The sequence below is a fragment of the Miscanthus floridulus genome, chromosome 14 (genome assembly GCF_019320115.1).
Source record: "Miscanthus floridulus cultivar M001 chromosome 14, ASM1932011v1, whole genome shotgun sequence".
In the NCBI taxonomy this organism is placed as follows: domain Eukaryota; kingdom Viridiplantae; phylum Streptophyta; class Magnoliopsida; order Poales; family Poaceae; genus Miscanthus; species Miscanthus floridulus.
Genome location: NC_089593.1, coordinates 24,981,513 through 25,053,601, shown reverse-complemented (window position 1 = coordinate 25,053,601; position 72,089 = coordinate 24,981,513). Strand labels below are relative to the sequence as shown.

General features: G+C 43.6%; 3 protein-coding genes and 1 pseudogene across 4 annotated transcripts; all 4 read right to left on the bottom strand.

Moving 5' to 3' along the window:
- Positions 1-47,806: 47,806 nt before the first annotated feature.
- On the bottom strand, positions 47,807-48,496 carry LOC136503211 (uncharacterized). The gene has a single exon (XM_066498361.1). It carries the CDS (start codon positions 48,494-48,496, stop codon positions 47,807-47,809), a length of 690 nt encoding a protein of 229 aa, XP_066354458.1.
- A 2-nt stretch (positions 48,497-48,498) lies between these two features.
- LOC136503210 (uncharacterized) lies at positions 48,499-49,762 on the bottom strand. The gene is made up of 2 exons (XM_066498360.1): positions 49,688-49,762; positions 48,499-49,595 (listed from the first exon to the last, which is right to left on the bottom strand). The coding sequence occupies exon 2, from the start codon at positions 49,591-49,593 to the stop codon at positions 48,499-48,501; it is 1,095 nt and encodes a 364-aa protein (XP_066354457.1). The 5' UTR covers positions 49,594-49,595; positions 49,688-49,762.
- Positions 49,763-50,877: 1,115 nt separating this feature from the next.
- On the bottom strand, positions 50,878-60,093 carry LOC136505046 (uncharacterized). Of its 2 annotated transcripts, none has more exons than XM_066500126.1 (3): positions 59,625-60,093; positions 59,485-59,520; positions 50,878-52,806 (listed from the first exon to the last, which is right to left on the bottom strand). In XM_066500126.1, exons 1-3 carry the CDS (start codon positions 60,078-60,080, stop codon positions 52,792-52,794), a joined length of 507 nt encoding a protein of 168 aa, XP_066356223.1. In that variant the 5' UTR covers positions 60,081-60,093; the 3' UTR covers positions 50,878-52,791. The 2 variants fall into 2 exon arrangements, with proteins under 2 accessions (XP_066356223.1, XP_066356222.1); XM_066500125.1 differs by having other exon boundaries at positions 59,490-59,520.
- Positions 53,434-57,476, bottom strand: LOC136505044 (probable LRR receptor-like serine/threonine-protein kinase At3g47570; annotated as a pseudogene).
- Positions 60,094-72,089: the final 11,996 nt, after the last annotated feature.

Below are 72,089 nucleotides of genomic sequence, written 5' to 3'. Positions count from 1 at the left end.
CCATCATTTGCACATATCAAGATACAAAAGCTCCCCCTAAATTTTGTAATTCGTGGGGTACAACAAGTGTATGTGAACAAGTATATATCCATAAAAAAGAGATGCAATATGGCATGTTATATTCACAATCAAATAAGAGAAAATGATGACCAAGATTACAAAGCAAAAACTTGGATAACACATGGCCATCAAAATATAACATTCACTAATCAAATGTAGAAACAAGCACAAGCTAATAAGATGGATAGATAAACATTACTTGTCCTACAATCATTCATCACACACAAATATATAGTTGTCCATCACGAACTGCCACCACATGACATAGTTTATACAAGCTAAAAGTTTTAAAGTCTCGAACCAAGCCAACTAACTTATTACATAGATAGATCAAAGCCTAACATGAGTTCCGGCTTTAGCCGGGAGTTCCGACAGTTGGGAGTTTTGGCAAGGAGATGGGATTTCCGACGGTCGGGATCTCGAGCGGGTGCCGGGACTTCCGATGCACAAAGTTGTAAATGATAAGGACATGAGCTCCATGCATATGACCATGCTTGGACAGCGAGGGTGTCCTAACCGAGAAGGAGGCCCGAAGCTCATTTGGTTCGAGTCACCAAGGTGGAGGCCCAAATCAAGTTCGAGCCCATCTCGGGTTCTAGGACCAGTTTGTCATAAAACTGGTCACACGGGCGTGTCCGGGCTCCATTTTCTACGATCCACATATGGATCGAAAGCTAAATAGATAAGGAAGTCAATGCATATGGTCTCACGTAAAAAACCCTTCATAATCAATGGGAATCATCGAAACAAGTCAGCGTCCAGAATCTGCCAGGGTGCTGCGACACCATCTTTTGGTCCTTTGGGCCGTGTATCGTCTTAGAGCCTATTAGGGGGCGTGTCCAGGGGGGTGACGTCCGAGGCTCTATAATTAGCAGCCATCTCTCTCCTTAGGGTTTGGGTTTTGTTTAGTTCTTGATTTCCTTATGAAACAGATGTCGTTTTGCTGCAACTGTGACGCCAAGGCCGCTTGCTGTGAACTAGGGCCCTGATTCTTGATCTTGTTCGCCTATGGTGATTAGTCCTTTCGAATAAAGACCTAAACTCCTTCTTGTTATTGTAAGCCTCATATTTATTTGCAATTTCAGATTGCGTTCATCCCGTTCTTGCTTGTGTTCTTGATTCGCTTGCAGGAAAGCCTTCTCGACGAGGTCAATCGCGTTCGCATGGTTGATAACCAACGGAGCAGTGGTGTAACGGTTGCGAGGGTCCGAATTAGTCTTAGTTCGAAGCCTAGATCATAAGCATTGAGTCTCCACTAATCGACACTATCGTACCTATCAGAATATCCGGCCTTGTCTACATCAAGTGGTATCAGAGACCTTGTTGCCCGTTAGGTATACTTTTATTTTCCCTTTTAGATTGTTACTGTTTTTGTTTTACCTATAGTCCACAAAAAGCCAAAAAAATATACACCGCCTCATATTCCTTGTCCTATAGCCTCATTGTGCCATGCAATTTCATCTCTATTTCACGTTGTTGAGTTTGTGTCCTAGGGCAAGTTCTGGTTGCTAGTTTTAGATCATTTTTAGTCTAGTTTGTGTCTTTCCCTTTGTTGTTCATCATAATCCATGAACACCTTCAAGTCTTGCTATGTTTCCTTTGTATCCATCAAATTTTAGTCCACGCCATCTAATTTATTACACTTATCTTCACTGTTTGCATCTATCCATAGCCGCTGCAACAACTTTTGCGTGTATTATTCCCGTTTTGTCCTCTAATTCGGAGTCAGTTCTCAAAACTGGTCTAGTTTTCGCATACGAAATCGGATTTCGACATTCCATATATCAAAATCGATCAGAAAAAAATTTCAGATCCGTTCATCCCTAGTTTTGCCGGGTTTGAAAAAAATTATTTTGGCCAAAAACTGGTCACAAGATCCTCTTTTCGTGGTCACAAGCTTTTTATCAATTTTGAGCACGTCTTCTGAATTTTCCATAGGCCACGCCTTTCACTTGTTTAAGCTCATATTTTCTGTGGTTACTTGTTTTGTGCTCCTAAGTGAAGAAAAATATATAAAATAAAAAGAAAAGTCAAAGAATTCCAAAAAAACAACGACAACCCAAAAATAGAGAAAAAAGAGGGGCAAAAGTGGAACAATATCTAGAGGAGCACATAGAGAGCGCCATTTGAGCTGTGTTTGCGTGTGCTGATTTCCGCCTTGTTCCTAATCATATTCCTGCTGTTCACATCACTTGATACATCTGGTACTTGGAACGTTAATTGGCCAGCAACTAAGACAAGTACTCGGGATACTTATTCAGCTTTGCTATTCAGTTGTGAATATTACTATTCCTTGCTACTATATCGTGTCTATCCAAGCTCCACTTTTTTCTAACCAAGTACAGGTTCGCCTTGCAACTGTTATACTCAAGCTACAATGGTATCACAGTCACCGACTGATTGCACCGCCTGTTGCTTTGGTAAGAACACTTATAAGACCGTGGTAAGACACTTGAGAGTGTGTGACTTTACTCCTTGACCTCATCCTATAGTAGCTGATAGGAAAATACATACTTGTGTGTTTTCTTGTTTGATGCTAACAACGACAGGTTATAACACGTACCGATATGAGACATCAATGATGCATGAGCCACGCACTATTGCTGCTACACCTCCTCCCGCAGGTCAATCTATTCTTTGTTCCCCACCTACTTATGATGGTATTGGTGCTGATGAGTACATTGAGTGGGAAACTAAAATAGATAATATTTTTGCACAAAGTTATATGTGCGAACGGAGGAAAATTAAAAATGCAACAGGTGTTTTGAGACAATCTGCATCAACTTGGTGGGAGTCTTTAAGTTTTTCAGATAAACCTCACACATGGAATGATATGAAAGATCTTATGAGAGAAAATTTTGTTAATCCATCTCTTGTAATTAATTCAAATGACGAGGTGCATCAACTAGATCAATCTCTTGTTATTCCTCCTGCCATGCCTAACCTTTTGCAGGACAATGTATAAAAGAGCGAGGATGACGAGACAGAAAATGAGATGCTCACAGCCTCATGTGAAAATTCAGAACCATCAACTATTACTCCTGCTGAACATGAGAGCAAAGGTACTGCCCATCATACTAAACTCACGGAAGGTGAGAGTTCTCTTGATGTGTTGATTTTTTCCACCAATCATGCTATGATAGAGCAAATTTTAGTGGAGCCTTCGCTTGATTTACCTTTGTCACAAGATGATTTGCTTGATGTTCCTTGTGATGAAGATGACTTGCATGATGATATTTATGTTATACCCATGCAATCATCGAAGAATGATCATGCTATATGTGTGCTGAAATCGAACACTTGTGCTGAAAATAGACTTGTTATTCATAATGCTAGTGAAGTTGATGAGTTGAATTGGTTGTCTTCTTTAAATACTTTGGGTTACATTGAATTTGATGTTCCGTGTAATCTTAGTTCTTTAGAGGAGAAACTTTATGCATATGCTGATTTGCCATGGTTCTCTAGACATACATATCATGTTTTTGGCAAATATAACAACCAAGGACAATATTTGATACAACAAGTTTACATTTGTACAAATTTGAATTCTTCTTTTGTTGTGCAAAGTAATGATCAACTAGAGGACAGTAAAATCAACACTGTTGTTATGCCATATTCCTCTAGTTTTGCTTTTCGAACTCAAGTGGAATCCAAAGAAAGGGAGCATATGTTTCTTGTTAGTACTAATCTTTTGTAGGATAGTATTGGCAAAGATCGTGTGTATTTCAATCAAGCAGACTATATGTCTATAGGACAAGACATGCTACAAACCTAGACATGTGGTCATATTCTTTCTCACAACATTGTCCATTCCCATTATTTTGGAAACCTCGTTTGTCTTCATGTTGTGCAGGATCGACTTCAAGCAAAATCGACACCGAGGATGGCTTTTCATCAAGAAAGGGAGGATGATAAGGACATGAGCTCCATGGATATGACCATGCTTGGACAGATAGGGTGTCCTAACTAAGAAGGAGGCCCAAAGCTATCTGGTTCGAGTCACCAAGGTGGAGGCCCAAATCAAGTTCGAGCCCATCTAGGGTTCCAGGACCAGTCTATCATAAAACTGGTCGCATGGGCGCGTTCGGGCTCCGTTTTCGATGATCCATATATGGATGGAAAGCTAATTAGATAAGGAAGCCAATGCAAGTGGTATCACATCAAAATCCCTTCATAATCAATAGGAATTGTCAAAACAAATCAGTGTCCAGAATCTACCAAGGTGCTGCGACACCGTCTTTTGGTCCGTTGGGCCGTGTATCGTCTTAGAGCCTATTAGGGGGCACGTCCAAGGGGGGTGATGTTCAGGGCTCTATAATTAGCAGCCGTATCTCTTCTTAGGGTTTGGGTTTTGTTTAGTTCTTGATTTCCTCATGAAACAGACGTCGTTTTGTAGCAACTGTGCTGCCAAGGCCGCTTGCTGTGAACCAGGACCCCGGTTCTTGATCTTGTTCGCCTATGGCGATTAGTCCTTTCGAATAAAGATCTGAACTCCTTCTCGTTATCATAAGCCTTATATTTATTTGCAATTTCAGATTGCATTCATCCTGTTCTTGCTTGTGTTCTCGATTCGCTTGCAGGAAAGCCTTCTCGGCGAGGTCAATCGCGTTCGCGTGGTTGATAACCAACGAAGCAGTGGTGTAAAGGTTGCGAGGGTCTGAATCAGTCTTGGTTCGAAGCCTAGATCATGAATGTCGAGTCTCCACTAATCGACGCTATCGTACCTTTTGGAAGATCGAGCCTTATCTACATCAATAAATCCATTCACGTGGCTTCACATCGAGACACACATCCACACAATGAAGGTAGAGGAGGAGATAGGGAAGAAGAATTGAGGCAAAATCAAAGGTACATTGGAAGCTAGGGTTAGGGCAACATGGTAGTACCTTGAAGAAGGGAAGAAGAGGAGATTGAGGACGAAATTCGAGCACAAGCGCTGAGCATGAGCAGATCCACAACCACGGACTAGCCATGACCTTCATAAATGAATCCACACCACCACGAGATGACTGGCTTCAACTGGAGAAAAAGAAGAATAGGGTGATGTTGGGACTATCGAGGAAGGAAGAAAGGAGCAGCAGAGTTGGAGCTCCTGGTGAAGAGGAGGGCCAAAGGTCCCAGGGCAGGCCGAAGCCCCTGGCAGGGGCGCGACGGGCGACGACGGCGGTGCGGATGATTGCGGCTATAGGAGAGAGAGCGATGGGTCAGGTGGGTGGGAGGGAGCGGTGAATGAGCAAGTTATTGGGCTGGGCTGAGTGAAAAGAAGTTAACCCTGGTCCAAAATGCGCTGTCAAAACATAGTCAAAAGCGGTAGATCCAGATCTATGTCGGGAGTTCCGGCGCTAAGCCGGGAGTTCTGGCAAGAGCCGGGACTTCTGACTTGAGCCAGGACTTCCGACGCTGGAGGATAGAAAAAATTCCTAGCTCGAACTCACCATGCCATGTGGGGCAAAAATATGATGGACACTAGCATTTTCAGGCGTGACTAGATTTCAATCAAACATCCAAAGCAATAGTCACACATGAAAACTATAAAATAGTTTTTGAAAGGATCACACAACATTTTCACAAGTGTTTTCTCCTAGATCAATGATATTTAGCTCACTCCTCAAAGCACAAAATCTTGACTCATCTAGAGGCTTTGTGAAGATATCGGCTAGTTGCTTTTCGGTGCTCACATGATGAATTACGGTATCTCCTTTGACTTCATGGTCTCTCAAAAAGTGATGCTGGATGTCTATGTGCTTTGTTCGAGGGTGGTTTATAGGGTTGTTTGCCAACTTAATGGCACTCTTGTTGTCACAAAAAAGGGTAATCTTTGTTAGCTCACAACCAAAGTCTTTGAGAGTTTGCTTCATCCAAAGTAGTTGGGCACAGCATTCACCGGCCTCCACAGACTCAGCTTCAGTGGTGGACAAAGCAACGGAGTTTTGCTTCTTAGGGCTCCAAGACACCAAAGACCGACCAATAAATTAGCAAGTCTCGATAGTGCTCTTTTGGTTTACTTTGCAATCGGCATAGTCTGAATCGGAATAGCCATATAACTTGAAAGTGGAGCCCTTAGGATACCACAAGCCAAGATTAGAAGTGTGCACTAAATACCAAAAAATTCTCTTAACATCCACAAGGTGTCATTCTTTTGGATTAGCTTGAAATCTTGCACACATGCACATACTAAGTATAATATCAGGCCTAGATGCACAAAGGTAAAGGAGAGATCCAATCATGGTGCAATATACCTTTTGATCAATGTCTTTTCTACCTTTATCAAGATCAAGATGTCCATTGGTTGGCATGGGTGTCTTGATGGGCTTGGCTTTGTCCATGTCAAACTTCTTCAACATGTCATTGGTGTACTTGGTTTGACTTATGAACATGCCATCCTTGAGTTACTTGATTTGAAATTCAAGAAAGAACTTCATGTCTCCCATCATGGACATCTCGAACCAATTCATCATAATCCTACTAAATTTCTCACAAAATGCCACATTTGTACTACCAAATATTATGTTATTGACATATGTTTGGCAAACAAAGATATCATTATTGACTTTGCGAGTAAATAAAGTAGCATCGGCCTTTCCTATCGCAAACCCTTGTTTGAGTAGGAAATCCTTCAAGCAATCATACCAAGCTCTAGGGGTTTGTTTTAGCCCATAGAGCGTCTTGTCGAGCTTGTAGACATGGTTGGGATATTTGGGGTCCTCAAAGCTTGGAGGTTGCTCTACATACACCAACTCGGATAGGGGGCCATTGAGAAATGCACTCTTCACATCCATTTGATATAGCTTGAAATCATGATGAGCAACATAGGCAAGTAGAATGCGAATTGATTATAGCCTTGCCACCGGTGCATAGGTCTCTCCAAAATCCAAGCCTTTAATTTGAGTGAACCCTTGAGCCACCAACCTTGCCTTGTTACTTGTCACCACACCATGCTCATCTTGCTTGTTGTGGAAGACTCATTTGGTTCCAATCACAATTTTGCTTGGGCCTTTCCACCGAGGATCAAACTTCATTCCTAGTGAAGTTGTTCAACTCCTCTTGCATGGCTATCATCCAATCCAGATCAAGTGCATCTTCCACCCTATGAGGTTCCAAGGGAGAAACAAACGAGTAATGTTCATAAAAACTTGCTAAATGGGAACGTGTCGTTACCCCTCATCGAATCCTCCCCAATATGTTATCAACAGGATGATCCCATTGAATGGAATGATGAACTCTTGGATGTGGCACTTGAGTTGATCTTTGGATGGGACCATCATCTTCATCATCATGGTCTTGATTGGTTGGAGGATCAAAACCATGGTCTTGTGGAGGGTTGTCTTCACTTCTTTCTTGATTGTTGAGTTGAGATCGATCTTGCTCATCATCATTGATAGCACCATCTTGATGTGAATGACCTTGTGCATCATTTGATCTTCCATCATGATTATTTCTTGAAGCAAAAGCTTCACCATGTTTATTGGATGAAACGTGATGAATGGTAGGATCATGATCAACATGCACAATGGTGTCTTCATCTTCATCTTGTACTTTGATGGGCTTTACCTCACCAATGGAAAGCTTCTTGATAGCTTTATGAGGATCTTGTTCATTACCTACAATCTCAACATTGAGTTGCTGTTTTTGAGAGTCGTCGGTTTCATCAAAAATCACGTCTACCGCGATTTCAATTAAACCGGTGGTCTTATTGAAAACATGATATCCATGTTCATTAGTACCATAACCAAGCATGAAACCTTCATCAACCTTTGGTGCAAACTTTGAGCTTTTGGATTTCTTGTTAAGTATGAAACACTTAGATCCAAAAACTCTAAAGTAATGCACCTTGGCCTTTTTACCGGTTAGAAGTTCGTAGGTGGTCTTTTCTCTTTTCTTATGAAGATATAAGCGGTTGATAGCATGACATGCCATGTTGACCGCTTCCGCCCAATAGTTGGTTGGAGTCTTGTACTCATCCAACATTGCTCTTGCAGCTTCTATGAGCGTTCGGTTCTTCCTCTCCACAACTCCATTTTATTGAGTGTAGGGAACCAAAAACTGATGTTTGATTCCTTCTTCATCAAGGAACTTTTCAATATTAGTGTTCTTGAACTCCGTCCCATTGTCACTTCTAACTCTCTTGATCTTGACATCAAACTCATTTTGTGCTCTTCTTGCAAATTTCTTGAAGATGCCTTGCACATCACTCTTATCACACAAAAAGAACACCTAAGTAAAACGAGAATAATCATCAACAATTACAAAACCATATTTGTTACCACCAATTATTATATAAGTGACGGGTCCAAATATGTCCATGTGTAGCAACTCCAATGGCCTTTTCGGTTGTCACAACATTCTTGATGGGATGTTTGGCTCCAACTTGCTTTTCGTCTTGGCATGCACTACAAATTCTATCTTTCTCAAAAGAAACATTTGTTAGTCCAAGGATGTGTTTGCCTTTTTGAAGTTTAGCCAAGTTCCTCATCCCAACATAGGCAAGACGGCGATGCCATAACCAACCCATGCTAGATTTTGCCATTAAACAAGTCTTGGGATTTACTCTATTTGATGTGAAATCAACTAGATAGAGTTTCCCTTTTAAATGACCCATAAATGCAATAGAGGAATTCTCCCTTCTATAGACTTCTACACCCTTATCTGTAAAGAGACCCATTGTAATCCATCTCACAAAGTTGTGAAACGAACAACAAATTGTATCTCAATGAATTCACAAGTAAAACATTGGAAATGCAATTATCATTTGAGATAGCAATTTTACCCAAACCGAGAACTTCTCCTTTTCCATTGTCACCAAACACAATGTTTCCACTTTGGTCATGATTAGGTTTGAATGATGTGAACCTGTCCTTCTCTCCGGTCATATGATTGGTGCATCCACTATCCAACACCCAACTTGTTCCACCGGAGGAGTATTCCTACAAAGACAAATCAAGCTTTTGTTTTAGGTACCCAAAAAGAATTGGGTCCTAGGGGGTTAGTCACATAAAACTTGGGCACCCAAACACTCCTCATAATCTCCTTCCGCTTGTGGGCACCAACATACTTCACCATGATCTTGACATCTTTTCCCCAACAACACATGTAATCACTAGCATAGCATCGTGGGAGTGGTGCTTGTGGCTTGAGGGCCTCCGCTTGCTTCATCTTGTTGGTCTTGTCATTTGTAGATGGAATCTTGGGAATGTAGACCTTGTTGTTTACCTTGCATATGAGCTCATCAAGAGCAACACCTTTGTTGAACTTCACACAAGGCACACCATTTACCATGTTCCTTCCATTGGCTCTTCCATCATACCTATTGTAGCTAATGCCTTTCTTGATTGATGGGTGCCTTGATGACTTATATATGGTCTTGTTGGATTGCTCTTGACACTTGCACTCATTCTTCAAGATCATCTTTAACCTATTGATCTCCTTGTGCCTCTTTTCTACCTCAACAAGGTTAGTTGCATATGCATTTACATCAATTTTATAGCATCTTTTACAACCATTGTTAGTGGAGACATTAGAGTCTTTGGTTGCCTTAGGAGAAGTTGAAGTGCTAGCCCAAAGAGTGTTGTAGTTTAGCTCAAGAATTCGGTATTTTTCTTCCAAGCTTGTGAGGCTTTCTTGAGCTATACTTTTCTCATTCTTGAGGCTAGCTATTGTGTCATTAACCGAAGAATGTTCCTTAGTTAATTTCCCAATTGTGTCATTGGCTAAAGACAATTCTACGGTTAACTTCTCAACCTTCATCTTTTCCTCAGCGATAGATGCTTCAAGTGCAAGGTTTTTGTCTCTCTCTTGAGTGATTATTTCTCCTTGCATCTCCAAGCATCTATATCTCTTCTCTAATTTCTTCATTAGCGTTTTTATTTTAGTGTAGCCCTTTTTACCAAACTTTCTTATCATGCTTTCTTCAATTGCTTCTATGTTCTCATCACAACTACTATACTCATCACTAGAAGGAGTGAGTGAGACATGTACCTTCTTCCCCTTAGCCATGAGGCAAGTTGGAGTGTGGTAGTCATTGTCGATGAGGTTGTAGAAGAGCCTTGGCAATGAAGATAGATTGGGAAAGAGTTTTGGTGGTGAAGCCGAGTCGAGGAAGATCATGGTTGGCGATGAAGAGTGATGGATAGCGATGTTTGCGGCTCCTTTCTTCTTCTTCTCATCATCACTTGAGTCACTATCATTTGACTCTCACTCTTCACCAAGATGAGCTTCACCTCTCTTCTTGCCTTTGTTCTTCTTGTCTTCATCCTTGTTGTACTTATTGTTGTTCTTCTTCTCATTAGGACAATCGGCTATGAAGTGACCGGTTTGACCACACCCATCGCAAAGCCTATTCTTGTACCTCTTCTTTCCATCACCATAGGTCTTGCGATTGCTCTTCTTCTTCATAAACTTTCTAAGATTTCTAATTACAAATGCAACCTCTTCATCAGAATCTTCTTCTCCACTTGAGGGATCATCCTTCACTTTCTTTCTTCTCTTGACTTGAAGTTTTGTCTTCATGAGCTTGAGTTGCCTTTAGGGCTGCACTCTTGTTGTATCCCATTGCACTAGGATTTTGATTATGAGGATTGATTGCATGTTCATCTAGACACTCATGATGCTTGAGCTTTGAAAGGAGTTCTTGGGGTGTCATCTCATCATAACCGGTCCTTTCCATGATTACGGATGCAAGCATGTTGTTCTTGGCTCTATAAGTTCTTCACATCTTTATAGCCACCTTGTTGTCATCCCATTCATTACTACCAAGAGCTCTTATATGGTTGACCAATATCATGAGCCTATGACACATTGCTTGTGTTGTCTCACTTTGCAAGAATACAAACCTTTCCAATTCACCATAGAGTAACTCAATGTTGCCTTTTCTCACACTTGTGTCTCCTTCAAAAGATACTTTCAATGTCTCCCAAACACGCTTGGCACTTTCCACTCCATTTACTTTGTTGAACTCATCCGGACTCAAACTTGAGACAAGCAAAGATACATCTTGTGCATTTTGATGGAGGTTGAAAGCTTCTTCTAAGGTTATCTCTCTATCTTCGTAGGTGGGAATGATCACACCAACTTCCACAACTTCCCAAAGTCTAGCAGCAATGAGGTGCATCTTCATCTCGTAGGCCCAATCAAGGTATCTTGTTCCATCAAAGTGAGGTGGCTTGCCATGGTTGACGGTGGGGAAGTGCATGGGCGGACCTTTGATGAGTTGCCCATAGTTGAAATCAGTGTTGGAGTAGATTCCTTTACCATGACTATTTTCTTTGCGTTGTCTTTGGTTGCATCATTTTTGCCACTAATAGCATCTTCAACCTTCCTGCTCAACACTTCCTTCATCTTGCCCATCTCATCTTGCATCTTCATTTCATCTTGGAAAAGCTTTGCTTGCTCAGCCATCAACTCTTTTGCAATTTGCTTGGCCATCTCGATGGCATCAACTTTCATCTTTTCGGTGTTCGACATTGTTTCTTCTCACGCGGTTAAACGCTAAAAGAAGATCAAGCTCTAATACTAATTGAAAGGATCTAAACAATGCCTAGAGGGGGGTGAATAGGCATATCTAAAAAATTCTACACAAACTCAAAGTCAAATGTCAGCAACTGTCGGAAGTCCCGATAGTTTGAGCTGGAACTTTCGTCAGCTAGAAGTTCTGACTCCTACATGGATTTTACTAGAAGTGCAAAAATGAACTTTGAGTGCGAGATTTCTTACAACCCCACTTCCAAGTGGTTAAGTAGACATGTAGAGTCACTCCCTTGACGTCGAAAAGCTTCCACTCCGTAGATCGAGTCTAAAGCCTAAGAGGTGCTTTAGGGAGAAGATAAAACAACCAAGAACAAATATGATAGCACAAATCACAACAACAAGCACGTGGGACACAAGGAATTATCACGAGGTTTGGCAACCCCATAAAGGAGCTCCTATGTCCTCATTGTTGAGGTGACCACAAAGGTCGGAGTCTCTTCCACCTCCTTGCCTCTCTCAAGGAAACCACAAAGGTCACTTGAGCTTTCCACTATGAAATCAAGGGTAATACAAACTTCCCAAGGCTCCTCCACAAGATGGAAGCTCTTAGGCGATGCCTAGCTGGCTAGGAGCAAAGCTCCAAGAGTAATAGATGCAAATCCAATAGGCTTGATGAAGAAATCAAGTGCTCAAGGTTACCAAAGTGATTCTCTCACTCAATCCACTCTCCTTTCACTCAAATCCTTAGGAGAATCGAAGTTAGGAGCAAAGGAGAGAGGAGATGGGAGGCTTGAATGCTTGGGAGTTCTTTTGGATAGAGTTAGGTTGCAATGAATGAGTAGGTAATAGTTAGAAGAGAGGAGAAAGCTATTTATGCTCATAGGAAAATCCAACCGTTTAGATCTACGTCGGAAGTTCCAACACAGATCATCGGAAGTTCCAGTGCTACTAAAGACTACTATTCAAATGTGCAGACCACTGGGCTTGCTTGACTATTGTCGGAACTCCCAGTGGCTGTCGGGACTTTCAGCTTCTATTGGGACTTCCGACGGTTAGGCGAGCCAGGTGTCTAAGTCCCAAGGCGCTAGGACTTCTGGCTCGCACCGGGACTTCCGGCTACCAAAAGTCCACAAACTATGTCTAGGTGTTCGGGAGGTGATTTAATGTCACTCTTTTGATTTTATTTTTATGCTTAAGCACTCTATCTTTTTCAGACCATCTAAACTTTCATCCCTCTTTATAGTACGGCGAAACCTAAACTCAAAACAAAGGATAAAACTTTGGAGAGCGCTTTGAGTTCGTCCGCCTTTTCAACTTCAAGAATTGAGGGATACCATTTCATCTTAGATCGACTCTTTAAAACTTTCATGGGACTAAAACTGCAATATATCTCATTAAGATCTCATTAGTCCATAATTTGGATGTCATCAATACATCAAAACCCATATAGGGGGCAAATGCACTTTCAAAACCTTTAACCCAAGGCCTCCTGCAAAGCATTAGACACAGATGATGGTTATCATCATATAAGAGAGCACACTATTATCAGTAATGCAATTAAATAAGCATGTAGCTTGCTTCAACATTGCTTCACCCTGAATTAGCATGACATATTCACACGGTAACTCAGTCATCTCTTCCTTGTTCATTGACATGTCTTCACACGGTAACTCAGTCATCTCTTCCTTGTTCATTGACATGTCTTTCATGACCTCAAATGCCTAAAACTCTTCAGGCTCTTGATTAGCATGGACTTGTGAGGATTTGTTCTGAGTTGGTATGTGTTGAGGTGTGCCCTTTTGAACCACTAAGCATTCAGCTCCTCATAATGTTTCCTCTTTTTTTGTGGATGCTTCAGCCATCTAGGATCATATCCGTGCTTTGCAATGGGAACAAATAATTATACCATAAGAACTTTAAGTTTGAACATGTGTTGTACTATTACAAAACATGATTCTTTGAGCTTGTGATGTTTGTAACATTCGGTTGGTAGCCGACCATCGCTACTACTTAAGTCTCAAATTGACTGAATTCCTCAAAACATGCAGTTATACATTGGCATCACACAGAGAGAGAAAGGTATGTAAACTTCTCCTCCACGTCATGCATAATTGCATATCCCTTGCAATAAGCTTCAGTGCTCAAGGCTACTGAAACCCTACAAACCACACTATATTAACTACTATTGGCAATATCAAACCCAAGAATCCATGGAGCTCAACAAAGGATCACCACCAAAAATGCACTCATCACACCAGTGAGGGGGGAGGCACGCTCGGTAGCCGGATGAGATCACCTTGCATGTGTGCTGGTGTCGCTCATCGTTAATGTCACACAAAAGCATTAGTTGCTTGCTCATGATCCCCATTTCCACATACCACAGGCACTCAGGCAGTACACATGGTTCTGCTCTTGCTGCATAGATGAACACAACTGAAACACCATAAGAACGACTCTAACAAAACCGAGAGCCATTAGATTTGTTTACTGCAGGAACAAATTAGCATGTAAAAATTTTAGAAAGGAAAAGGCGAAGAAAGTGGATCTGCATGGTGATGAAAGAAATTTCTCACCTCACATCTGCTACAGGGAAGAGGCAACAGGGTGGCGTGCACACATTATTGGCCTTCTTCCACAGCTAAAATCTAAACAAGCTAAAGTTTTGTCGAGTTACAACCCTTGCAATCAAAATCATATATTTTTTCTTTTGTGCTAATATTCCATAGCTAAATCTTGAAAGGACTTCTTCACTACCAACGATTACCTGATACGTAGAAAAAGACTTAATAGAAACAATAATGGGTATAGCTGCAGATCCATGCATCTTTAAAAAAATCTTTGCTCACAACTCAACAATCGTATGTTTTATTCTCTGTGGAAAATAGAAGGCCCTTAGAGGTACACAAAGCACTGACTTGTTCTCTGTGCTATTTATCTGATAGAACTAATCTTCCTATGTTAGAAATTTATTATACAAATTTAATTAGATTATTAAAATATGTTCGGAACTTTTGTGCCTTTGGCTGGTCAGCCAGCTAAAGTAAAGAATTAGAGACATGAAACACTACAAAATCTAACGCTTTTAATAGTCTTCTTTGCTTACATGCTGCCAAAGAAAGAAAGTAGGCAAGATTGGGCTATCACTTCCCTTTTGCAATTGCAATATATTCTAGACACATACTAGATTGTGGACCATGGAAGAAGGAATGCCATGTTTCACCACACCAATATGACCCAACAGTCTGGCAATTAAGGAAAAAAAACTGAGAAGTGGTCCACATTGTTCCCCTTAGTGAAAATCATCACACACCTGCATGACAATGTCAACAGATGTTATTGATGATTACTCAAAAGAATGCAGGGATAGGAAAAAACATCATGGAATCTGGCTTTCTGCTGCTGGGACAATGGAAGGGATGAGGAGCTAACCGTTTAAATCTACCAATGACAAAACCCTCTGAATAATGCTTCTTCCCATTGAACCCAGTGAAGTTCTTTATTATCCATGTGAAGTTGTGAAACACGATATTTGCCCATCTTCTATGGGCTGGCTCTCCTCGTGCTCACACCTCAGTCCATGCCACCACTGCCAACAGGCATGGAACAAGTCTGTATTGAGATTCGGGAATCAGGATAATGCAGCACACACAACCAAGTTCCTACTGTGGCACATTATCAAACCAAGCTACAAATCAGATTGAAACAAATACATAAGCAGTAAAATGAGATAAGCACATATAGTACATTCCATGGGGGATGTGTCGGCCACCTACTTGCTCATGAGCGTCACAGAGAACTACGTCCAATCAAGGGCCCTAGCACGAGCCCACGACGATGATGCGGCCACCCTGGGGCACTGGCGGCTGCACAGCTTCCACGTTGGCAAGGTGGGGGCGGCCTCCTCTGCCGCCACATGGTCCACGATGGTAGCGTCGCTGGCTCAGCGCCTTCTCCTCGACCACGACAAGCTTCCCCAGGGAGCGCCTAGCAGTAGCGATGGCATCGCCGACGCGGTTGATGTTAGTGCAGCACAGGATCCAGTGGCTCCCCCACGTCTTGAGCGAGAGATCTAGATTAAAATGTTTCCGGTGGTGGCGCGGCCTTCTGGCGATGGCACCGGTGGGATCTGTAACAACCTGCGTCTAAAACTGCTTATATGGCCCATCTCCGCACGTAGAACAGGACTACATAAGCATAGCACCTCTCTTACACTTTTGTCCTCGCTTCGTGTAAAAGGGTTAACCTAGAGGTGCTACGTGTATGTAGGCCCGTTCCACGTACAGAGCTGGGCCATATAAGCAGTTTTGGACGCGAGGTGTTGCAGATGGTATCAGAGCTTCAACCCTTGCTTCACGTGCCCATGGAGGGGTGTACCAAGGGGTGGTCTTGGACATCTACCACATATATGTGGTGAGCTGCCAAGGGCGTGTAACACCCCTGGTGTAACGAGCTCGCTTAGCACCAAGATTAAGTGTAAGAGAACTTTGCAGAGCAGGTTCTCGGGTGTTAAAAATTTAACACACACATGAGATGATAAACAAAACTTATGTGACTCATTTTTGTGGTCGGAAGAAATTCAATCAATACCGTAGGATAATTTACTTGGTGTGTAAAATGTTAATAGAAATCCTAACAGGAAGAACGAAGTAAGAGGTTTAAACGGTTGGTGTGAAAAACAATTTTTATACGCAAAAACAAAATATAGCTTGTATTTAGTACTTAAATGAAAATCAAAGTACAAGTTTAGTAGATAAAAATGCAACTTTTGTTTTGGTGAATAGATGTTGTTCAATAGTATTTTTGATAGCTCAAAAATCAAATCTGAAATTAATATTAGATCTTTCCGTTGAATCGGGAGGAAGTTGAACTTGTGATTTAAGTGCCATTTTTGGCAAACTATATTGAGCAAACTAATTAAATAGTGTTTTAATATTTTGTTCCTACGGTTTAGTATAAAGTATGGACTTTCGCATGGAGTATTTCTGGGTTGCAGTTAACAAGGTTTAGGCCTCTTAAAAATTGTGACAAAAGTGCTAATGGTTATTTAGTTCTAACTGAACCGTTGCCCTTTTCTAAGTCTGAAAAGGATAGTAGACAATGCTATTTTGGCATTTAAATTCTAACTAAAATATTTAAACACTAGCTTCACGTTCTTGCACTATTGGTTGCCTCTAAGTGATTACTTGGACATGGTATAGATTGTAGTGGTGTGGAGTGGCACATGTTTTCTTAAAATTTTCCCAAACTTCCTTAGAACACGCTGTGACCATGCTCTTGGTGCTCCGTTCATGAACCAGCACTCAGCGTGATGAACCCATGTTGGCACCTCTCTATCTCCCTTGCTAGTCACCCTCTGACCATGCTTGTTGCCTGGATCCGAAGCCCTTAGGGTCTACTAGAGTCTCGAGCTTTTGTTTTAATCTCAACCAAGCTCTAATCGGTTGTTCTTTATGCTTTAAGATCTGTGCACGACATCGCCTTGGGCTGGCTGGCTGGGTGGGCATGGTCATCGCGCTCGGGGTGCGGCGTCACGCGTTGGTGCACCCACCGCGCACGTGCGCACCATATCACGTGTGGCGTTGCCGTTGACCATCTCATTGCCACCCTATTGAAAGGTCCTAATATGGCTAGAGGGGGGTGAATAGCCTATTTAAAAATCTATAAACCAACTAGAGCAATTTAATTAGTATGACAAATAGCGAAAAGCAAACTTGCTCTACCTCTACAAGGGTTGTAAGCCACCTATCCAACAATTCTAGTTACTATGATCACTAGACACACAATTTACTAAGTCACTACTCACTAAGAGCTCTCACACTTGCTATACTAAATAGCTCCACTAGATGAACTTAAGCTACAAAGCAAGCTCTCAATTCTAGCTACACTAAAGAGCTTGCTACAATTAGTTTGCGGGAATGTAAATGAGTAAGTAAGGTGATGATACCGCCGCATAGAGGAGTGAACCAATCACAAGATGAATACTAATTCAATCACCGGGAGAATACGAAAGGGCAAGACACAACCAATTTTTCTCCCAAGGTTCACGTGCTTGCCGGCACTCTAATCCCCATTGTGTAGACCAACACTTGGTGGTTCGATGGCTAAGAGGTGTTGCATGAACCTCGTCCACACAATTGGACACCGCAAGAACCTACCCACAAGTGAGGTAACTCAATGACATGAGCAATCCACTAGAGTTACCTTTTGGCGCTTTGCTGGAGAAGGCACAAGACCCCTCACAATCACTGCGATCGGAGTCGGAGACAATCACCAACCTTCACTCGATGATCCTCGTTGCTCCAAGCCATCTAGGTGGCGGCAACCACCAAAAGTAACAAGTGAATCCCGCAGTGAAATACGAACACCAAGTGCCCCCAGATGCAATCACTCAAGCAATGCACTTGGATTCTCTCCCAATCTCACAAAGATGATGAATCAATGATGGAGATGAGTGGGAGGGCTTTGGCTAAGCTCACAAGGTTGCTATATCAATGCAAATGGCCAAAGAGAGTGAGCTAGAGGCAGCAATGGGGCTTAAATAGAGAGCCCCCATGAATAGAGCCGTTGGCTCCTCTGTCCCCTGAAAAATCGAGGCGATCGGACGCACCGGTTGGTTTGACCGGACGTAGGACCCCAGCGTTCGGTCCTTAGATATTCGCCATGTGTCCCTGACTTCAAATGCTAATCACTCGATCTCAATGGTCATCAGTGCACTTAAGTTGTGATCGGATGCGCTGCTTGAAGTGACTGGATGCACCATCACTAGCATCCGGTCGTTTCCAGTAAGGTTCTAGAGACGATTTTACGCGACCGGACGCGTCCGGTGGCACATGACCGGACCCAGGCTAGTGTCCGGTCAACACAGTCTCTCTCTATTGCTTGAGTCAACGTACACCACTAGGTGATCAGACGCACCCCCTGCGCATCTAGTCCCTTTTTCACTTCAGCGTCCGGTCAAGGGACCGAGGGTGGCCTTCACTGCGCGCCACTGACTGGACGTAGGGTCAGAGTCCGGTCACTGCCCAAGGCAGAGTCCGATCAATACGAAATAGCTCTTTTTAACCTAAACTTCACCACCCTTGGTCAAATGTGCCAACCACCAAGTGTATCACCTTGTGCACATGTGTTAGCATATTTTCGCAAATGTTTTCAAGGGTGTTAGCACTCCACTAGATCCTAAATGCATATACAATGAGTTAGAGCATCTAGTGGTAGTTTGATAACCACATTTTGATACGAGTTTCACCCCTCTTAATAGTACGGCTATCGATCCTAAATGTGATCACACTCTCTAAGTGTCTCGATCACTAAACCGAAAAGCTTCTATTAATTTCACCTTTGCCTTGACCTTTTTGTTTTTCTTTCTTCTTTTTCAAGTCCAAGCATTTGATCATCACCATGCCATCACCATCATCATGTCATGATCTTTATTTGCTTCATCACTTGGAGTAGTGCTACCTATCTCATAATCACTTTGATAAACTAGGTTAGCACTTAGGGTTTTATCAATTCACCAAAACCAAACTAGAGTATTCAATCTCCCCTTTTTGGTAATTGATGACAACCCTTTCACAAAGATATGAATTGAAATTCAATTGAATCCATATTGCTTGCCCAAGCATATTTACCATGTGTAAAAAGATATGAACAAGTTTCATGAATCCCAAATGGTAGCAATTGCTCCCCCTACATATATGCTAGGAGTTTGGATTGTAGCTTGCACATATGCTTAGATAGGAAATATAGGAGACAATGTCTACCAAATGATGCTATCGGAGCGCACCAATAAAAGATGGACCTTTAAAGCGTGATACCTATCGGAGTGCACCAATATACCATCCTTAGCACCATTAGTAACTAGACATACACAAAAAACTAGAATACCCCATGAGATCAACATTAGAAGTACGGGTCTAGTTTTCATAAAATGAACATAAGTCTAGTTACTTAACCAATGCATGCTAGTTTTTTTTTTATTTCATCATTCAAACCTACAACTAGCATACACCACACAAGCATGGATATTGAAATTTAAAACTTGTGCCATGCAAGCAAATATATGAAATGCATATTCAAATGCAACATACAAGTTTATGAGCTTGCTCCCCCTACTTGTGTACAATTTTGATTGATCCCCTTACAATGTCATTTCATTTGTTTGCTCCCCCTATCTTACTACCTTTGTGAATTTCTCTCCCCCTTTGTCAACAATTAGCACAAAAGGCGAGCTTATGTTTTAGACAGGTTGGGGTGAAACCATGTGAAGTGAGGATCATTTTCCCAATTTGGTTCAATCTAGATCACTTGCAAAAGTTATTTAACTCGGTTTGATCCAAGGGCAAGCTTCTTCACACCTCCAAAAGAGGGTTATCATGCACCATGTTGAGTTAAACACTTATAGTTCATTTTCTAGATTAAGCACTAGGTTTACAAGCCCACAAACATGTCATATGCTACCACTAGATCATTTCAAGCGTACAAGCAATAGTGGTACCATACAAGCATTAAATTCATTTGATTTTAATGAATGACCCTAGGACATGATAGGAATGACTAGATGCACTAAACAAGTCCTTAGCAATGGATGAATGACATGTCAATCAACTTTACCTTGCTTTGCTCGAAGGTGAGGCATGTCATATAATGGGGGTGCATCAACACATATTTGAGAAGTCAAGTATGTTCAATTCATTCTTTAGCTTGCAAAACCTCTTCTCATCAAGTGGCTTGGTGAAGATATCGGCAAGTTGATCATCGGTGCCAACACTCTTAATACAAATATCCCCTTTTGTTGGTGATCTCTTATGAAATGATGGCGGACATCTATATGCTTTGTTCTTGAATGTTAAACTGGGTTGTTGGTGAGCTTTACAACACTCTCATTATCACATAGCAATGGCACTTGCTTGAATTTGATTCCAAAGTCACTCAAGGTAGCCTTCATCCAAAGTAATTGAGCACAACAACTACCGGCCGAAATGTACTCTGCTTCGGCGGTTGAAAGTGCTACACTATTTTGCTTCTTTGATGACCAAGACACAAGTGATCTTCCCAATAGTTGACATGTGCCTGATGTGCTCTTTCTCTCAACTTTGCATCCTGCATAATCAAAGTCCGAATATCCAATCAACTCAAATCTTGCTCCTTTGGGATACCACAATCCAACATTTTGTGTATGCTTCAAGTACCTCAATATTCTCTTTGTTGCCTTCAATTGACTTTCTCTTGGTAAGGCTTGAAATCTAGCACACATGCATACACTAAACATCACATTCGGCATTGATGCGGTCACATAGAGTAGGCTTCCAATCATAGACCGATACAATTTTTGATCCACCATATTACCACTTGCATCACTATCCAAGTTGCCATTCGTTCCCATTGGTGTACTAATGGCTTTGCTCTCACTCATGCCAAACTTCTTGATGATGTCCTTGATATACTTGCCTTGACTCATAAATGTACCATTCTTCAATTGCTTGATTTGAAGACCAAGGAAGTAACTTAACTCTCCAATCTTGGACATCTCAAACTCATTAGCCATCATTTTTCCAAATTCTACACAAAAGTCTTGATTGGTTGATCCAAATATGATGTCATCAATATAGATTTGCAATACAAACAAGTCATTTCCAAGCTTCTTGGTGAAGAGAGTGGTGTCAACCTTTCCCATTTTGAATCCCTTAGAGAGTAGGAAATCCCTCAATCTCTCATACCATGCTCTTGATGCATGTTTCAATCCATACAAAGCATTTCTTAACTTGTACACATGGTTGGGCTTCTTGTCATCTTCAAAACCGGGAGGTTGCTCAACATATACTTCTTCATTGATGTAACCATTTAGAAATGCACTCTTGATATCCATTTGATAGAGTTTGATGTTGTGGGCACAAGCATAGGCTAGCAATATTCTAATTGCTTCCAATCTAGCAACCGGGGCATATGTTTCTCCAAAGTCAAGACCTTCAATTTGAGTGTAACCTTGAGCCACTAATCTTGCTTTGTTCCTTATTACTATCCCTTCTTGATCTTGCTTGTTCCGAAAGACCCACTTGGTTCCAATTACATTATGTTCCATAGGCCTCTCAACTAACTCTCATACTTGACTTCTTTTGAAGTTGTTTAGTTCTTCATGCACAGCATTGACCCAATCAATATCTTTCAAAGCTTCATCTATCTTCTTAGGTTCAATGGATGACACAAATGAGAAATGTTCACAAAATAATGCCAATTTGGATCTTGTTTGTACACCTCTAGAAATATCACCAATTATAGAGTCCAAAGGATGATCTCTTGCGACATTGGTTAGTTGGACACTTGCACTTGATTGCTTGCATTTAATTGATCATTTGGTTGAGATGATGAACTAGCCACTTGTTGTTGATCTTGCACTTTGTCAACACTAGCACTTACTTGACTTTGATCTTGAGAACCACTAGCTTGTACATTTGAGTTAGAGAGCACTTGATTCTTGTCATTTTCAACATCAATCACCTCTCTAGGTCTTATATCACCAATGTCCATGTTCTTCATTGTATTGACTAATTGAGTGCCTCTCACATCATCTAGATTCTCATCTTCCTCTTGGGAACCATTTGTTTCATCAAATTCCACATCATGAACCTCCTCAAGAGTACCACTAGCCAAATTCCAAACTCTATATGCCTTGCTAGTAGTGGAGTAACCAAGCAAGAAACCTTCATCACATTTCTTTTCAAACTTGCTCAATCTAGTGCCTTTCTTCAATATATAGCATTTACAACAAAAAACCCAAAAGTATGTTATGTTGGGCTTTCTTCCATTCAATAGCTCATAAGGTGTCTTCTCCATCATGGGGTGACAATAGAGTCGGTTGCTATAATAGCAAGCCATGTTGATTGCTTCGGCCCAAAAAGAATGATTCACATTGTACTCACTCAACATTGATCTTGCCATGTCAATCAAAGTTCTATTTTTTATTTCAACTAGGCCATTTGATTGTGGACTATACTTGGCCAAAAATTGATGCCTAATTCCAAACTCATCACACAAATCATCCACTCTTGTGTTCTTGAACTCTCTTCCATTATCACTTCTCACTTTCATGATGGTTGTTTCAAACTCATTATGAATTCTCTTGATGAATGTCTTGAAGGTTGTAAACACATCACTTTTGTCAACAAGAAAGAATACCCATGTGTATCTAGTGAAATCATCCACAATCACAAATCCATATTTGTTTCCACCAATGCTAGTGTATGTGGTTGGTCCAAACAAGTCTATGTGCACCAACTCAAAATGCCTTGGATGTGCTCATCATGCTCTTCTTAGGATGTGTGTTACTGACTTGCTTTCCGGCTTGACATGCACTACATAGCTTATCCTTCTCAAATGTGTCATCTTTCAAGCCTCTAACTAAGTCATGCTTGATCAACTTGTTAATTATTTCATTCCAACATGACCAAGCCTTCTATGCCATAACCAACCCATGCTGGACTTAGTGAGCAAACATGTTGACAATTGAGCTTCTCTAGCATTGAAATCAACCAAGTATAGATTCTCATATCTAAATCCTTTGAATATCAAGTTAGATCCATCTACACTTATGATCTCTACATCATCCACACCAAATATGCACTTGAAACCAAGATCACACAATTGAGCTACCGACAATAGGTTGAAGTTCAAGCTCTCTACTAGTAGCACATTGGAAATGCTCAAATCATTGGATATTGCAATCTTATTGTTTACACCAAAATTTGGTAAGCTTATCCTAGAAAGGAAGAGATCGGCCAATGATGTCAAAAGCAAGAAAGTTTCCTAATTGAGGGATATTTTTGAGCCGGCCAGGAAATATTATTTAATAAATTTGAGAGAGACATGACGTCCAGGTGCATATCCGGATGAAAGAAACAAGGACACGTATCAAACAAGGAAGCTTCATCAGCAAGAATTCTGCATAAGATAAATTAGAGTCCATGTATCTTGATATTTCTTTTTGTTATCTAGTCGTGTTCGTTTAGGACTCTTATCAGCCCAGGTGAAGGGTCGAGATGGCGACTAGAGGGGGGGTGAATAGTCTTTTCTAAAACTTAATCACGTCGGCTACCCGATACAAATGCGGAATTAAAACTATCGGTCTAGCCAAGACTATACCCCACTATATATGTTCGCTAGCACCTTGCAAAGATAACAAATATGCAACAAAGGTGCCGGGCTAGCTAGAGCTCTCCTAAACAATTTTAAGAGCAAGGTTACACAAACCTATGCCACTAGTATTTTAAGCAACAAGAGAGCTCATACACATGCTAGTAAGCAAAAGCACAAAGCTAACGATGCTCACTAGCAATGCTCAATAACAAGGCAACCAATGCCTAATTAGAGAGCGCAATTACTTAGCTACACATACTAAGTGATGTGACTAACAAGGTTACATAAACCAAATTAGCCACGCATGGGAGCTACTTCTATGCTACACAAGCAAGAAGGTAATTAGCAAGCTACACAAGCTATCTAATTACAAGAGCAACTACACAAGCTTAATATGTATAAAAGTAATTGCAAGCTTGTGTAACGGGGATGAAAACCAACGGGAAGAATAAGGTTGACACGATGATTTTTCTCCCGAGGTTCACGTGTTTGCCAACACGCTAGTCCCCGTTGTGTCGACCGCTCACTTGGTGGTTCGGCGGCTAATTAGCATCACCCGCTAAGCCCGCACGTCGGGCACCGCAAGAACCTACCCCTTGAGTGAGGGTAGCTCAATGACACGCTTTACTAGAGTTGCTCTTCGCGGCTCCCGCGGGGCAAGCACAATGCCCCTCACAAGCACTTCTCCGGAGCGCCGCACAAGCTTCTTGCGCGCTTCGACGGAGACCACCACCAAGCCGTCTAGGAGGTGGCAACCTCCAAGAGTAACAAGCACCACCGGCTTGCAACTCGATCACCTAGTGCCACTCGATGCAACCTCACGATGCAATCGCACTAGAATCGCTCACTCACACAATCGGATGATCACTATCAAGTATATGTGTGATGGAGGGCTCCCAAGCACTCACAAGCATGGACACTAAGTCCCTTGAGGTGCTCAGCCCCAGCCATGGCCGAAGGCCACTTCTATTTATAGCCCCAAGGGCTAAACTAGCCGTTACCCCTTCACTGGGCAACGGTCGGGCCGACCGGACGCTCCGGTCGTGTTGACCGGACGCTGGACCTCAGCGTCCGGTCACCCGCAGACGACCACGTGTCCCGATTCCAACGGTCACTTGACCTGACCGGACACAGCAGCTTCAACTGACCGGACGCTGGACCCTCAGCATCCGGTCGTTTCCAGTAAGCTCCCGAGCATGACCGGACGCGTCCGGTCGAACACGATCGGACGCAGCACCAGCGTCCGGTCACTCTCCAGCTACTGCTACACCATACGTCAGCGCGACCGGACGCAGGCAGTCAGCGTCCGGTGCATTTGGATCCAGCGTCCGGTCACTTGACCAATGCTGGTATCTCCTCCATTTTCTTCACCCTTGCTCAAGTGTGCTAACCATAAGAATTTGCATCCGGCGCAATAGAAAATAGACATTCCATTTTCCCAAAAGCGCCGAATCCAAAACCCATCTCACCCCTGCAAACACCACCTCCTTTGTAAATGTGCCAACACCACCAAGTGTACACCATCATGTGTATGTGTGTTAGCATTTTCACAATCATTTCCCAAAGGATGTTAGCCACTCAACTTGCCACGCCACTCGATCCTAGCGACAATGCAAAGTTAGATCACTCGAGTGGCACTAGATGACCGATATGCAAACAAGTTTGCCCCTCTTGATAGTACGGCCATCTATCCTAAACCCGGTCATAAACTTCTCTACACACCTATGACCGGTGAAATGAAATGCCCTAGGTTATACCTTTGCCTTGCGCATTCCATTCCATCTCCTTCAATGTCGATGCAACACATGCACCAACACGATCAACAATGATATGATCCACTTCATATCATCACATGATCATATTGGTTCATCGATCTTGACTCCACTTGCTCTTCACCGTTGCCATCGTCCATCGGTGCCAAGTCTTGCTCAAGCTTCACCGCCACGCGGTCCATCACTCCAAAGCCTTCGACTTGCCCTTCACGCTTGCAACCGGTCCATCAAGCCAAGTCATGTCTTGATCTTCTCCACCTTGATCACATGACTCAATGTCATGTCTCATGTGCAATAAGCTCCTTCATCATCACATGTGTGAGCTTTGCAACATCTCCAAGCCATTTTCACCTTCATGGCATATGTTGCTCACACACATGTACCTGTGGACTAATCACCTGTGTATCTCACATAAACACAATTAGTCCACCTAGGTTGTCACTCAATTACCAAAACCAATAAGGACCTTTCACCAGGGTATAAATATAAACCCCCGGCTATTGTATCAGAGACACAATCAATCAAATACAAGTCATTTACCTTTTTCGGCTCTGGCCAACCCTTAGGAGTAGGAGTAGAGTAGATCTCAGCGAGTTCTTCAGCGAGCAGGGCTGCATCGGTCTGGCCAACCTCTGACTTATCTATAAGTACCGTCATGGCTTATACTTCTGTTCGTACAGCTGCATCGATCCAGTCGACCTCCACTGCGACTCTGGTATAAGCTAGTTATCGACTCTTTTCTAGTTCAAGTACGGCTGCATCGATCCGGTCGACCTCCACTGCTCGAACTAGATTAAGGTCAAGTTATCGGCTCTATCTAAGGGTGGCGTCCTTCGAGTAGATTTATTAAGTTACCAATCTTGCTGATGCTTTTCATTATTTATTTAATTACAGCAATATCACTTTGCTCGGTTGGGATTGATCTAGATTGGCTTTATACCCTATTTAACCCATAATTTATTAATCTAAACTGATCTAATCTGCACCTTAAATGATGAGTTATGTTTTATCGGCTGTTTTATGTCAATCTTGATCGTGCATAGTGTGCGGTTAAGGCATGCCGGGTCTTGAATAGATCTATCGGCTAACGAAAACCGTTCCATGGCCCGTTATCACGGCCTGTGTGATTCTACCTCACACCCCACTGTTAGCACCATGGAGCAGGGACCCGTATTTGGTAGATCTGTTCCTGATAGGGCATGACCTTAATTGTGCGCTATACCTGAATCGGTCGTTTTAGCCGATATCGAGTACTTTCACATATACAGTTCATGCCACGAGACCGTTGAAGTAAGGGTAGGTTGAAAGATATGTTAGCCCCATGATCTTATTATTGTATTATAGCCTACATGATTCTGCCTCATGCCCCACTGATATTAGTAATAAGTTAGGGTCATCGAATCTATTGTTGTTTCTACGGCCTACATGATTCTGCCTCATGCCCCACTGGTCATAGCAATAGATGAGATCTAATATGTTCATTAGATTTATCTCTATTAAATGGTTAAATGATGATGAGCTGTTTCCGAATCTTTTATATAAAAAGGGATTCGGTTACTTGCAGTCATTGGCTTAGCATAAATTGATTAGTGTTGACATACTATTGCCATTGACTAATATTTGTCTAAATAACGATATTCATCCTGAATGATAACCGATTTTTCTTGCATAATTCCATGAGTTTTAACTGATTTATTCTTAGGAGTATGCTGGAATCGGCTATTTAGTCGATCTCCTTCCACATCGGCTCTCAGAGCCGCATATTCGGAACTGTCTGGCAACATCGAGAGGAGTACGCAGGATCGATTATCCCTACGTTGAAGCCAGGCGGATCTCTAGCTCCATCAAGCAGACCCTTTCGGCTTGCTCGTGTGCCCGGCACGAGAAGAATTTTCAGGCCGACACATGTTCTGGCATGCCCGGTGGGACCACAATCGTTTGATCAGAAGTCAGAGTCTGATGTTAGCATTTATTCGGCCATCATCAAGACGCTGCGAGTTAATTCATCGTCATAAAACAAACAAGGGACATGCCAGATGAGTAACACATACCATGGATTATTTGACTAGCTTGGTCATAGAGGTGCAATGTTTAAGAAGAAGGAGAAGCTATCTAAATGGAAGCTTATACATGTCTACAGCTAATCGGCTAAACAAAGCTGATGATGGAGGAGCTGAGGCAAGTACGGATGAAAATTTGCATGACACTGACATGCATTTGGATGAAAAGCTACTACACCAGATTACCATCTTTGGCTTCCCAATTGATCAGCATGAGAGAAATTCATTTCTTGTCACATACATGTCAGCAAGTCCTGGTGATGCATCAGAAGTTGACACATTGCCAACACATGGTGGTTTATGTAGTTTAGCTGTTGCCACAACACCACCAAGGACACCAGTAGATCAAGTGGTAGATAGACTTACTAAAGTACTGAGGATACCCAATTGATCGGACTCATGAAAGAACTGCATGCCATGCCACCGTTGGCACAGTGACAGAAACAAATGTAGGACACCATCGGCTAAGTTTGACGTGAGCATCAAAGATACCAAGCTACTCATTAGCTCAGAATGCGAAGATCAGGCTAATAGTCGATTGGGCATTTTATCAAGCAACATTGATTGGTGCAAGTTCTATAAGATAGCTTCAGAAAGATTCTTCAGTTCTTGGCCCTTGTCGAGGATCTCCTAGCAGATAGCAACCAAGTTACTTCAACAAATTGACATCTTGTACTAGGACGATGATAGATCAATATCTGCTCAAGAGCCGATGCATTAAACCTTCACCGCCTCCTGATTCTTCCATATATAAGAACCAGGAAGAAATGAGTCACCAACCAGGAAATTGGAATATATATACGGCATTGATGATCTGGTGATCCAAAAGAATATAAAATATATCGTGAAAGTTGTTGAGACATCGGCCTGTGAAACAACCGATACAGTCAGCTATGCAGGTAGATACAAGACAAGATCAGGATGAATGGGTCCCATATAAGGCGAAAGTGGCCACCCCTGATGACTTCTTCTCTAGCTTCCTTGCCAAGCCTGACGTCACCAACAATACGACCAGCTCATCACAGGAGCCAACGCCGAGAAGATCCTAGAGATGAACACGCCCGGCGTTTTGATTCCCTGCATCGACTATGCATCGGGGGCTATCAGGCCTGAACTCATGCACGTCGATTCTCCAAATATCTGAGTCATGGTGGATGAAGAGTGCGAGCAGCTCCAAGATCACGCCAGTAGTTCCTCAGGTTCTCCAGCAAACTTCCTACAAAATCATATCGGAATAGGAGCAGACTCTATTGACATGGTCATATACATCTAGAATCAACCTCTGACAGAAGTAAATTCATCGGCTATGGATGCATCTAACTACGGGTGTTTCTAAAGGTTCATGTTACAAGGGTAAAACAGTTGATGATTATATTCCAGAATAATGATATTGGCTTGGAAGATCATGGGTAAATTCTATCGACTCATCAGCTCGCATGAAATCCTAAGTGGCCTCTAGGTTGCCTATCGGCTTGCATAAAATGAGTATGGCTCATCAGCTATAAAAACTAAATAGCCAATGGAGTATTAGCTGAATGGAGTTATTTTATTGAGAAGCTAATAGCCGATGAAGCATGGTCACGTGATGAAGTTCGAAAGGAGAATGATGTGGACCCTGAGCAGATCATCAGTCATGCCGGATGAACAAGAATGCCGTGGAAAAGATCGACAGCTACATTGGCTGGGAAAAGGAAAGTGCTTATGAACCATGGCAGTTCATCGGCCTCCTACCACTATTCGATCCACTGCGACATGACATCATAGAGAACAAGGCCAACAATGGATGGTCCAATCAACAAGGTAGATAGATCCATCAGGGTGTTCCTAAAGAGTAGGTATGAGATCATGAAGTGGCTAGACACATCTACGGCGTACCAGTGATGGCGTGAACAACACGATGGCACTAAGGAAGATGGACATCAACATCACAGTGGACGACACGATGGATACGGCTCCGAGTGCATCGAACACCATACCGATGAATTTGGGTTGAGCATGATCTTGAGTACCATGTTCGCTAACTACGATGAGGATGAACGAGAAGCACTGGCGTGGTACAAAGGATGTTGCACGGCCTCAACCAGGCTACCGCTAATCCTGACTCCTTCAGCGACGACAACCAGGACCGCCATGAGCTGTCAGAGCTCGACAAGCAGGTCACAAAGTATGCCAAGGTAGTCAGGTCCAGGGAGCTGCACACGTTCAAGGTGATGAAGCCATTTGGCCTGGCAGACACGATGTGACTGACTCAAGTAGAGCTATCGCCAGCAAAGGTACGTCAGCAGTGGATGACCACGTGCGACGTGAAGAGCTCAGATATGCAGATGGTGTTCTGAATGTACAATCAGCTATGTAGAGCCGATGTAGCCACAATCGACTAAATTTGCTGCTGAAACAAAAAAAGGAAGGGATCAGAGTGCAAACAGGAATCCAGCGAGGACTATCACATATGCAAGTATTGATATGATGGCCGAGAATCAGGACTCCAAATATATTGTGACACGGGATGAATATATGGAGAAATAAATAAGAGGAAAATTTGCATGTGTGCGTCTACAAAAAGAGGTGGAGTGCGAACTCAGGTTTTTCACAGGTCAGGTTTGCATGTTGTTATAAATAGCTGATAGGGTAAGGAAATGTTTCTTCAAATTACCCCACCGCCGGCCGAGTGATTTTGAGCAATAACCATCGGCCGAAAGTTATTATCAACATACAGAAAATTGGCTCCGAGTATTGAAAGGTTCTCAAAGTTTGTTTAAATATTGTGGTAGCCAAGAACAAAGGTGTCAAGTCAATAGCCAATAAGATGCTCGGAGTATATCATTGTTATGCCAACCGATGCAAGCAAGAGAAGATCAAATTAATAATGATTATTCTAATATATGGAGATCGACTATTTTTAGATTGGCTTACTATTCATGGATGCGTACATAACATGGATTAATTGAGATCGGCTATTTTACATACGCATGAAGGCATTTTACTGTCAGTGGCCTTTATTGAAAAGCGGACTAGGAAGCAAGGAATTGTTGTTTCTTTAAGTTGCCATGCGAGGAAGGTCTTGTCGATGAAGCATTTACTCTCTAAGCTGACAAAGACCAATCACCTCTCTTGAGATAGAATCGGCTGTTGGTTCAAGACCTTACCCTTCAAACTGATGGAGTCTACAGCCGATCGACAAGGGTGTAAGACTAGTGAGATATCAGTTTTTGGTACAGCAGTGGATTTTCAAGAATAATCACATAGAGCCAATAGCCGATGACCGCCACTAGTTCAATTGTCGAGGTCACATTGAGTTTTCCTCCATGGGTTATTAACATCGGCTGTTCAACCAAGTATATTTTTCGATAAGAAGGAAAAGTCATCATGGGAGGTTTTATCTGAGATATGGAAAAGGTTGACAACCTGACAGCCGATAGGAGACCATCGGCTGAAAATTATTATCGACATGCGGAAGACGGTGGAGATTAGCTATCGATAAAGATATCAGGATAAGGTCATCTAGCTTGATTACTTCATTGTCGTCGCCGAGGACACCATTGTCATTCAGGAGGTCAGATCGCCAGAGCGAGGACTAGTGATGGTTGCCGATGCCCTGTGTCCTAGACGCCATCTTCCAATGAAGTAGAATCGGCTGCCCCCAAGCCTATGAACCATTTGTTCCTCAAGTGTGGATAAACAAGCATGAGGACCCGGTGTATCACGTCATGCTAGGTGCCGACAAGTTCTCACTGGAATTCATGCTTGACACGCTCAACATCTCATTGGAGCACGACTTGCTGGCAATGGCTGACCGGGTAGAGACTGCTATGTATGTGTGGCGATGCAAGGTTAGTGGGAGCAGCAACAAGTTACCGTGGAACAAGATCAAGGAACTCACGGCTAACAGCGATGACAAGGAAGTGATGCTGGCAAACAAGGCTGTGGACTTCCTCCTCTACATCGACTATATTCTCTCATGGTGGCATAACTGATGGATGGTCAAAGTACGTGGAAGTCTAGGCCATAACACGACAAATGCTGCTCATTGTTGTCCACACGGAGTCTCATTGATATGGCAAGTGACCTCAGCTGTGCCATATCCAATGCATCCACCTCCATCTCAGAGCAGTGCAGCAGCGTTGACATCAGCAGACTGTTTGAGCCGACCACTATAGTGGCCAAGCTCCTTGGCTGATCCTTGGCATTTACCGCCGCGCCCTTCAGACGACTCAGCATGAAGCCCCATGCCAACATGACTGACTGCCGCTCCATGGGCGACAAGATAGGAGCTGGCGGAAGATAGGGTCTCTAAGCTCATGCTTGGTGAGGACATGTCCGACGACAACAAAGGCATCTACACTACCATGATGTACCTACAGCGCGCTCAGCGGCCAACGCAGGAAGCCTCTTGGCCAGCCCTAACCTTTGTTGCAGTTTGTGGCTTCGGCAAGCGAATTTTTCGCAATGCTCTTTTTGTGTTCTCAACTTGATCTGATTGCGGGACTTCTGAAATTGACAATCGCCTTATTAAAAGTCAAAAGTAGTAAATGAAAGATTGCTCGCAATTGGCTCAGAATTGGAAGATCAAGACATCAAGCCGATAGAGCCCTTTATGTAGTGCATGCTAGTTAGATTTCCATGCATATATATACACGATGTACGTGGGCACAAAAAGGATGAGTCAGATCTTGGAAGTACGTGCGGTCATGCCATATCATATGTTTGATTGAGAACACAGACATCATAAGGCCGATGAAGTCTAGCTGACATATACAAACTGGGAGAAAGTTCGAGCAAAGGCATTCATCGGTTCAAAGCGGAGGTACGCATATTCTTTATTTCATGCTTTTCCTGTCACTTGTGAACAATCTATCATAGGGAAAGCATGCTATCTAAGTAGTTGATGAATGAGATATGGTATGATGAAAGAAACCTTGCTTCTTTTTGCAAAGTACTTGGGAAATTTTCTTACAAAAATTCAAAATCAATAGCTTGTCTCCACAATGATGTTGAATTTCCTACCAGAGCCATATATTAGTCTCATTAAAAACCTTCCACATAAGCTGCTTGCTCTGTGTTGAGTTTTGTCGAGTCTGGTTGACCCTTGTTAAGAGATTTATCATGTTCCCAAGATCAAGATCACGTACACGCCACATATATGTGATGCTTCTATACTGGAAGTACGCAAAAACATGTTTTTCATCCACCTCAAAATGTTCTGCTCTTACACTGGGAGAAGATAAAAATATGTTAGGTTTTACTAGAATAAATGCGCCAAGTTTTTGATAATATTTCTCTCAAAAGTTTGTTATGAAAAGAGACATGGGTTATGCAAAAAAATATAAAAGATGGATACAAAAGAAGTCCAAAATAAATAAATAAAAAAAGGGAAAAGGAAAAGATGAGAAAAGATAGCCCATGTTCTCACAAAAATATTCCATAAGAGAGAAATATATTTCAAAGAGCATAGTAGAATTAGGTTAGCCATCAAATATTCCACGCACATGCACATCTTGATCTATGAGTATGATATTTCTCTCCTTGGATCTGGGATTTACCTTACAATATATGCAAGGTAAGTACGCTACATATTTTATCCCTACCTAAAACTCCACGTAAGCTTTTTAGAAGTAGGATAAGAAGAGACAAAACAATGCTTTGACGAGGAACTATACACATTGAGCGATCTGAGAGAATCATTTGAGGAGCAAAGCTATGTTTTAGTTTGAAAATCTTTCAAAAACCCAAGTTTTCTGAGCAGGGGAAGCGAGGATGACTAGATTCTAATCCGTTCCATTCCTCAACCACCCAGGATGGCATGGTAGACACTTCAAAGTTCACATGTGTAGGTGAGGCTTGGAATAAGGTAATATCGCTGCTAGTAAATTCCTCGGCTCCTTGGAAGAAGACTATCGGCTAGAATGCCTGAACTTTGATGCAGCATATTTTCGTATTGCTGGTTAACTTGTATTGCTATGATCGAACTCGGGGGGCCAGCTCCTAATCGGCTAAAGTAGATGAACGGAGATGCGGAGAAAGATTTTGAAGTTATCAAGATCAAAAATAAGATGGAGCCGATGCAGCTTTCAGTGATTGTGATCAAATGTCATCGGCTAGGGAAAAGAAGACCATCGGATCAAAATAGTTCGAAGCATGAAAACTCATACTTTGAACTAGGGGGCCTGTGTTTACACCAATGTTTGGTAAGCTTATCCTAGAAAGGAAGAGATCGGCCGATGATGTCAAAAGCAAGAAAGTTTCCTAATTGAGGGATATTTTTGAGCCGGCTAGGAAATATTATTTAATAAATTTGAGAGAGACATGACGTCTAGGTGCATATCCGGATGAAAGAAACAAGGACACATATCAAACAAGGAAGCTTCATCAGCAAGAATTCTACATAAGATAAATTAGAGTCCATGTATCTTGATATTTCTTTTTGTTATCTAGTCGTGTTTGTTTAGGACTCTTATCAGCCTAGGGTATAAAAATAAACCGCCCTCTATTGTATTAGAGACACAATCAATCAAATACAAGTCATTTACTTTTTTTGGCTTCGGCCAACCCTTAGGAGTAGGAGTAGAGTAGATCTCGGTGAGTTCTTCAGCGAGCAGGGCTGTATCGATCCGGTTGACCTCCACTGCTCGAACTAGATTAAGGTCAAGTTATCGGCTCTATCTAAGGGTGGCGTCCTTCGGGTAGATTCATTAAGTTACCGATCTTGCTGATCTTTTCATTATTTATTTAATTACAACAATATCACTTTGCCCGATTGGGATTGATCTAGATCGGCTTTATATCCTGTTTCACCCATCATTTATTAATCTAAACTGATCTAATCTACACCTTAAACGATAAGTTATGTTTTATCGGCTGTTTTATGTCAATCTTGATCATGCATAGTGTGCGGTTAAGGCATGCCGGGTCTTGAATAGATCTATTGGCTAACAAAAACCGTTCCATGGCCTGTTATCACGGCCTATGTGATTCTGCCTCACACCCCACTGTTAGCACTGTGGAGCAGGGACTGGTATTTGGTAGATCTATTCTTGATAGGGCATGACCTTAATTGTGCGCTATGCCTGAATCGGCTGTTTTAGCCGATATCGAATACTTTCCCATATACAGTTCACGCCACGAGACCGTTGAAGTAAGGGTAGGTTGAATGATATGTTAGCCCCATAATCTTATTATTGTATTACGGCCTGCATGATTCTGCCTCATGCCCCACTGATATTAGTAATAAGTTAGGGTCGTCGAATCTATTGTTGTTTGTATGGCCTGCATGATTTTGCCTTATGCCCCACTGGTCATAGCGATAGATGAGATCTAATATGTTCATTAGATTTATCTCTATTAAATGGTTAAATGATGATGAGCAGTCATTGGCATAGCATAAACTGATTAATATTGACATCCTATTGCTATTGACTAATATTTGGCTAAATAACGATATTCATCCTAAATGATAACCGATTTTTCTTCCATAATTCCATGAGCTTTAACTGATTTATTCTTAGGAGTATGTTGGAATCGACTATTTAGTCGATCTCCTTCCACATTGGCTCTCAAAGCCACATATTCAGAACTGTCTGGCAACACCGGCATGTTTCACCTTAAATTACTGATTAGCTTTCTCTCCTTCTCAATTGCAGGGCCAAACTGACTGGCACGTCTCGGGAGGAGTACGCAGGATTGATCATCCCTGCGTTGAAGCTAGGCGGATCTCCAGCTCCATAGAGCAGACCCTTCCGGCTTGCTCGTGTGCCCGGCACGAGAAGAATTTTTGTGCCGACACTTATCAAGACCTTTGACCTTGCCGTTGCCATTGTCACCAAATGTGATACTATCAATCCCATTGCTCTTATTTTCATTGATTGAATTGAACATTCTTGGATCACCGGTCATGTGTTGTGTGCACCCACTATCAAGCACCTAATGCCTTTCTCCGGCTTTATAATTGACCTACAAAAGAAGATCAATTCATTTTAGGTACCCAAACTTGCTTGGGTTCTTGAAGGTTAGTTACCAAGGTCTTTGGCACCCAAATGACCTTCTTCTTTGGGCCTACAATTGGTGTACCAATGAATTTAGCCTTCACACCATTGGCACCCTTAACAAGCATGTAACAAGAATCAAATCTAACTGAGGATACATTAGGTTGCTTGTTTTTGTTAGTCTTGCAATATTGCTCTATATGCCCAACTTGCTTGCATCTATTGCAAAACCGACCATTGTCCTTCACAAAGCTAGCTTTGGGAGTGACAAAGGCCACCTTGCCTTTCTTGGGGGTATAGCCTAGTCCCTCTTTGTTGAGAGAAAATCTTTGGCTACCCAAGCACTTTAGCAAGCGGGCATCTCCACCATAGGCATTTCCTAAAGCACGAGTGAGCTCATTCACCTCCTTCTTGAGGGTCTCATTTTCCACCATTAGTGAGGCATCACAAGTAAAACCATCACTCAAAGGTGAAGTAGAAGCAGTAGTGCTACAAGAACGGTTAGTGGGAGCAACAACAATGGGCTTATAAAAATATTCATCAATAATATCACATGTTAGTCCCACATCACATGACACAATCACTTGCTCCTTCTTAGCTTCCTCCATTTTGACTTGCTCAATGAGAAAGGAGTGAGCCTTTTCAAGCTTAGAGTGAGTTTTGCCAAGCTTCTCATGGGCTTCTATTAGCCTCTCATGAGTGGCATTTAGCTCATCAAAGGATTGCTCAAGAAATTTGACTTTCTTGCGCAATTCTTTGCATTCCTTTCTCTTCATCTCCAAGCAAGTGTGCACTTGCTCACACATGTCCATGAGGTCCTCCTTGGTGTACTCATCATCATCATCATCATCTGTCGGTGCAGAAAGTGACCAACACGTAAATATTTATAATTTTGTCGTACGTTGTGATCGGAGGTGGCCTAGCACTCAATGACACAGGGTTTATATTGGTTCAAGCAAAGTGCCCTACACCCAGTATGAGTCGGTCGGTGACTTTATTCCTGAGCCCAGGTGCTCAAAGTTTGCAGTGGGGTTACAAACGAGAAGGAGAAAGATGGGGGTACAAGAGGTCCGGTCGGAAGGGCCGAGGGCGATAGGACCTCCGCTATGAGCTAAGTGTTCGAGCGTGTGCTCGTGATTTGAACCTGGTGGTTCTGCTGTTGTGTACAAGTGAACTTGATCGATCTAATGAATCTGAATCAACTGAGTCTTTTGGGAGAGAGTGCATCCCCTTTTATAGATGAAGGGGATAGCTTTACAAGTGAGAGGGAGAGATTACGTATGCTACTAAGCCTTGTTGCCCATGCTGGTGGGTACAGGATGATGGTAGGCGCCCACAATACTATTGAATGTCAGATGCACGTGGGAGGTTGTGTTGTCTTCTTCGGGTATGACAGACGTTGGCGCCTACCACACTGTTGATACCTGGAGACATGCAAGGGGTTTTACCATGTTCGCCTGGTATGGTTAATGCCGGCGCCCACAACACTGTTGATGCCTAGAGGCATGTGGGGGAGCCTTACCGTATGGGAGTTAATGGCGCCCACAATACTGTAGGGGAAAATGTCGACGCCTACAACACCGCTTGGGTTCTATCGTGCTAGGAGGGTCACAGGGTACTCCCTGGCAGGTGCTCAGGGTATGGTCCTTGGTATTGCGGTTTGACTTGTGCGCCCTGCCTTACTTTCTCTATTCGTTCCCTGGTCTTTACCGAGCGGGCGTCCCCGGTCGGTTAGTCCCAGTCGGCTCTAAATGCACTAGTTGGAGAAGAGCAGTGAGCAGGGGTTTAGTGAATCCCTAGTCGGAGACGTGGGTTGGAGTCGGAAGTAGTGCTTTGGCCAGGCCTTCTGGTCGGAGAGGCCGCCCAGAGGCGGGCTGGAGACCGAAGCGAGCGCTCCGGTCGAAGAGGCGGGTCAGAGTCGGAAGCGAGCGTCGTTCCTCCTCGGCCAGACCTTCTAGTCAGTGATTGGATCACCCTTCTAGCCTATTGTTTAGGTAATTGGGCTGGCCCATGAGTTGCGTGTTTGTTTGCAACGTTGCCTGCTGGGCCGAGCCAATGTTGAGAAGCCGGTCCATGAGGGACCTCGGGTTTATGAACCTGACATCATCACTCCTACAAGCATCACTTTCACATTCATCATCATCACTCACATCATATTTTACCTTGGTAGGCTTTGCCATGAGGCATGTCGATGGAGTGTCGAAGATGGAGGGCTTGTTGTTGATGGCGATGCTTGCTAGTGCTTTCTTGATTGATTTCTTGCCATCATCACCAGAGCCATCACTATCTGAAGAGCCATCACTATCCCAAGTGACCACATAGCCTCCACCCTTCTTCTTCTTTTGGAAGGTCATCTTCTTCTCCTTCTCATTCTTTTCCTTCTTGTCCTTCTTGTGCTTCTTCTCATCCTCATCATTGTCACTATTGTAGGGACAATCCGCTACAACATGATCAGGGCTCTTGCAATTATAGCATCTTCTCACATATTCTTTGCTTTTGGTGTGATCTCTTCTCTTTCTTGCACCATAGCCCTTCTTCTTCATGAATTTGCCCATCTTGTGCACAAAGAGAGCCATAGCTTTATCATCAATGTCACTAAGATCATCATCACCACTTGAATCTTTCTTGGACTTGCCCTTGTTCTTAGATAATGAGCTAGCCTTGAATGCTACACTCTTCTTCTTGTCTTCATCTTCCTTCTTGTCATCCTTGTCAACCCCCTTCCTTTCCACATGGTATGTCTCTTGTGTCATGACATCACCTAGTACTTGGTTAGGGGTAATCTCCTTCAATCCTCCTCTTATGAGAAGCAATCTCAACATCTCAAATCTTGGAGGTAGGCACATCAAGAACTGATGAGAGACATCATCATCATTGATATTTTCTATCAATGCCTTCAAATCATTGATAATCACTTGCAATCGATGGAACATCTCCGGAATGCACCCATCTTCCTTCATCTTGAAGCTTGTCAACTTGTCCTTGAGAATATACAACTTGGCACTCTTCACCGCCGGTGTGCCCTCATATATTACCTCCAATCTCTTCCACACCTCATTAGCTCTATCACAATCCTTGATTTGCTCAAACACCTTGGAATCAATGGCATTGTATATGGTGTTGAGAGCCATTGTATTGCATTGCTTGTTGGTCTTGTCTTGGTTGGTGAGATTGTCGGAATCAATGATAGCAGTCACATCCTATACTTGATCATTGATTGAACCAAGATACATCTTTATTTTTCTCTTCCAATAATCATAGCATGTGCCATCAAAGAATGATGGTTTGCCCCCCACATGGTTGAACATAACTTGAGCCATAATTTGACACCGAGGTTGTTAAGCCTTCAATCAAACGGTAACCACGGCTTTGATACCACTTGAAAGGTCCTAATATGGCTAGAGGGGGGGCAAATAGCCTATTTAAAAATCTACAAACCAACTAGAGCAATTTGATTAGTATAACAAATAGCGAAAAGCAAACTTGCTCTAACTCTACAAGGGTTGCAAGCCACCAATCCAACAATTCTAGTTACTATGATCACTAGACACATAATTTACTAAGTCACTACTCACTAAGAGCTCTCACACTTGCTACACTAAAGAGCTCCACTAGATGAACTTAAGCTACAAAGCAAGCTCTCAATTCTAGCTACACTAAAGAGCTTGCTACAACTAGTTTGTGGGAATGTAAATGAGTAAGTAAGGTGATTATACCACCGCGTAGAGGTGTGAACCAATCACAAGATGAATACTAATTCAATCACCGGGAGAATACCAAAGGGCAAGAGACAACCAATTTTTCTCCCGAGGTTCACGTGCTTGCCGGCACGCTAGTCCCCGTTGTGTCGACCAACACTTGGTGGTTCGGTGGCTAAGAGGTGTTGCACGAACCTCGTCCACACAATTGGACACCACAAGAACCTACCCACAAGTGAGGTAACTCAATGACACAAGCAATCCACTAGAGTTACCTTTCGGCGCTCCATCGGGGAAGGCACAAAACCCCTCACAATCACCGTGATCGGAGCCGGAGACAATCACCAACCTCCGCTCAACGATCCTTGCTGCTCCAAGCCATCTAGGTGGCGGCAACCACCAAAAGTAACAAGTGAATCCTGTAGCGAAATACGAACACCAAGTGCCCCTAGATGCAATCACTCAAGCAATGCACTTGGATTCTCTCCCAATCTCACAAAGATGACGAATCAATGATGGAGATGAGTGGGAGGGCTTTGGCTAAGCTCACAAAGTTGCTATATCAATGCAAATGGCCAAAGAGAGTGAGCTAGAGCTGGCAATGGGGCTTAAATAGAGAGCCCCCATGAATAGAGCTGTTGGCTCCTCTGTCCCCTGAAAAATCAGGGCGACCGGACGCACCGGTCGGTTTGACTGGACGTAGGACCCCAGCGTCTGGTCCTTAGATATTCGCCACATGTCCTCGACTTCAAATGTTGATCACCCGATCTCAATGGTCATCAGTGCACTTAAGTTGTGACCGAACATGCTGCTCGAAGTGACAGGACGCACCATCACTGGCGTTCGGTCGTTTCCAATAAGGTTCTAGAGACAGTTTTGTGCGATCGGACACGTTCAGTGGCACATGACCAGACCTAGGCTAGCGTCCGGTCAACACAGTCTCTCTCTGTTGCTTGCGTCAGCATACATCACTAGGTGACCGGGCACACCCTCTACGCGTCTGGTCCCTTTTTCACTTCAGCGTCTGGTCAAGGGACCGAGGGCGGCCTTCACTGCGCGCCACTGACCGAACATAGGGTCTGAGTCCCGTCACTGCCCAAGGCAGAGTCTGGTCAATACAAAATAGCTCTTTTTGACCCTAAACTTCACCACCCTTGATCAAATGTGCCAACCACCAAGTGTATCACCTTGTGCACATGTGTTAGCATATTTTCGCAAATGTTTTCAAGGGTGTTAGCACTCCACTAGATCCTAAATGCATATACAATGAGTTAGAGCATCTAGTGGCACTTTGATAACCGCATTTTGATATGAGTTTTGCCCCTCTTAATAGTACGGCTATCGATCCTAAATGTGATCACACTCTCTAAGTGTCTCGATCACTAAACCAAAAAGCTTCTATTAATTTCACCTTTGCCTTGACCTTTTTGTTTTTCTTTCTTCTTTTCCAAGTCCAAGCATTTGATCATCATCATGCCATCACCATCATCATGTCATGATCATTATTTGCTTCATCACTTGGAGTAGTGCTACCTATCTCATAATCACTTTGATAAACTAGGTTAGCACTTAGGGTTTCATCAATTCACCAAAACTAAACTAGAGCTTTCACCCGTGCTACGTGTCAGGCTGAGCCAGCCGCGGCCACCCCATTGTTAGGCCAGCTGAGCTATGCCTAGGCCTTGCATGCGCACGAGCACTACGCCGTTACGCTGTGCCGGTGACGCTGCTGGGCGACCACACTGTGAGGCGCTGTCATGATGCTGTTGTCGCTTGTCACCGTTGTAGCCGTGTGCGCACGCCACCTTGACCGCTGGCCATCATTGCCATGCTCGTGTGGCAGTCGCCCCGCCCTATGATTCACCTACCGTAGGCCTGTGTCGCTGCCCGCCGTGTCTGGGTCAACTGACCCCAGTCAGAAGGTGACAGTGATGCCTCCCTGCTTTGCCCTATCCCGCTAGCCGATGCCGACGCACCCGCTCGGGCCCGGCTACTGCATTCTAGCATTCTGCATGTAGGCATGCCTTAATGGCTCTATCCGAGCACTAACCAACGTGCCTCCTACCCCTCGCTCGTGCGGCCATATCCCTGCGCTGTCGTGCCTCATCGAGTCTTGACCAGACCACCTCAGCAGCAGCCGCTCTGGGCCACCGTCCGCCGTGCCGCTTCCCAACCTTAAATGCGTGAACCATGGCATCCCACCTCAATTCAGTGCCTCTACAGCAAGGATTGGAAGCCAGCTAGCAAATCGACCCGCACCAAGGTGCAGACGAGCCTTATAGGCGACCAATTTAGCGTTTTGATCATCGCCGAGCATGTACGCCGCCGTGACCTAGGATTTGGGGGGATAGCCACAACCCGAAGGTAAAAACCACAATTGGTTGTGCCTCTAGGTTCACTTTGATTTCCTCTAGCTAGTGCTTGTGTCAGGTTGGTCTGAGTCCTCATCGTGGGTGCGGTGACGCACCGGTGCCATGCTCGAAGCGCCGCCACATGGTGCGAGCGCATGTGGCCAAACCACCTTAGCACTTTCTGGTTTTGACCGTCACCACAGCTCGGTCCTCGATGAGTTTCTGATGCCTCCCCGCCATCTCTACCCCTCCGTTAGTGCCCTAGGTCATTGGAACAGTCGCGTCGTTGCCACGGATAGCCGCTCACCACTACAGCTCGCGTCAGTACGTCCCTGAGCCCCTACCGCCACCCAACCTTGCGCGTTTGGCCATAGAGGGTGGTCGACCCCTTACTTCTGTAGTAGAGGGCCAAGTTTGCCCGATGTAACTGCCCTATGCTGTCACCCGAGGGTTTGTTTGCAAAGTCACTGACGGTAGGAATAGTACGCATGGTAGTCGTATTATTACCTAAAAGCTCGGGGCTTTTCTGTGAAACCATCACCTCACGCGGGTGCCCCCGGCCTTGGGCCATTGCGACGTGCACGCAGCCCCACCCGCTCTGGGCTGCTGGGCCGAATTGATAGCCACCGGCACTTTTCTTTTCCTAAAGCATTTTCTAATATAGTTTCTAATGTAAACTTGTAAATTCAATATAAATTTGTGTAGTTGACCAAAAATTGTGAAACCAATTTTGTTAGGTTCCTAAAATTATGATCTATTTGCTAGTATATTTTATTCACATAGCTTCATAGTATTTTTAAGAGTAATCTAATTAATTTGAGATGCTTAATATTATAAAATATAAATTTATAGGAATTATTGTGATAAATTGGTGATAGTGTTGGCTTTACAAATTTTATAGTAAATTTCTAACATTATTAGGTGCCCACTGTAATTTTTGTAGCTCCATAATAATTAGTTTGCTAAGGTAGCTAAATGAGCCCTAGTTCAAATATATATATTTAATCAATAAAATGCCAAAACACTTTGGGATTGTAGAACCAAAACATTTTTCGGGGAACGACGCCTAGCCTAGTATGTTAGTTGTTAGAGCTAACTCGTTAGCTTGCGAGGCATAATCATGTTCTTAGAGTTGCGGTTGCCATTGATTAATTATGTCTCTGCGTTGCATCTACGTATATCATAATAGGAACAACGATGGATCGTAGAATCGATCGGAGTAGCAGAAAAGATGGCGCCTTGATAATCGTGTCACCACGATCAAATGCTAATCTTTGGTTAAATCTTACCCAGGCAAGCCCCGGTGCATAACCCATATTATTCTGCATTTTATTTTATGCTTGTGCATTAAGTTTAAGGAGTTGAATGAAACCCACTTGCATATATATCCTTATCCTATGAGTCTCACTAGTCTGGCAGGATCGCGTAGATTGCTATGCTATAGGACTTCGGTAGAAGTCGAGTGATTACCTGTCACTCACGAGAGATAGAAAAGATATTATTGTTGTTATTATCACATTACAATCACAGGGAATATACATTAATGATAATTGGAGACCAGGCGGGACTGTGCTTTGGATTTGGATTTGGACTTGGCAATCGAGCGAGGCTCTGGTTGCACTTGTCCCGCCTGTGTCTATTGAGGACCGTCCGTTGCTGTGGATGGTAGTCAGGTCATAGACTTATTATCCTGAGCACATACTTTCTTATGGGAGCAGGAAGGCTCGTTGCGCTCTTGTCGTAGGTTCCGGCTCTTTCCGGACCGACTGATTGGAGGCGGGGAAAGGTGGAGGTCTAAGCACCATACCGAGACCAGGTCTCAAGTGTGGAGGCTTGGAGTCCAAGTTTGGAGTGGAGTGGGTTGGTCTCGTTTGTGCCTGGGGTACAAGCAGGACGTGTGTTTTGGGGTACCCAGCTGGGATACATTGATTCGTGAATTGTCATTTCTGTGAGACGGTAACGACTTGGCTATGGTCTAGCACCGTAGTAAGAACTGGAATATAAAAGATGGTAAAATGGTTCTGATTGCTTACCACATTCTTGAAAGTAGCTCAGGTGCTTACTTAGAATGATTAGCTAAGTAACTAAAAATAACTGCTAAAAACTTCGAACATAAGGATGCACCATTAGTAATGCTTCCAGCAATGCAATAAATTAGCAAGCCAAATAAGCCGTGCATATCCTTGGAGTCTTTTATTTTCCTCCTGCCGGGTAAGTCTTGCTGAGTACAATTGAGTACTCAAGGTTTTATTCCCCCTGTTGCAGGTGACAGGTGGATAATAGAGCTGACACTTGTGTGTGGAAACCTCCTGATGGGCTCAGAGAGGATTCCTTTCACGCTAGGATCGTAGTGTTTGCTTATAACCCTCACTAAAGGTTTTATAAGAAAAGATGTAACATCTGCTAGCATATCTTGTAAATAAATGGCCACTATGTTAATGCTTCACCATGTCAGTAAATTAATCTTTGTTTCCACAGTAAATCTGATCATATGTTTATTCCCCACTACAAGATAAAATTTGTGAACCTGGAATGTATAAACTCGTTTACATGTAAAATATTTAATTTCCGCTATTGCATTCAACTTGTTTAAGTACTCTGATAAAGTGACATAAGAAATGGCTAAGAATGTTGTAAGCTTTATCCTCTCATTTATGATCCTAAGGGAAAAATGTAGATTTTTGAGTTCTCCCTTGGGGTGTGATCGATGGAACGGTATGATTTAGTGCACTCTCTTGGATGCTTGATGTCTAATGGAAGACAAGTACTCTTAGGAGGGCATTAGATTAGGCGGTTCTGCCACAGGGCGTCAGCCCTTAGGGGGGTGAATGTAACACCCCAGCCCATTTGTAGCCTATAGTCGTTGTGAAGTTGGCTCATGTAGCCCAAGTGGCACATGTGGAATTATTGTTGGTGGGTTTAGTACCACCTTGGAAGTTTAGGAGGGTGAATGCCAGCTTATAAGCCTTGTCGTTCCAAACGTAGCACCTCCGGGTTAACCCTTTTACACGAAGCGAGGACAAAAGTGTAAGAGGTCTGCTACGCGTATGCAGGCCCGTTCCACGTGCGAAGCTAGGCCATATAAGCAATTTTGGACGTGGGGTATTACAGGATCGATCGAATGTATGGATCACCGGGATCGCGTGGGAGATTGCCATCTTTCTAGGAAACGATCGCGCGGTGGAGGCCGGGATGCCGGTGCATGATGGACGGAATGACGGCGCGTAGGGGTGCGAGGAAATGACTCCTGGTATTGCCAGTTTTGGACGTGGGGTGCATGATGGACAGAATGATGGCGCGTGGGGGTGCGAGGGAATGACTCCTGGTATTGCAGGAGGAGGCTGACCGACGACGCCAGACAATTGTCGCACGAAAATGGTGTCCACCTTTTACTCTTTTTAGTTCTGATTCTGAGATCTGAGATGAGATGAGAAGAGATGAGAGATAAATAGTCCACCCAAGCTGCGGTGAAATATAAGGCGGTGAGTATAATGGCCATTCTTATAAGCTTCCTCCTCAATACCTAGGAAGAAGCCTTCCATCTGTAGCATAGGAGCGACTGTGGGTTCTGAAGGTGCCACAAGAATGCTCATGAAGATGAGGCCAAAACCAGGGCATGCTAGGAGCCACATCCGGGCACCTTCGTTATTTCAAGAATTGGCCGGTTGGTTGCTGGTCTGCTTTGTAGTTTTGGATGGTCATCGGGTTGTCCTTGACCCAGCAGAAAATGTATTTTAATCTGTTTCTTGTGAAAAAAATTAAGGTTTTGTTAGATATGTTCAATAAATGCTATGAAATTTTTTATAAATTTATTTTATATATTTTTTCTTGGTTGTATGTTATATACACGTGTTTGTATGCAAACTTTAGAGTTTCACTTGATTCACATAAAGTATATCTTTTTTTGTGAATGATGCGATGCCCCGTTTATTAAAGTCGTTTAAAAAGTTTATAGCAAGCATATCAGTGGCGAATCTAGGATTTTGTCTCAGGGTATGCCGCAAAAAAAATTTCATATATAATTCGGTAAATCTATTTCAGCATGTAGGACACGTGGACGCCTAAGAGGGGGGGTGAATTTGGCAACTTAAAAATCTAACTCTAAGCTATGGCCTCTTTTTCTACCTCTAGCAAAACCTATGCAAAAGATAATCTATCTAGATGTGCAACTACGGTTTTGCTAGTGTGTTGCTATCTCTACCGCAAATGATAATAATATGATCAATGTAAATGCGGAAGCTTAAAGAGCAAGGTAGAGATATGCAAACTCCCGTCGACGACTCCGGTATTTTTACCGAGGTATCGAGAAGCGCGCAAGCTTCCCCCTAGTCCTCGTTGGAGCCCCTCGCAAGGAATCCCTCGCAAGGGCCAAGCTCCCGGTCGGGTAACTCCGTGGATAGCCTCGGGCCTTCCCCACGCGCAAGTGGGTCTCCGATGTGCCTTTCGGCAAGCCTCTCCCGGATGCTCTCCGCCGTCTTCACTATCAAGCTTTCGGCCGAAACGCCGCGGGACTTGTTCCCTTCGGTACACGGTGGCGGCCGCACCACAAACACGGTTGGTGCGATCTCGCAAGACTTCAAGCCCCTCCGATGTACAACTCTTGTGCTCGCAAGCACGGGGTGGCAAGAGGTATGCAAACCTCACTAAACACTAGGCATACACCTAGAGCAAGCGCATAAGCGGTGGTCTAATCAACCTAAGCACTTCGCAAAGCACCTACGCTAATCACCTGATGAAACACTAAGCACTATGCAAGTGGAGATCACTAGAATGGTGTATCAACACCCTTGGTATGTTTCCTCAGCTCCACACTTGCCAAATGGCTGGTTGGGGGTTGTATTTATAAGCCCCACTGAGAAAGTAGCCGTTGGGGTCGAGCTCCCGCAATTCTGCTACTGACCGAACGCTGAATTGTCCTGACCGGACGCGTCCGGTCGTCCCGACCGTTGCAGCCGCGAACTACCGATCGGACGCTGCCAGCGTCCGGTCGCCTGCCATCGGACGCATCCGGTCGCAGTTTCGCGCGCCTGGAACCTCTCTGTACTCGATCGGACGCTGCGTTCCTACGTCCGGTCGGTTGCCGCCAGCGTCCGGTCCTTGCGTCCGGTCGCTTGTCTGCTGAGCCACCGGTCCAGCGTCCGGTCGCGCTTTCAGCGTCCGGTCCAGCGTCCGGTCGCCTCTGCGAGCTCGTTTCTTCGCGATCTTCCGTACGGCTTGGTTCCTATCTTCATACTTGGACTTTGCTTGATATCTTGGGTCTTTTCTTTTGCTCCTAAGGTCTTTCTTAAGATGTTGATCATCGGATCATCACGTCGCCTTCGTCCAAGTCATGTCTTGCACCCTATTGAACTACAAAATAAACACTTGCAAATTCATTAGTCCAATTTGGTTGTGTTGGTCATCAAACACCAAAATCCAAAGTAAATGGGCCAAGGGTCCATTTTCCTTACACAGCAATTCGATAATAATTATAAAATTGACAACATGATTCGGTATATATGCACTAAATAACACAATAAGGCTTAAATTCATAGATCAAGTTCAAACCATCCACTAAGTATAGTATAAATAGTTCAAAAGCCATATCAATAATTGAAATAAGGCATAAAAGAGAACCAGAGACTTACAATGTTATTTTTGTGACTATTTTATTCGACGCTTTCGAAGGGACATAAATGTATTGATTATATCATCTTCATCAACTTCAAAGAAAATATCCCGCTCAATGAAAGTGACTAGACAGTCATCTAGAAGACTATCTCCCATCTTATTTCTTAACTTTGTTTTCACAAAAACCATTGCAGAAAATACCCTTTCAACACTTGCCGTTGCCACAGGTAGAAGCAATACCAATTTGAGGAGCTCATAAACCATATCGTACACTTTGTGCCTCTTTGTTTCAACAAGCTTAACTGAGAGATCAACAATATTGTCTAGACCTTTGAAGCTATCATCATGTCTCATGTCATCAATATAATTATCTAGCTGCAACTCAAGTTTGAGCAAATTATTATTTGAGAACTCCTTTGGGTAGAACTCAGCTAGTCTACGTAGCTTCTGTGCATCAAAAGAAGCAAATGACTTGGAAGGACTGAAGGCCGACATACAAGACAACAACTCCATATTAATCTCATCAAACCGATTATCAAGTTCTTGACTTATTTGATCAATGACACCAATATATACTTCTCTTCTAAAGTGGTCATCATTGGTTTGCTTTTGGGCACGAGCTTTCCTTGCTGATTTTCCATAAGGAACATAATCACCATCCATAGCAGGAACTTCAACACCATGTTAATCGCAAAATGAAGTGACCTTCTCAAGAAAATTATCCCAACCATCAGACCTCAATTTTTGCATTCTTTTCTTTGCCACATTAACAAGTGATATTGCATTAAGAATATCTTGGTCCCTTCTTTGCAAACACTCAGATAACTCATTTGTATATCCAAGAATAATATACATTAAGTGTGCAAAGAAAACAAACTCAAAGTTCTCAAATGCTCCGGTCACAAAATGTATTTTGGTCCAATCATCCTTATATGCAGGATCATCCCCAAGATCAACTAGTACATCATGGATTGCTTCATACATAGTAATGATGCTGCATACAGTTTTGTAATGAGATCCCCATCGAGTATCTCCAGGCCTAGGCAAACCCATCTCTTGATGTAATCCAGTTCCAGATTCAATTTCACCACAGTCAAGTGCTTTCTTGACATTCTCAAGCCTAGCATTTCTAAGCATGTCATGACGCTTACAGGAAACTCCAACAATATTCAACAAGATAGCTATTTGATCAAAAAAAGTTTTGCAATTGGTATTTCCCTTGGCAACAGCAACAAGAACCAATTGGAGTTGATGAGCAAAACAATGAATATAATAAGCAGAAGATGATTCTTGCATGATCAATGTTTTCAACCCTTTAATATCTCCTTTCATGTTGCTAGCCCCATCATATCCTTGACCACGGATTTGAGTCATAGTCAAGCCATGACTAACAAGTAAAGCTTCAATTGCATCCTTAAGTGATAAAGAGGTAGTATCAGATGAACAACTCCAATAAAATGCTCACATGGCCTTCCCAATTTATCAACATAACGCAAGCAAAGAGCTAGTTGTTCTTTATGTGATATATCACTAGACTCATCAGCTAAAATTGCATAGGGCTCATCACCAAGTTCTTCAATTATTTTCTTTCTAGTTTCTAGGGCACAACAGTGAATAATTTGCTTTTGTATGTCTGGGCTAGTTAAGGTACAGTTACCTGGAGCATTGTCCAAAACATACTTCTTCACTTCTTCACTATTTCCGGCAAGAAATTTCAAAAGTTCAATGAAGTTCCCTCTGTTGCTAGATTCTTCACTTTCATCATGTCCACGAAACGCCAACCCTTGATGCAAAAGAAACTTGATACACCTCAGTGAATAAGTCAATCTTTTCTTATAAAGATGAAGATCCTCATCACTCCACTTCTCAATATTATAATCAATTGCAACCTTGGGATTTGTAAAGCCAATGTATCTCTCTTGAGCTGCAATATGTGCCTTAGAACCCATATGTTTGCGAAGTGCTTTCTCTCCTATATTCCAATTCTTCCGGCCATCAACAGTAAATGTGTCTGACCCAGTACCCTTCTTGAACAAATAGCATATGAAGCAAAACACAGCATCCTTCTTAATACTATACTCAAGCCAATCATTATTATACATCCAACAATAGTTGAATCCCCGATCCCTGTCTGAAATCTTTCTTTTTGGAAAATCATGTGCAAAAGGTTTGAATGGACCTTTAATAATATATGCTCTTCGAATTGCATCTTGATCATTAACAGGATATTTTAGAATAGGATGTCTTTCACCTGGATCATGTAGAAGACGATTGGTGTCATAAACTCGTGGCAGTGAAGACGGTTGTGGAGGTGGCATAGGATTTACAATTTCCTCAACTACTCTCTCATGAATCTGCTCTTCCACCACAGGTTCAATCGGATCAGGATTAGAAGTAGCAGTAGCTGCCGCAGCCTTCTTCTTTGCTTCATGCTTCTGAAAAAGAGATGCAATGTTCCCGTTTCTCTTCATAACTGCATAAATATTACAAAGAACACAATGCCAAATAATTAAATAAATTGCGCTTGCACGATTAAACTCTCAGATGCGATTATGGATCACTCACATGATATGAGTACTGGACAAAAGATCAATCAAGATCGACTCTGATGTTGAGAAAAATCCTCCACCTCGCCGCGTGATAGATGATTCTATAATTTTAGCGCTAAGCAATTAGCAATTAAAGTACACATGATTTTTTTAAAAGCCGACGAACAAAGATTAAATCTCACCAAAACAATTATGATCACAAATTCGCTAAGACGCCGCCTCGTCACGGTGACGACATCATCCGCTGCCTCCTGCTCCAGCCTCCAGGAGACGCGGCCCAGCCGCCCGACGGGAACAACCGAACAAGCAGGCGCAGCTGGGCCTGGGCGAGGGTGAGATCCGCACTTCCGCAGCTTGTGTGCCGCCGCCGAGGACGTGTTCATGCGGATGCGGCAGACCAACCTGTGGACCTGGACGCGACGTGCACTAATGTGAACGTCTTGTTAGCTTCTTTACTGCATGGGCCGCGTGGGTGCCTCAAGTGGGCTTTTTCGTGGTGCATGGCGTACTGGCGTGATGCATTCGGTAAGTTTTTTTTTCTTTTTTCTTTTATATAAATACAAATACAAATACGTATACAATATATAATAGTATATTCGTTCGTGCCGCAGGGTATGCCAGTGCATACCTGGCATACCCTGTGCCTCCGCCACAGAAGCATATACACCCAAAATATGCTTCCACTCAAATTTTTAATTTTTTAGGCCACTTTTAGGTGTTATTATAATTAATTAGTGCTAATCTGGACATTAAAAGGTTAAATTATCCTTGTAAACCGATTGATTTTTCATATATCTCCATGGCAAATGATTGACTAGACCATATGGTCTTAAATATATTTTTATGTAAGTTTTTGAATTTTATCAGGGTGCACGCAGTTTAATTTTGAATTTATTTTGACACAACAGAAGTTAATTTGAACTATGAAAAATAGTGTATCATTCCAAAAATTTCTAAAACACACGGACAGTTACATATAAGCTGTCTATTGCATGTGAAGAAATTTTTAGGGTATATAAAACAAAATTTTATACGATAATAACAAAAGCCTTAAAAATTAAATATACGTACCTTAATGAAAGAAAAATAGAAATTTTTCGTTAGGTTTTTGACCAAATAAGACCTTACAGAAAAGAGGTACAACATTTCTCCCACTAGCCAATATTAGCATCAAAATCTTCAAACACATTATAATATAGCCACCCCCACAAACATCTTTCTAGCGCCCGAATAGGGTCTCAAAGATGCAAGAGCATGTTGGAGCGGCGGACGTGTCACTGGGCTGCGAGCGGTGATGACCCAATGCCTCTGGGCTTCAGCGTGGCTATATCTTCATGAACATTCTTCTACTATCTCTCGTACACCACATCTTGACTACAGAGAGAAGATCTTTGTGGAGGGCTTTCTCCCGAAAGTGAGTTCCTCTCCCAGAGAGAGCACATATTGAGACTACCAGTAGTGAAGCGATGAGCTAGTGTCAATGGATTCATGTGAAACTGCAAGTAGGGGACCTTAACTGTTCGTGGGGTAAGGGATCTACATGTGCTGAATGGATGTTGTATAATCAGAAACAATGATGGTAGCTGAACGACCGCGTGGATAGTAAGTAAGAGCGTAATAGGTAGTTGGGTGGATTCCTATAACACCGTCAGGTTAAGGCTGTGTTTAGTTTACGAAATGAAAATTTTTTAATGACACATCGGATGTTTCAGGGATGTCGGAAGGGGTTTTCGGATACTAATAAAAAAAACTAATTACATAGCTCGTCTGGAAACTGCGAGACGAATTTATTAAGCCTAATTAATCCATCATTAGCGCATGCTAGTTACTCTAGCACTTATGGCTAATCATGGACTAATTAGTCTTAAAACATTCGTCTCGTGATTTCTAACCAAACTATATAATTAGTTTTTTTGTCTATATTTAATACTCCATGTATATACCATAAGATTCGACGTGATATTTTAGGGTAAAAATTTTTTAGAACTAAAGCCGGCCAAATCCAAAACCCGATAGTTGTGCCATTATGTCACTGCCAGGTGAAGTCATATCACTGCCCGCTGGACAATGATAGGTATCTTCACTGTTGGGTCTCTAGGGTCCCAATCATTTGCTGAATTCTAGCTGACCCGGCCCTTGTTTAGATACCATCAAATTCTAAGTTTTTTCACTCTCTCTTCATCACATTAATTTTTAGCCGCTTGTATGGAGTATTAAATGTAGATAAAAAAAATAACTAATTACACAGTTTAGTTGGAAATCACGAGATAAATCTTTTGAGCCTAGTTGATCTACGATTAGACAATATTTACCAAATAAGACGAAAATGGTACTATTCATCAGATTGAAAAAAAAGTTACAATCTAAACAAGGCCCCTACTGTGAAGCAGGATCACTGTTGGCTTCACTGTATGCGGCAATGATGAGGCGTCATGGATCGTCCGTTACTAGTGCAAGATACTACTATAATATTCTCTATGACCCTTATCAGATTGTATTACAACTTTCCTATGCCTCTCTTTTTATTACAGTGAACCAATACTACTATGGCATGCCATGTAGCTGTGTCTCACAAACGATCAAATATAGCAAAAAATTAGCGATACAAAAAGGTGCGATATACGAAGTTCATAACAGCGAGCAAGCACATAGTCACATCAGCAACTCTCAGGAGTACCAGTTCATATAAAGGCATTTCCAGCCTTCGGGCCTATTTATTTCTATAGAAACTCCTAAAATTCCTGTCACATCGAATGTTTGATATATATATGGAGTATTAAATATATACTAATTACGAAACTAATTGCACAACTTGCGATTAATTTGCAAGACGAATTTTTAAGTCTAATTAGTCCATGATTTGACAACGTGATGCTACAGTAAACATGTGTTAATGATGGATTAATTAGACTTAAAAATTTCGTCTCGCAAATTAGCCCCCATCTATATAATTGGTTTTGTAATTAATATATATTTAATGCTCCTTATTAGTATTTAAATATTCGATGCGACATTAATTTCAGGAGCGACTAAAGAACCCTCGCACCCTCTTGTTTGTGCTTGCCCATATTCAGGTTGCGGAGACAGGACCTCCGGGCTACAGCACCGTCCTTGATGACTTTAGAATCCATGCATCTATATGTAAGAGAAAAATTGAACTCAAAATTAAAACTCAATTCATTTCTAATTAATTCAGCGCCTTTTCTCCGGTCTAGCATCATCTTATTTGTTGCTTTTCTGGGTTACCACTGTGTCTATATTGGGGTTTGTTGTGGTACCTTCAAATGACTGTGAGCCGTTTATTTGATTACATGGGAGGGTTAGAATCATGTATTCCTTTCTAGGAGTAAAGTTTTATATGTAAAGATCCTTTTTAGATCTAATTGATGCATGCATGATCTATTAGACATGATGAATCTTTTTATTTTAGCAACTTTGGATATAACATAATTTAATTAGAATAAACTAATTATTTTTTGATGCACTTGTTACTTAGTAACGCAACATAACGTGCATATATATATATGCCCAACTTATATAAAACACTATGTGGGTATATAAAACTTTAAGATAGCTAAAATATGACCAGTTTTTAATTTTAACATAAAATATCATCAAGCTTTATACATGATGAAGCCGCTAAAAATTTATTTCTAGTACCCTGTTGTTATTGGTGTACAATTTTAACCTTATAATGTGATAGGTTTATACGCATCATGACATGAGAGTGATAGATGTCATTTTAGTTTAGCCATGGAAACAAAAAAAAAAGTACGTGACAACAATTGCACAAAAAGAAAGGGTACAGCCATGCGCAAGAACAAGGAAGGGGCTGCATGCCCACCCATGTATGATTAGAGGGATTTGAGAATAGTTTTCCTTTTTAATTAATTAATTAATTAATTTAAAAAATCTAAAAAATTAATGACTCAGATTTATTTGAAATATTACCTCTTAGGAAGTAAAAAAAAAACTCTACCGGTGAGGGAAGAACCGCCCTCACGGCAATGTTATAGGAAGAGACCGTATGACTCCGGTTGAGAAAACCCCCGAATCCTGGCACATACCTCGAAGGGCGAGTGCGCATGCACAGCGAGAGAATTTTTTTTTTATGGGTACCGGAAATTCTGCCGCACTGGGCCTTTGAACTCCGGTCGGCAGGCCTCACCTCCTGACCAGTCGAGCCGAAGCTCGCTCCCTACCTCTTAGGAAGTAAGAAGGATACCATAGCATTGCCCGTCCATATTATCCTTAGGTGCACGTATACAAGTGAGGCGATCATTCATTAGGATCATGTGCATCTTGTGTCGATTTGATATAATCCATTTTGATCTTCTTCAGTGTCATCACCACATTGCTCATTGTCGTTCTGTGTTCAGGCGACTCAGACGAGCAGAGCAAGCCCAACTGAAACACTGCCACAAGAAAGCCATCCAGGTTACTGGTACAAGAAGAGCCATCATGACCATGTATTAGGCCATCATCCACCACGTCAACAAGATGTCCGGGAAATGCTTGATGGACCCACTGCCTAATGCTCAATTCTCCTACGAACATACCATCTGTAGGCCTCTTCCCTGTGAACACTTCAAGGAGCATGATCCCATAGCTGAACACGTCGCTCATCCGTGATGCCTTTCCAAGAGAACCGTACTCTGCTCAAGAAATCACATGTATAAAAAGTTGTAGCACGAATAATCAACTATAAAAAAAATGAAGACACGATCGGCCAGACGATTAATTAACAAAAATGATTGGATAGAGTACAACAACAGCAACAAGTACCTGGTGCCATGTACCCAATTGTTCCAGGCATGCTTGCAGAGATCATGGAACTATCACCACCAAGCAGCAACCTTGCAATTCCAAAATCCGCCACATGTGCAGTCATGTCCTCATCAAATAGCACGTTGCTAGGCTTCAAATCGCAGTGTAGAACCACCTCACAGTGTTCATGGTGTAGATACTCCATTGCCATCGACACATCTAGCATGATGTTCAGCCTCTCGAGGAAGCCCAAAGGCATTCGTCCTTCAGAGTGTAGGAGCCCCTCTAAGCTCCCATTGGGCATGTACTGAAGCACCAGGGCCCTGAAGTCTAGGTTAGAACAAGTGTTGAGTATCTTTATCAGGTTGCGATGTCGAGCCATTCGAAGCACACGGCACTCGGCATCGAAGCTTGTAATGGCTTGATCCAAATGCATGTGTATAACTTTTACGGCAACTACCAAACCATCACTCAGCTGGCCCTTATAAACTTTCCCAAAGCTTCCAGAGCCCAACATGTTGCCATCACTGAAATTTTCAGTGGCACGAACCAGCTCATGGTAGGAGACTAACGGATGGTCATTGATCATGACGTCAGCCTATACCAGCAGAACTCCCTTGACGATACTTCCTGGCTTTCTTGGTCACCATTACACATAGGCAGGAAGCGAGAGCTCCAACAGCTATGACAATTGCAATAGGAAGCAAATATTTTCGCAAGTGGCGATTGTGTCTGGGAGATTCGGTTCGGCATGGTGGAAACCCTAAGCGTGAAGCGCCGCCACATAGTTCGGAGTTCCCCACCAAGGACTCTAGTGTGATGTTTGAGAATACACCACTTTCTGGTATATGACCTTGCAGCTTATTGTAGGACAAATTTAAGCTAGAGAGGATGGAAAAATTGGCCAAGTACTCCGGGATTGTGCCAGAAATGTTGTTATGGGATAGGTCCAGAGTATCTAAGTTGATTAGTTTGTTGAATGAGTTCGGAATCGTGTCATTGAATGAATTGACTGATAGGTTCAAGTACGTTATCATCTGAATTTTCCCTATTGAATCTGGGAGACTTCCCCCAAAGCGATTGATTGAGAGATCAATAGCATCAATCTGCTTCAAATAGCCTATATCAACTGGTAATATACCACTCAACAAGTTTTGAGATAGATCTAGCTGGAGGAGGCTATCAAGATGGAATAAGCTCAGCGGTACAGTCGATGTTAACTGGTTATCAGATGAGACTAGGTACTCTAACTTGGTGAGGTTACCAATGTCCTTGGGCATGGAGCCAGAGAATTGGTTGCTTTGAAGGTATAACATCACTAAGTTAGCTAGCATTCCGATATTTGAGGGGATGGAGCCAGAGAATCTATTCCCACTTAGTTGGAGCAATTGGAGACTATTTATTGTCATGATTGGATCTGGAATGGAACTATGGAATCGATTACCCGAAAGATCTAGATCAAGCAAAGAAGTTAAATTCGAAATGGCAGCTGGAAGCTCACCAGTTAACTTGTTGTCACGTGCAATGAAGTATTGCAACTTGGTTGATAGGTTCCCCACGTAACCTGGAAGGCTCCCGGTGAAATAGTTCCACTGAATTTCAAGGTCCAACAGATTTCTGCAGTTGGAAAGAGCAGACAAGAACTCTAGATCCCCCTGCAGGCGGTTAAATGCGAGAATGAGGGTCGTCAAAGAGTTCATGTCACCCATGGTTGCTGGTACTGATCCAGCCAACCGGTTCCCGTCCAAAAGCAGGAGTGCTAATCCAGACATGTTACCGACGGAAGCAGGGATAGGACCTGTCAGCCGGTTGTCGGAGAGATGCAGCTCGTAGAGCTGGCTCAGTTGTCCTAGCCCCTGTGGGATGGATCCTGTTAGGTTGCACAGCGCGAGGTCAAGGAAAGCTAGCATGGTGAGGTTGCCAAGTGCAGCAGGGATTGGACCAGCAACGAGGCGATTAGAGCCGAAAGAGATGATTTGGAGATCCGTCAGCTCGCCCAGCCATGGTGGTATGACATCCTCGAACAAATTTTCAGGTACTGCAAGAGCTTGAAGGTACCGACACGCTGCTAGTCCAGTTGGAATTTTACCAGTGAAACTATTAGACGCGACAGAGAACCACTGCAGAAGTGGCAGGTTGAAGCTTTGGTTGCCCGGGATTGGTCCGGTCAAGCCGTTTAAGGCTAGAGCAACAAGACTCAGTGTAGAAATGTTGTAGATTCCTGGTGGCACCGGCCCCGTAAGATTGTTCACTTGCAGGTTCAGGTATTGGAGCATTGGTAAGGAACCGATGCAACCAGGTATCGGCCCTGAAAGGCTGTTGTTGCCGATGTTGATATAAGTTAGCAAATTTGTGTTGTTGAATAGATGAACCGGAATTGGGCCTGTGAGACCATTCCGGCGGAGATTGATGCTGCCAAGGCTGTGCAGCCCCTGCAGCTCCGTCGGAATCGGACCGGATAGCTGGTTGAACTCGAGATCGAGAATTTGGAGCCTCGTGAGGTTGCCTACGGCGGCCGGGATGCCACCTGACAGGGCATTGTAGCCAAGATCAAGGAGCTTGAGGCGACGCAGCCTTCCAATCTCGTCCGGGATTGCGCCAGCGAGGCTGTTGTTGGTGAGGTTGAGCACGGAGAGGAAAGAGAGGTTACCGAGGTGAGGGCTGAGCGCTCCCTGGAGGGCAACACCCGGCAACTCCACGGCGGTCACGCGCCGCCGGCGCCTGCTGCACGAGACGCCAACCCAGTAGCAGAACGGCGTGCCGGTGGTCCAGTTCCTGCCAAGGACGTCGAGAGGATCCAAGAGCTGGGCCTTGAAAGCCAGCAGCGCAGCGAGGTCAGAGTTGCTCCCGCTCAGATGACCTGGAGATGGAGATGCAGCACCACCATGCACGGCCGCCAAGGCGATCAACAGAACGACGGATATGCAAGCTGGAAACCCAAGCGCCATGGTTTTGGGACTTCAGTTCTGGCCTGGTGGTTTCAACGCCGAAGACTGCCGATCAACCAGAGTAGTTGTAGCTACTGTGGTGTGCATTGGCCACGCCCAAGGCAAACACGGAGAACCTGTGGTCTCGAAGGGTGCTTGGTTGCCGGTCACAACACGCCACACCTGTGGTCTCAAAGGTGCTTAGTTGCCGGTCACAACACGCCACACCTGTGGGCCATGTTTAGATTGTAAAAAATTTCAATCCGATAAATAGTAGTATTTTTGTCTTATTTGGTAAATATTGTCCAATCGTGGACCAACTAAGCTCAAAATATTCATATCGTGATTTCGAACTAAACTGTGCAATTAGTTATTTTTTTTTACCTACGTTTAATGCTCCATGCAAGCGGCTAAAAATTGATGTGATGGAGAGAGAGTGAAAAAACTTGGAATTTGGAGGTGATCTAAACAAGGCCGTGGTCTCAAAGGTGCTTGGGCTATGTTTAGTTGCTTCTAATTCTTGAATTTGGCACTATGCAAAAAGAAGATTCTCCGTCACATCAAACTTGTAGTACATGCATGGAGTACTAAATGTTGATGAAATCAAAAACTAATTATACAGTTTGGTTGAACTTTGCGAGACAAATGTTTTGAGCCTAATTAGTCAACGATTAAAAAATTATTACCAAATAAAAACAAAATGCTAGTGTAGCTACAGTAGCGCTAGGAAATCCGGCGGCGCCGATTCGATGGCCAACTAAGGCCTCGTTTAGTTCGTGGCAAAGTTGGCGTTTGTACAGTGCTTGATGTGACGGCGAACACTGTAGCACTTTTGTTTGTATTTGTGAATTATTGTCCAAACATTGACTAATTAGGCTCAAAAGATTCGTATCGTAAAGTTCAACCAAACTGTGCAATTAGTTTTTGATTGCATCTACATTTAGTACTCCATGCATGTACCGCAAGTTTGATGTGACGGAGAATCTTCTTTTTGCATAGTGTCAAAGTTGGGAGTTTTGGAGTAACTAAACATGGCCTAAACATGGCCGGTTGCCGGTCACAACACGCCACGCCATGAAGTCTGGCAGTCACAGATATCGAACTGACTGTTTGGTTGCCGGTCACAACACGCCACGCCATGATTGTAGGCAGTCACAGATATTCTAGTGCAAAATCGGATGGAATCTCGCCAGAGTGTGGCGGCCATTTTTTTGCGCCACAACTGCAGCGTGGCGTGCACGGGTGGGGCTAACCAAACAGCCCCTCAATCAACATATACTCCCTCTGTCCCTTAAAGAGAGTCGTTCGGGCTTGTGGGGGGAGTACCAAAGAAGGGTGAAAATAACCTGTATACCTCTATATAGCTATACACACAATCGTTACTGCGCTCCACCTTCAAGCCTGCTGGTTGGGTGGGCTAGTGGTGAATGGTGAAGCAGAGCAACAGACTAGCTAGCTGAGTTGTGGCAGGATAGGTGCAGGACCTACGAAGACAGGCTACCACTCTCCCAGCGACACTCTTTGCGGGACATTGCTTGAGCGCTAAAACGACCAACAAAAAGGGACGGAGGGAGTACGGAGTACGCATTAATGCACTGAAGAAGTAAGGCCGTGTTTGGCCGGGCTCCACCCGCGGTGCTCCGTCGTGGGAGCTACAGCCGGAACAGCGAAGCCACAAATCTAGGCTCCGCCTCCGTACGTGCAAAAAGGCTTTAGCTCCTCTGCCTTACGAGCAGAAGCGGCTCCAACGGTCAGCGCGTTTGGTGTGGCTCCTCAGCCGGAGCTACCACGAAGCCGGAGCTGGAGCCTGGCCAAACACGGCCTAAAACTCCCACCCACCACTAACGCGTTAATAGGGTGATAGCTCTATCCCAATGCAAGTTTGTACAAGTAGTTTTCGTGAAAAAGAAATTTAATGCACTATTGTATGCAACACAAACAAACAAGGATCAACTGTGCTAAACATTATGTAGCCTTTCTTGATGCACAATATTTAAATTCAAAGTAAAGTAGGTAGCATTTTCCATTTTATCATTTTTCTACAAGTTTTTATAATTTTTCAAACATTCAGCCGATTTAAAACATAAAACAAAATCAATAAGCCTAATAGGACAAACACTTTACGCTGCAGCCCCTGGACTTTTCTTGAATCAACCTGCAGTACAAAGAACATTATTCGACACTATTCATTTGAGTCACATTTTTCGCAACAAGCCCCCTGATAAAGCTTCTATTCTCTTTTCCGGTGCTTCTCCTCACCTTGAAGCAGAGCAGATGGCAAGGGAGCGTCGGGGCGCGGCGATTTGGCGCAGCAGGCCGCCGGTGACGGAGAGGGCGGTGCGCAACGGCCCCGGCTGCATGGGTGGGCGGCGGCAGGTATGCCGGGCGCGACCGGTGCGGGTCTGGCCACATGCAGTCGCGGCCGGTAGGAGCGCGCGGGAGATGGCTGCCGAGGCGAGAGCGAGCGTGGGAGACGGCCGGCTCGAGCAAGAGCGAGAGTGGGAGATGGCGGCCAAGGCGAGAGCGAGCGTGGGAGACGGCCGGCTCGAGCGAGAGCGAGCGCGGGCAAGGGGTCGGGGCGTGGACGGGAGCAGGGTTGAGGGCGCGCGGGAAGGATGGCGACGGCCATGAGGAGGAAGGCACACGGGACCGCGAAGGCTCGATGTAAACTATTTCGCTCTTCCCCATCGCGGATGACTGTGGTTTCTTGCGCATCGATGGAAGCGTAGTCTATCTTAGACTCGATTTCTTGAGTTTTGGCTCTCTTTCTTCAATAAATATAGTGCCAGTAAAATGCAATAAATAGAAGGGTAATAAAAGGTCATAGAAACCATGATAGTCTGTATTGGGAGTGCCCTAAGAACAGTCCCAATGAAGAGTTTCTAGAGCAGTTTTCAATGGAAAGATATTCAATTTTAGTCTCAATATCTCTAATGCATAGTTTTCTATAGTAATTTCTATGGAGAATAACATTTAACGAACATCAACATGTATTAAAACTGAGGGCAGTCAGATGTGGCAAGCAATCATAGGAGACCATACTGCCACATCTCTATCACGTTCATATGTGGTGTGGTTCTTCTTCTCCCTCTAGCATGCTCATCTAGCCTATAGGTGAATGTCGTGCGGCGTGACACATGGATCCAACCTCATGCAGAGGCACCATGCAACGCGAGTGGCTCCATCGGCCTGTGCGGTGGCTCCGAGCTCCAGCGACTTGCACGATGAGGCTGAGGCAAGCGGCGGCCCACGCCTTCAGGCAAGCGGGGACTCCAGGGACCTGCTTTGTGAAGGCAAGCGGCGGCTACGGTGGCTAGCATCACTTAGTTTTTCATTGATGAGGCGGCAACATGCCTATGTAGAGGCAGTTTTCCAAGCCACCTCTGGAAATAAATTTGTAAAGGCGGCTGGGAACAATATCTCCCTCTATAAATCTATTTTCAGAAGTGGCTGGTAAACCACAGCCACCTTTACACCATTGCAGAGACAGAGACCATTCCAGACAGACAGACACCATTATATTGCAGAGACATATAAGCATAGATAATAGATGGGATTAGCTGCCATCTACAAGTAGTTCCATATAAACAGTTAAAGATGGCATGATCCAGCTGCCATCTATAAGTTCAAGTCATTTCCAGCCACTACTTCATAAGTTCAAGTCACTTCCGCCACTACTTTAACGTCATACAGGCAAAAGAACGACCAAACATACAACAACCATATGATCACTTCATTTCTTGGAAGGGGCCCGGCCTTCTTGTCTTTGCACAACTTCTTCTCTGCCTCCTAGTCCTTAGCGATCTGATTGTATAATTTGTTGAACCGTTGACCCGCTCGGCACTTCATCTCCTTGCAGCTCTGGTCAAAAAGGTCATTGATGTCGTCCCTCTCAAGCATGAGCCTCTAGCGGACATCGCGCAACCCATCGTCGACCTCTTCATCGGAATCCTCCTCTTTGGAATCCTCCTCTTCAAAACCATCAGAACTATCGTCTTCATACTCCTCAGATTCCTCCTCTTCCTCGCTCTCAATCAGTACCCTCCATTAGAAAAAGAAATGGCCAAAAACATATTCAAGAAGTAATTAGGCTCAGTTGAATACAACAGTCCAAGCAGGTACATACACTTGAGCATATCAGCTGACAACTAATCTAATGCTAACTTTCAGCTAATCTAATGTCTCAGATACATACAAAGAGCAAACTAATTGAAGGCAGAATAAGAATATGGCCTCAGATAAATACAAAGAGCAAATTGATTGAAGGCACACATACATGGAAGTCAACAGTCAAGTGCTTCCACTAGGGTAGACATCATTGGCAAAGGGGAAGAAAATGTGGCCTCAAATTATGAAATTGAGTAAAGTGTTCATATTTCTTTCCTACATTCATTGATGGCACTAGAGCGTGGACACTAAAACTGGCAAAGGAAGAACAGATGGAAGATCAATAAAAATAAAAACAGAATTAAAACTATCGGTTTAGCCAAGATTATACTCATCTATCTAAATTCACAGGCACCTTACAAAGATCCTAATTAAGCAACTAAGGTGCAGGTGCCGGGCTAGCTAAAGCTCACCTAATTAATTTTAGAAGCAATGTCACACAAACCTATGCAACTAGTACTTCAAGCAATGGAGGATTTTCTACACAAACTAGTACGCAAAAGCACAAAGTCTAAGCTCACTAGCAATGCTCAATAACAAGGCTACTCAAGATAAATTAGAGAGCTCAAAGTACTTAGCTACACAAACTAAATAAAGTAACTAACAAGGCTACTCAAGCCAATTAGTTACGCAAGGGGACTACTTCTATGCTACACAAGCAAGGAAGGTAACGAGTAAGCTACACAGCTAACTAATTACAAGAGCAACTACACAAGCATAATATATAAATAAGTAAGTATAAGCTTTGTGTAAGGGGAATGCAAACCAACAGGAAGAACAATATTGACACCATGATTTTTATCTCGGGGTTCACTTGTTTGCCAACAAGTTAGTCTCCGTTGTGTTGGCCGTTCACTTGGAGGTTCGGTGAGCTAATTGGTGTTCACAAGCCTAGCCCAACACTTGAACGCCGCAAGAACCTCCACAAGATGAGGGCACTCAATGACACGCTCTAATAGGGTTGCTCTTCGCGGCTTCCACGGGGCGAGCACAATACCCCTCACAATCACTTCTTCGGAGCTCCGCACAATCTTCTTGCGGGCTATATGACGGAGACCTCGCCACCAAGCCATCTAGGAGTTGGCAACCTCCAAGAGTAACCAAAAGGTCCTTGTTTGGTTTTGGTAATTGAGTGATAACTTAGGTGGACTATTAGAGATACACATGTGATTAGTCCATAGGTATACTTGTGTGAGCAACTCATGCCATGATGGTGAAGATGTCTTGGATTTGTTGCAAGGCTCACACATGTGATGAAGGAGCTCATTGCATATGAGACATGACATTGAGTCATGTGAATAAGGTGAAGCTTGAGCAAGACTTGGCGTCAATGGATGAAGGCAACGGTGAAAAGCAAGTGAGTTCAAGATCGATGAACCAACAAGGTGTGAGACATAGTCCTTTGGTACCCTGCAAGGAAGGGAGAAGATCTAATCCGACTAGTAATTTCTCACATGTAATTCTAGTAACATTGTTACACTGTAATCCTACTAGGTTTCCTACATTGTAACCGACTAGCAGACTTGCCACCTGGACTATATAAAGCAGGGCAAGGCTCACTAGATCGGCAGAGGAACAGACCCAACGGTCTAAACTCCAAGCGCAGGACGCAATATACTATTCACCCCGGACTAGACGTAGGACGCTATTCCGGTGGACCAAACAAGTATAAATCGTTGTCTTTACGTTTACCGTCGAGTTCTACATACGCCAAAGCCCACCAACCATCGTTACGGGTAACCCCGTGATAAGTTATCGGTCATTAAACACCGACAACTAACACGTCAGATAGAGGCTTTCGGCGCAATTGCGATCGAGAGCTCGATGGACCCTAAAATCAACACCATGTTCTCGGCAAATCGACGTCGATTCAGCGTCATGAGGTGGCATCCCTGGCGTCGCACGAGGTTGACCTTCAGCACGATAGAGTTTGATGTCTCGAGGCGGCAAGCGGCAAGCGACGACTTCATCCGAGAGGGCCCCGCATTGTATCGACACGCGGGCTGTCGACGAGGCTGCCTCGGCTGCCGCTGCCTTCTCTAAACGGCGTTCGCACCACACGCATGACAAAGTGTACATGAGGGGCCAATGCGCACCTACCAGCGGGGACACGGACAACACAGGCCAAGGTCCAACTCTTCATCCATCTCGGCCTCATGCTATTCCACGCGTCGTGTCGATTCCCAGGCCTCGGCGGAGTCGCTACGCAGTACACATGGGAGTCCTACTTCTACGAATTCGACTTTAAGACTGCTAGCTGGAGTTCATCACCTCGTCGCGAAGCCCTAGCTAAACATCATCAGCAGGCCCACGAATGGGATGATCGTTCCATGTTCCATCTAAATATTGAAGGAGTACGTACGCATCACGCATCATACACGCGTATGGAACAGATCCACATGCCAGATACAGGCCACCAGCCCACCAGCGCGAGTTCTCGAGTTCGGTTCAAACACAACATGTGTGACGACATTAAAACTGCCCAGATCAAATCTGATCACGATGAACGGGGGCATGCAACGTCGAGGCCATGCAAGCCTCGATGTTGCACGTATTCTTGCATAACCGGCTCCTACACAAGATCAACTCTGTTCGGTGCTGACTACTAGCCGCATCAGTACCTGGCTAACAAGATCCCGGCCGAGCATCCAACTCAGATACGTCCTCATGAAGTATCCGACTCTGCCGTCCAAGCCGGAAGCAAGCTGTCGGACTGCATCTAGCTGTCCGACTGCATCAAGTTGTCCGACTCAATCGAGCTGCAAGCGAGCCATCCAGCCCACATCCATCTACTCGGATACGACAGCTCACGTGATGATATGAAGTGGATCATATCATTTGTGATATGGTTGGTGCATGTATTGCATCAACAATAGAGTAGATGAAATTGAATGCGCAAGGCAAATGTATATTTATAGGGCATTTCATTTCACCGGTCAAATGTTGTGCAGAGAAGTGCATGACAGGGTTTAGGATAGATAGCCATACTATCAAGAAGGGCAAACTTATTTGCATATCAGTCATCTAGTGCCACTCGAGTGATCTAACTTTGCATCGTTGCTAGGATCGAGTGACGTGGTGAATTGAGTGACTAATCGTTTGAAAAATGATTGTGAAAATGCAAACACACTTACACAAAATGGTGATCACATGGTGGTGTTAGCACATTTGTAAAGGTGATGAAAAAGGAGAAGAAAAGTGCAAGTTTGGGTTGTCCAAGGATCAGACAACGTAACTAAACTTACAACCAACGCGCAGCCTTTACTGTGGGGTGGCCCGACCCTTTCTGGTGTGCACAGCCCCCTAGTGCGGTGGCACCGCCACCCCTTGCAAGGTGCACCACCACCCTTTGCAATGTGCCCCAATTAGCAGCACCACCCTTTCGTATTTTTGGCATCACTTTTAGCTCCGAACTCCGATTTCCATGATCTAGGACTTTTCGGAAAGCTAACGAATAGCTCTATAGCCTTGAAGTGGTGGAATTCAGGTTTGAGAAGAAGTGGGCACCACCACCCCCTATCCGATGGCACCGCCCTATTTTTCTAGAGAGGACCGAAAACTCATTTTGGGTGCTGCGGGGGCACCGCCACCCCTAGGGCGGTGCACCGCCCCCTGCTGTCCGGTGCCACTTTGCTCAACGGCTAGTTCAAACTAGCCATTGCAATTCGACCGTTGGGGCGCCGCCACCCTATGTCTGGTGCCGGCACATTGCTGTCGGGTGACCTCGCAGAAAAGTGATTCTTGGCTCCAATGGCTCTATTTGGCTTGGGGGGCTATAAATAGAGGTGCAACTCGGTCTTGGGTTGGTTGTTGAGCACCCTTAAGCCTTGGTAGCTTGTGTAGGTGTGCTTGGGAGCCCTCTAACACACATGCGATCGACACAACGGGGACTAACTTGGTGGCAACCAAGTGAACCTAGGGATAAGAATCGCCGTGTCAACCTTGCTCATCCGGTTGGTTTGCAATTCCCCAACACAAACTTGTATTTACTTTTTCATATATTATGCTTGTATAGTTGCTCTTGTAATTAGTTAGCTTGTGTAGCTTGCTAGTTACCTTGTTGCTTGTGTAGCATAGAAGTAGCTATCTTGTGTGACTAATTGGCTTTAGTAGCCTTGTTAGTCATATTGCTTAGTTTGTGTAGAGCTCTCTAATTTGACTTGAGTAGCCTTGTTATTGAGCATTGCTAGTGAGCTTAGGAGCTTTGTGTTTTTACATACTAGCATGTGTAGAAGCTCCCCCATTGCTTGAAGTACTAGTTGCATAGGTTTCTGTGACCTTGCTACTAGAATTGATTAGGTGAGCTCTAACTAGCACGGCACCTTAGTTGCTTAGTTGGGATCTTTTATAAGGTGCTTGAGAACTTAGATAAAGGAGTGTAGTGTTTGGCTAGATCAATAGTTTTAATTCTGCATTTGTTTCAGTTAGCCGACGCGATTATTTTTAGAAAGAATTATTCGCCCCCCTCCCTCTAGCCCGCCATCTCGACCCTATAGTAACAAGCACCACCGGCTTTCAATTCAATAACCTAGCGCCACTCGATGCAATCCCACAATGCAAGGCACTAGAATCACTCACTCGCAATCGAATCAAGCTCTTGGAAGCACAAGTGAGTTAGAGGGCTCTCAAACCAAGCACACATGGGGGTGGTGCCCCAACGGTCAAATTCCAACAGTTAGAAGGGTCACCGGACAGGGTGGCGGTGACACCAGCGGTGCCGCGGCGGTGACTGAACATGTTTTCTCCCTCCTCTCTAGAAATTGAGGGCGGCGCCACCGGACAGGTGGCGGTGCCCATGGTGGTGCCCAACACCGAGACCCCTAGCCTCAGGAATATAAAGCGGCGGTGCCCTAGCGGTGGCACTGGATAGGGTAGGGAGGTGCACAACCCCTGTCACGGCGGTGTACACCAGTTAGGGCGGTGCCCTCCTTGACCCAAGGCTGCGTGTTAGTTCCTCTTTTGGGTGATTTTCCAACCCACGGTCAACCCAAACTCCTCTCCACAAGCGATGCTAACTCTCAAGATGTTTTCTCGAAACATGTTAGAGTCAAGTTAGCATTTCCAAAAACATTTTCCATAAATATTTTTTGCTTGCTCTCATTTTCACCACGGCACTCGATCTTAGCAACAATTGTTGGTATTTCTTATGCTCATGTAGAATATTCTGCAAGCACACAGAATACCATTGTACCATTTCACCCAAGAGTATTTCAGGGTATCGTATTTATCCATAGGGAAACAATGGTTAAAGAAGGTGATAGTTAACCATCATGTATCTACTAACTAGTATATCGACTAGACTAAAGTAGGGGTTAGTGATATACGATAAGAGTTATGGGTCATGACACACATAGGAAAATTTCATGGTAATATAGTGGAGCAAACAAGCTAAGTTGAGAGGACAACAAGTGAGTACAAGGTTCCTACACACTTCTCTATTACTATGATTCTATTCTAGAACAGGCCAGGGGGGTAACTAAGCAATGGGTAAAACATAGCGATCACACACAATAACAATTTGGGACATCAGAACACTAGCCACAGACAAGGATGAGAAAGGGGCTAGAAACACCAACAACGTACTATAAACACCAACTACGGTCCTACAAACACCAACCCTAACGTGGTGGACTACATCGGCCGTCAGGGCTATCACCACCTAGGACTACCACAACTATCCATGGGGTTGGGTGCAAACTCAGGTAACCTATAGTCTATACACCATGTCTATACTATCGATTACTACTCTAGTCACATACTATAACTAGAGCACTCGATGCGAGCGGAGATCCCATGCTAAGGTGTAATACAACTATACTAACCATACTTAGCTAAACAACTTAGGCATGAACTAGATCAACATGAAAAGTATATAGAGAAGATAACTATATTAAAGCATGAGTGTTACAAAGGAAAGATACAAAAACATACTAGACCTCCGAGGACTCCTCTAGAACCCAAACATAGCTCAACTCTCCCTAACTGCCAACTCACTATTCTACTTCTACATCTTGAAAGTAGAGAGAGCTTCTCTTGTGGTGTGTGTTGCAAGTGAGGAGTGGGGGTCCTATTTATAGCTTGAGGAGTAGGGGCTACTCCACCGCCATGTCATCGATCCATGGGAGAGCACCTCCACACCCTTGGATGAAACTGACCTCAAACCACCATAAATCAACGCACCACATTGCTCCAAACTGTTCTTGTTTACATGTCTGAGAGTTTGAGGCGGTTTGGTGAACTTGGGTCATCGCCCGACACCCTTGAGCCATCACCCGACGTCCCCTGGGGTGGACAGGGCTTCCCTTGGGCTCCTGGTGGAGTGTGGAGGCCCCTGACCAAGTTTGGTGGCCATTGGATAAGGGGCCCATGTCGTACGACGCCATAGGGGGTCACCTAACGTCTATGTGTGTCCAAACCAGCCTAGCCCATCTTGCGATCTTCCAGAAGGCATAACTTTGTCGTCCGGACTTCGAATTGGGTGAACCAAAACTCGATTTCGTGTATCTCGATGAGATCTTTGACAAGGTGTAGTCCAAATGGACATTTGATGAAGTGTTTTTATATTACCATGTATGTAGCCACCTTATTCCTACACTCACTAGTCATTGCAACTTGTGGAAATGGTTAGAAATAAGCCCTATGACTATGGTTTATATCATTTATATACCCAATTTCGGCATGGTTGATGGTACGAAAAGAGGTGTTAGTGACCATCAACAACAATGCAAACTTAATTAGATCACTCGAGTGGCACTAGATGACTGATATGCAAACAAGTTTGCTCCTCTTAATAGTATGACCATCCACTACTACACTACACCTTTCACAGCCACGTCGTAATCCCCATCGTAGTCCAATTTCGGCCTCGGCAGTAAGCTATCGGTAGTGATAGTCATAGTCATCATCGTCCCTATCTGAGATCGTCTGCGGTGTACACTCACACCGCTATATTGGCTTATGATCCGTCCGTGATAAGGACCTTACTTCCGTCGCATTAGAGTACAACCCGACTGTGTTGGTATACACTAACACCACCGTGTTGGCTTATGATCCGTCCGTGATCAGGTCGTTGTTTCTATCGCATTGGAGCATGATCCACCTGTGTTGGTGTACACTAACACCACCGTGTTGGCTTATGATCCATCCATGATCAGGTTGTTGTTTCCGTTGTGTTGTACCACGACCCACCTATGTGGGTGTACACTAACGCTGCTGTTTTGCCCAATAATCAGGATCACAGTCGCCTTGCACAATGACCCAATTGTGTGCAGTGTGTGTTCACCGTCACTTTAGCGCCTGACACATCTGTGTCGAGGTGGACATCACCATCATTTCAGCGTATGAACCGTCTGGTCATTGGTAATGGTCACCGTCATATTGTAGTATGATTCAGCGGTGATACACTATTGACCCCTACTGCATGAGACGAATAGCGGCGGTGTTGTCTGTTTGCTTCACCAACGGCGAGTGTTACGGCAGTGATGAGAAAATAGACAACGACCCTTACATCCAATGGTGACAGAATTGCATTCGGTTTTCCCAATTTATTTACTAATTTAGATGGGCCTTAATAACTTACTAAACACACACCATACAGATATAATCATTACACACCATTCATCATGTCCACAACGAAGAGTACTTTTTATAATAACAAGCGACACTAATATAACAACTGTGTCAACTCAAAAATTAACACAAGCGGTACATACATAGGAGAATAAAGGTTCTGCTCCCTACAGACTTACTTACATAACGAAAATGAGGTAGATGTGCTTCGCTCCTTTAGATTGGCACTCCTGCTTGCAAGGCAAAGCTTCCTTCAGCTTGGTAGCCAGTGCACCATGGAACCCCTCTTCTTCCTCCCTTAGCCATTGCAGAAGAATCATTCAAAAGCACTTAGACTCCACAACCTGCACAAAGCAGCAGCATTAATAATATTCAACATACAATTGCTTTGGTTACCAAGGTAAAATTGGACTGTATATAGAATCAAAACAACTACCTATCTAAAGAAAGAACATCATATGCAACTTTACTGCTCTCCTAATATCTCCATGAATAAGGGAACATAAGGAAGATACTGAGGTCCCTCCAGACGTAGCCTCCAGGTAGGTCTATGATACTGCACGACCTAGGTAGGAGGATAAGAACCTTTTTGAGGTTCATGTCGTATGTGATCAGTTTTTTGTCCTCGCCAACAAGGAAAATCAAATTCCATTCTAAGTGAACTACAATCACTCTATATTCTGCATCGCAAACATCGTAACCAAATTGAATATTGTCCCATCCAAATATCTCCAGTGTGGTCACCGTATGCTTCAATGTCTAGTTATCAGTACTATAATCTTCTAGGATCCAGAATGAAAGCTGATACTTCCTGAACATACTAGCAGTACATAAACATAACTGACCTTGAGCTTCATGGATGGAGATTGCTTCACCACGTGGCCTACAAAATTTCCTCCATGTCTTTCAATGCATATCAACAGCAACTATCTGGGACAACTCCAGCCAGTGCATAAAACCATTAAGAAACACACTTGTCAAATATGTGCGTACAACACCCTCGCTCCATTTAGATTTCTTAAACATCCATGCTGCACTCTTAGATGAGTAGATGCTCACACCTACAGACTCATTGGCCCTCTTCTTCCCATATTCAATCACATGGAAGTACGAGGAGACTGTCGGATCAAACCCCAAGCGAACTGAGCCAAAAGAACAGTTGTTATCCGACAGTAACCACCATTTGTTAGTCACCAAATTGTAGACAACATAGCGAAACCCAACACACCAGCATAGAATGAGCCCACGGCAGCAATCTAAGATCACAACATCCTCAATGGGGAAGGGCAAGAAGGTCAAGGAGGGGTATTCCCCGTTGATGCTGGTGAACTTGCATTTGCCTTTTCAGCTGTGATAGAAGAATCCAACAACAATCTATGGCAGCTCCTTATGGTACTTGAATTCGGAGACGGGGCGGTTCCAGGAATGATAGACACACTTGCAGCTACACAAGGTGCGGGTGGTGAGGCGTTGGAGCATGAGGACAAAGACATGGTCTATGAGGATGGCCACTTGGTTCCTCTTGTTGGGGGCCTCCTCCTCCATCTTTAGTTCTTGACTAGGATCTGGTGGAGTGGGGCCAGCAATGGAAGCGGTTGCGCTGTCACCTGAATCAGAGAAGGAGCGCCTATGGAGATTGGATTGTGAGCTCCTTAGTAAACAGATGGAAGATTGTTTCATACTCAAATGAATGAAGAGGGGAATAAAAATCCAAGAAAGATGGAGGGAAGTGCGAAAGAATTAACATTGCCTTTGGATCTTGTAGGATTGGTGGCCACGACAGTGATGAGTAGCAGCCTGGTCACCGATGGATCTGTGCGGGCCCTACCGATGAGGCATACCGCCATGGGGCACTAGCTTGTTGGTGGTGAGTGGCGGCTTGCACCTCGCTGAGTAGAGGTGGTCGCGCAGTTCAGCACTGGGGAGCAAGGGGCGGTGATGAGGAACAAAAGCTATGGGCAAGGAAAAAGACACAGGGTGGGGAGCGTGCTTTGTAAGCAACCCTTTCAGATGCGGGAATGAAAACTATGCACAACTTTGTAAAAACACGTGGGCTTGGAAATTGATGAAAGTGTTACCATCCAGACCATATCTAGGCGGCAGTGAAGGGTACCGACAGTGGTGAATGGGTCCTACGGAGATGTTCTAGGAGCCACTACGCCATTGTCACCATGGACATCGGCAACTACTGCCTGGTTGAGGGCGTCACTCATTCTACCCGATTGTAAATCATCACTCGTTCTACCCGATTGTAACTAGAAAAATGTTAGATTAAGGGCCTGTTTGGTTTCCTCCTGCTAAAGTTTAGCTACTAAATTTTAGTCACTTTAGCCACATAAGCGCTTTTGATGATGTGGCAAGGTTTTTAAGAAGAGAGAGAAGAAGTGAGTTTCATGGGGATGAAACTCTCTTGGCATGAATACCAACTCTCTTTGAGTCATGGAATTAAATGTCTATGAAACTCTAGAATGAAACTCTCCATTAAGAAGGGGTGTTTCATCCATATTTCATTTTATTCTACATGACGTGGCCATCTTGGAAACAACATAATGAAACTCTCCACTGAGACTGGCCTAAGTACGAAATAAACTAGAACTGAGTCCAATAATCTTCCATTAATATCTTATACCCTACAAACAATCTATGGGTCCAGGAATTGAAATACGGCATTCCAACGATCCTCATAACTTGCTTTGCTTTGGATAATGGTCATTTGCATCTATCTACTTAATACATTCAATCAATGATGGAGCTAGATGCAATAAAAATTCTTTTCATTTGCAAAGACCTTACAAGTATGGGGGTAACCCATACCCGACTAAATAGGAGAATGGAGATGGGGAACAACCTTGTGAAACTTCCTCTAACATCCCCCTAGGAGCAGTGGGAGGAAGAGAAGTAGAGCAATGAGGATATCTATTCCCACATCTAGATTGCATTCGTTAGCCAGAACTGCTCTGGCTCACGAATGCAATCCAGATGATGCTC

What these genes read in the sequence shown, in the direction of transcription:
- LOC136503211 (XM_066498361.1), bottom strand. Translation starts at nt 48,496, where the DNA reads ATGACTCAAATCCGTGGTCAAGGATATGATGGGGCTAGCAACATGAAA.
- LOC136503210 (XM_066498360.1), bottom strand. Translation starts at nt 49,593, where the DNA reads ATGAAGAGAAACGGGAACATTGCATCTCTTTTTCAGAAGCATGAAGCA.
- LOC136505046 (XM_066500125.1), bottom strand. Translation starts at nt 60,080, where the DNA reads ATGCGCAAGAAACCACAGTCATCCGCGATGGGGAAGAGCGAAATAGTT. An exon ending in GCCATCTGCTCTGCTTCAAG is followed by an intron (nt 59,521 to 59,624) that starts GTGAGGAGAAGC and finishes TTTGTACTGCAG; the next exon opens with GTTGATTCAAGAAAAGTCCA. An exon ending in AAAAGTCCAGGGGCTGCAGC is followed by an intron (nt 52,807 to 59,489) that starts GTAAAGTGTTTG and finishes TCTTACATATAG; the next exon opens with ATGCATGGATTCTAAAGTCA.